This window comes from Phacochoerus africanus, chromosome 4 (assembly GCF_016906955.1).
Source record: "Phacochoerus africanus isolate WHEZ1 chromosome 4, ROS_Pafr_v1, whole genome shotgun sequence".
Classification (NCBI taxonomy): domain Eukaryota; kingdom Metazoa; phylum Chordata; class Mammalia; order Artiodactyla; family Suidae; genus Phacochoerus; species Phacochoerus africanus.
The window spans coordinates 64,412,839-64,484,927 of record NC_062547.1 but is presented as its reverse complement, the minus strand read 5'-3'; the positions used below and the strand labels follow the sequence as shown (position 1 = coordinate 64,484,927).

The 72,089-nt window shown below is 38.2% G+C and overlaps 1 protein-coding gene and 3 pseudogenes across 1 annotated transcript; 2 read left to right on the top strand and 2 right to left on the bottom strand.

Moving 5' to 3' along the window:
* Nucleotides 1-9,230: 9,230 nt before the first annotated feature.
* On the bottom strand, nucleotides 9,231-10,175 carry LOC125124632 (olfactory receptor 7A5-like; annotated as a pseudogene).
* A 22,576-nt stretch (nucleotides 10,176-32,751) lies between these two features.
* Nucleotides 32,752-33,735, bottom strand: LOC125124631 (olfactory receptor 7A17-like). Its single transcript, XM_047774681.1, has one exon. It carries the CDS (start codon nucleotides 33,604-33,606, stop codon nucleotides 32,752-32,754), a length of 855 nt encoding a protein of 284 aa, XP_047630637.1. The 5' UTR covers nucleotides 33,607-33,735.
* A 367-nt stretch (nucleotides 33,736-34,102) lies between these two features.
* LOC125124630 (group XIIA secretory phospholipase A2-like) lies at nucleotides 34,103-46,447 on the top strand (annotated as a pseudogene).
* A 6,619-nt stretch (nucleotides 46,448-53,066) lies between these two features.
* On the top strand, nucleotides 53,067-68,908 carry LOC125124629 (zinc finger protein 333-like; annotated as a pseudogene).
* Nucleotides 68,909-72,089: the final 3,181 nt, after the last annotated feature.

Here is a 72,089-nt window from a genome sequence, read left to right as displayed (position 1 = left end):
TATTTAGAGAAAATATTCAAAATCATTAAAGTTGGAATCAGGTGGTCCTGGGACTGACTTCAGTAGTTTTTAGCATTACTGCATTGTGCCCTTTTTTCTAGAGTGAATAATCCTCACAAAGAATGGAGCGTTTGGTAGTGCTTTATCAGAGAAGTAAACACCAGGTATATCGTACAATTCTAACTAGAGTGTAATCATTTCTAACTGCAATAAAGCAGGAGAGAAAAAAATAATCTGTGAGAGTGTGGCTGAGTCAACTAAAAACAAAGTTTGATTCTGGTGCACATAGAGAATTACAAGTGAATATAGAATGATGAAGAGGCCACGACAGATCAGAACAAGTCCTTGCTACACAGTCTCATTTGATAGTGGAGGCATTATAGTTTATTATTAGGATGAGGTCTAATGCAGCAATAGCTAACTACTACAAAATAAAAGTTGGAGGAACTGAAATCAATTATAATAACCTACTCCTTTTCATACTAGGCATTTAATCTGATATTTATTATTTATTATTTATTTATTTATTTGTCTTTTTGTCTTTTCTAGAGCTGCACCCATGGCACATGGAGGTTCCCAGGCTAGGGGTCCAGTTGGAGCTATAGCCGCTGGCTTATGACAGAGCCACAGCGATGCAGGATCCAAGCCATGTCTGCGACCTACACCACAGCTCTCAGCAATGCTGGATCCTTAACCCACTGAGCAAGGCGAGGGATTGAACCCACAACCTCATGGTTCCTACTTGGATTTATTAACCACTGAGCCATGATGGGAACTCCTATTCTGATATTTAAATATAACATTCATAATTACTCTGTTTTTAGAATTTATTTCAGATAGTTGCATTAAAAAATTAACTCCAGAAAATGGAAAGTAGAAGGACTTACTTCATCCCCTCTCACAAAAACACCAAAACTAAAACTAACTGCTGAACAACTATCAACACTAAATGAATCATTAAGGATGGTAAAGAATTACAAACTGTTGAAAAAATAAGATAAAATACTAAGTGATGAAAGAAAAAAAAAACTGCAACCAAGAATACTCTAACCAAGCAAGGCTTTAATTCTGATTTTAAGAGGATATCAAAAGGTTTACAGACCATCAAACACTAAGAGAAATTAGCACCACTAAACCAACTTAACAATAAATACTAAAAAAATTCTCTAGGTGGAAAAGAAAAGGATAAAACTAGAACGAGGAAAATTATTAATTAGAAGCTCACTGGTAAAGACCAACATATAGCAAAGATAGGAAATCATCCACACCCAAATGGGTTACCAAAGCCAGCAATCCTGAGAAGCACAGGGCAGGAGTGCAGGAAACTGGAGATACATTTGCTAATAGGAGACCATCACCTTAAAACAATCTTGTATATATAGCGATTCCTATATCAAAACCTCATGGTAATTGCAAAGCAAAAATCTATAAGACATACACACACACACACACAAATAAGAAAAAGCAATCCAAACACATCAGTAAAGATAGTAATAAATCAAACCATCAAAGAATAGAACAAAAGAAGAAGGGAAGAAAAAGACCCAACAAAAATAAATCCCAAGCAATGAAAAGTATGGTCATTAGAACATTCATATCAATAATTACCTTAAATGGAGTTCCCATCGTGGTGTAGTGGTTAATGAATTCGACTAAGAACCATGAGATTGTGGGTTTGATCCCTGGCCTTGCTCAGTGGGTTACGGATCCAGCGTTGCTGTGAACTGTGATGTGGGTCACAGACGTGGCTTGGATCCTGAGTTTCATTGGCTGTGGTGTAGGCCAGCGGCTATAGCTCCACTTAGACCCCTAGCCTGGGACCCTCCATATGCCATGAGAGCTGCTCAAGAAAAGGAAAAAAGACCAAAAAAATTACCTTAAGTGTAAATGGACTAAATGCTTCAACCAAAGTATATAGACTTGCTGAGTGGATAAAAAAAAAATAAGACCCTTTTCAGCTCTAGGGACACAAACTGAAAGTAAGAGGATGGCAGAAGCTATTCTATACAAATGGAAATCAAAACAAAGCTGGACTAGCAATACTCATATCAGACAAAATAATCTTTAAAATAAAGATGGTTACAAGAGACAAAGAAGGAGATTGCATAATAATCAAAGGATCAAACCAAGAAGATATAACAATTGTAAACATATATGCCCTCAATACAGGTGCACTTCAATCTATATGGCATTAGCTCACATCCAAAAAAGATAAATTAACAATAACACAATACTGGGGGACTTGAACTTCCCACTTACATCAATGGACAGATCATCCAGACAGAACATCACCAAGAAAACACAAACCTTAAAAGATGCATAGGACCAGATTGACTGAAGAAATATTTAGAGAACATTACATTCAAAAGCAGCAGAATACACATTCTTCTCAAGCACACATAGGAAATTAACTAAAGTAGATAACATTCTGGCCAAAAAACAAAAGCATGGTAAATTTAAGAAAATTGAAATTATATCAAGATCTTTCCTGACCACAATTCAATAATACTAGAAATCAATGACAAGAAAAAATTGAAAAAAACACAAAATATGGAAACTAAACAATATGTTACTAAACAACAAATAGATTATTGAATAAATTAAACAGGACATCATAAAATACATAGAGAAAAATGAGAACAAAGACACAATGATCCAAATCCTGTGGGATGCAGCAAAGGCAGTTCTTAGTGGAAATTTATATCAATACACACCTACCTCAAGAAACAGGAAAAAAAATCTCAAAAAAGTCATAACTTTTCACCTTAAGCAACTAGAGAAATAATAAGAAACTAAGCTAAAAGTTAGTAGTAGGAAAAAAATAATGATCAGAGCAAAAAAAATAGAGTTAAAGAAAACAATAGAAAAGATCAACAAAATTAATAAACCCTTAGGCAGATTCATTAAGAATAAAAGGGAGAAGGCTAAAATAAATAAAGTTAGAAATGAAAAAAGATGAGTACAATGGACATCACAGAAATACAAAGGATTCTAAGACATTATTATTAGCAGTTATATGTCAATAACATGGACAACCTAGAAGAAATAGATAAATTCTTCAAAAGGTACAATCTTCCAAGACTAAAGCAGGAAGAAATAGAAAAGATGACCAGAACAATAACAAGCACTGAAATTGAAATGTGATTAAAAAACTACCCCCCCAAAAAAAGTCCAGGACCTGACATCTTCACAGGTAAAGTCCATCAAACATTTAGAGGATAGTTAATACCTATCCTCTTGAAACCTTTCTAAAATTTGCAGAGGAAGGATCACTCCCAAACTCATTCTATGAGGCCACCATCATACCAAAACCAGACAAAGATCCCATGAAAAAAGAAAATTACAGGCCAATATCACTAATGAACATCAATGCAAAATCCTCAAAAAAAAATACTAGCACACTGAATCCATTGATGCATTAAAAGGATAATACAACATGATTAAGTGGGATTTACCCCAACAATGCAAGGATCCCATGATATCTGCAAATCAATCAGTGTGATATACCATACTAACAAATTGAGGAATAAAACCCATATGATATCAATAGATCTGGAAAAATTTTTTCACAAAATCCAACACACATTTATGATAAAAGAAAAAAACCTCCAGAGTTCCCATCCTGGCTCAGCATTAATGAATCCTACTAGTACGCATGAGGATGCGGGTTCTATCCCTGGCTTTGATCAGTTGGTTAAAGGATCCATTGTTTCTGTGAACTGTGGTGTAGGTAACAGATGCAGCTTGGATCCCACATTGATGTGACTGTGGTGTAGGCCGATGGCTATAGCTCCAACTTTACCTCTAGCCTGGGAACTTCCATATGCCCCAGGAAGAGCCCTAAAAATACAAAAAAATATCAAAACAACAGCAAAAAAAACTACAGAAAATGAACATAGAGGTAACCTACATCAAAATAATACAGGCCATAAATGACAAACACACAGCTAACATAATTCTCAACTGTGAAAAACAAATAGAATTCCCTCTAAGATCAGGAACAAGACAAGGATGTCACCACTCTCACCACTTTTATTCACCATACTATTTGGAAGCCCTAGCCATCTCAGTCAGAGAAAAAAGAGAAATAAAAGCAATTCAAACTGGAAAGGAAGAAATAAAACTATCACTGCTAGCAGATAACATGATACTAAGAATATCCTAAAGACACTATCAGACTATTGTTAGAACTCAACAATGGATGAAATAAAGTTGCAGCATAAAAAATTAATAGAGAGAAATCAATTTTATTTCTATATATTAACAATGAAATATGATAAAGAGAAGTTAGGAAAACAATCCCATTTACCATTACATCAAAAAATATAAAATGTTTAGGAATAAACCAACCTAAAGAGATGAAAGATCTGTACTATGAAAACTATAAGACTTTGATGAAAGAAATCAAAGACTATATGAACAGATGGAAAGCTAGTCCATGCTCTTGGATTAGATCAATGTTGTCAAAATGACTATACTATTCAAGGCAATCTACAGATTCAAGGCACTTCATATCAAATTACCAATGTATTTTTTCTCAGAAATAGAACTTTTTTTTTTAAATGTCTATGTAAAGATAAAAGACCCAAAATAGCCAAATCAATCCTGAGAAAGAAAAAAATGGGGCTAAAGGAATCAGGCTCCCTGACTTCAGAGTACACTGCAAAGCTACAGTTATCAAAACAGCATGGTATTTGCACAAAACCAGAACTATAGATCAAAGGAAATTGATATAAAGTCCAGAAAAAAACACATGCACCTTAGTCAATTAATTTATAACAAAGGAGGTAAGAATATACAATGGCGAAAGGAAAGCCCCTTTGGAAAACTGGACAACTACATTTAAAATAATAAAATTAGGACATCCTTTAACACCAGACACAAAAGTAAACAAAAAATAGATTAAGACATAAATATCAGATGTTACAAAACATAGAGGAAAGCAGAAGCCAAACACTCTCTGACATAAAGAGTAGCAATAACTTTTTTGATCTACCTCTTAGAATAAAGAAAATAAAAGAAAATAAATAAATTGGACCTAATTCTTTTTTTTTGTCTTTTTGTCTTTATAGGGCTGCACCCATGGCATATGGAGGTTCCCAGGCTAGGGATCTAAAGAGAGCTGTTGCTGCCAGCCTATGCCAGAGCCACAGCAATGCTAGATCCAAGTCGAGTCTGCAACCTACACCACTGCTCACAGAAATGCCAGATCCTCAACCCACTGAGCAAGGCCAGGGAACGAACCAGCAACCTCATGGTTCCTAGTCAGATTCGTTAACCACTGAGCCATCATGGGAACTCTGGGACTTAATTAAACTTGAAACTTTTGCACAGAAATGAAAATAATAAACAAAAAGAAAAGACAACCCACATAATTTGAGAAAATCTTTTCAAACACATGACTGTCAATGTACTAATCCCCAAAATATAAAAATATCACATGCAGCTAAATAGCAAAAGAACAAACAACCGAATCAAACATTGGGCAGAAAATCCGAACAGACATTTCTCTAAAAAAGACATGAGGATGGCCAAAAAACACATGAAAATATGATCAACATCAAAATTATTTGAGAAACGTGAGTCAAAACTACTATGAAGTAATACTTTACACCAGCCAGAATAGCCATCAGCAAAAAGTCTACAATTGTGTTGTGATAATTGTTGTATGACTATACATATATAGAATTCAATAAGAAATAATAAAAAAGAACTATGTCTAGTCACTTATGATGGAGCATGATAATGTGAGAAAAAAGAATGTATACAGCTATGTGTAACTGGTCCTCCACGCTGCACAGTAGAAAAAAAAATATATTGGAGAAATAACAATTTAAATAAACAAAAAATTTAAAAAAGGAAATTAAAGAAGATGTAAAGAAATGGAAAGATATTCAATGCAAAATTAATATTGTAAAAATGGCGCTACTGCCCAAAGCGATCAACAGATGCAATGTCATCCCTATCAAACTACCCATGACATTTTCCACAGAACTAAAAAAACCAAAAAATCCAAAATTTTATATGGAACCACAAAAGAACCAGAATTGCAAAAGCAATTCTGAGGAACAAAAGCCAAGCAGGAAGCATAACTCTCCCAGAGTTCAGGCAATATTGCAAAGCCACAGTCATCAAAACAGTATGATACTGGTACCAAAACAGACATACAGACCCATGGAAGAGAAGAGAGAATGCAGAAATAAACCAGGAACCTATGGTCAATTAATCTTTGACAAAGGAGGCAATAACATAAAGTGGGAAAAAGACAGTCTTTTCAGCAAGTATTGCTCAGAAACCTGGACAGCTACATGCAAGTCAAGGAAACTAGAACACACCTTCACACCATGCATGAAAATAAAGTCAATATGGCTGAAAGGCTTCAATATAAACAAGATACCATCAAACTCTGGAAGAGAACATAGGCAAAATATTCTCTGGCATCAACCTTACAAATGTTTTCTCAGTGTCAGTCTCCCAAGGCAACAGAAATAAAAGCAAAAATAAACCAATGGGACCTAATCAAATTGACAAGCTTTTTCACAGCAAAGGAAACCAAAAAGAAACCAAAAGAAAACTTACAGAATGGGAAAAAATAGTTTCAATGATGCAACTGACAAGGGACTAATCTCTAAAATACACAAAAAACTTATACTACTCAACATCAAAAAAGCCAACAACCCAATGGAAAAATGGGTAAAGGACCTGAATAGACAATTCTCCAAGGAAGATATACAGATGGCCAGTAAGCACTTGAAACAATGCTGAACACCTCTGGTTATTAGAGAAATGCACATCAAAACTACCATGGGATACCACCTCACACCAGTCAGAATGGCCATCATTAATAAGTCCACAAATAACAAGTGCTGGAGGGGGTGTGGAGAAAAAGGAACCCTCCTGCACTGTTGGTGGGAATGTAAACTGGTAAAACCACTCTGGAGAACAGTATGGAGGTATCGTAGAAATCTATACACAGAACTACCATATGACCCCACAATCCCACTCTTCGGCATATATCTGGACAAAACTTTCCTTGAAGAAGACACATGCACCCGCATGTTCATTGCAGCACTATTCACAATAGCCAAGGCAGGGAATCAACCCAAATGTCCATCTACAGATGATTGGATCAGGAAGAGGTGGTATATATACTCAGTGGAATACTACTCAGCCATAAAAAAGAATGACATAATGCCATTTGCAGCAACATGGATGGAACTAGAGACTCTCATCCTGAGTGAAGTAAGTCAGAAAGAGAAAGACAAATACCATATGATATCAATTATATCTGGAATATTATAAACAGCACAAATGAAACTTTCCACATAAAAAAATTCATGGACTTAGAGAATAGACTTGTGTTTGCCAAGTGGGAAAGGGAGGGAGTGGGAGGTATTGGGAGCTGTGGGTAAACAGATGCAGAATGTTGCCTTCGGGATGGATTAGCAATGGGATCCTGCTTTATAGTACTGGGAACTCTGTCTAGTCGTTTATGATGGAACTCATAATGTGAGAAAATAGAATGTGTACTGTATGTGTAACTGGGTCACCATGTTGTACAGTAGAAAAAACATGCATATAAATAAATGATAAAAAAAGAAAACAGATGGGAAAACAGAAAAATTGTATTGGGGAAATAAAAATTTAAAAAAATTTAAAAAAGAAAAAAAGCTATAAATAGATGAATAAATAAATAAATAAATAAATAAATAAATAAATAAATAAATAAATAAATAAAACAGTTGCATTGAACCAAGAGAAAAAAAGGCTGGAGAGGGTGGTGAGAAAAAAATGGGAACTCTCTTACACTGTTCATGTGAATGTAAATTGGTGCAACCCCTATGGATAACCATATGAAGGTTCTGCAAATAACTAAAAATAGAACTACTGTAACATCCAGCACATCCCACTCCTTGGAATCTATCCAGAAAAAATATGTAATTCAAAAATATACATGCACCATAATGTTCTTTGCAGGGCTATTCACAGTAGCCAAGACATGGGTAAAAAATAAATGTTCATTCAAAGAGAAATGGGTATTGAAGATATGGTGATTACATAAAATGGAAAGTTATTCAGCCATAAGAATGTGAAGTAATGTCATTTGCAGCAAGATTGATGGACCTAGAGATTATCACACTAGTGAAGTTTGTTAGACAGTGAAAGACAAATATCACAATAACACTTATGTTTATCTCTTTCTAAAAAGGATATGAATGAACATATTTTCAGAACAAAAACAGACTCCCAACTGTGTAAACAAATTTATGGTCACCAAAGGGGAAAGGTTGGGAGGTAGGTATTGATTGGAGGTTTTGTGTTGGCCTATGTATGTTGTGCTATATGGAATGACTGGCCAACAGGGACCTGCTGTACAACACAGAGAATTTTATCCAATAGTCTGTGATATTGTATATGGGTAAAGAATATGAAAAAGATGGATATGTGTAAATGAATCACTAAATCACTTGTACAGCATACATTAATTATCACAACATGTAAAATCAACTACATTTCAACAAAATTTTAAAAAAATGGAAAAAGTAACTTCACTGAGGTTTCCCTCCAGGTAAGTAGGAGATTGGAAGATCTGTGGTTTTCATAAACTTCAACCCTAACTACATGCAGATATTCAAGCTCTCTGCTGAGCCATTTTTGAATCATTACGGCACACACACACACTCACACAAACATATATTTAGACTTGACCCTGAAAAAAAAAACACAAGGGAATGGTACATTGACATGATGTATAGTCAAAAATCTTCATGTAACTTTACAGCCATTTCTCCATATTCAGTGATACAACTAAAATTATTAATGATAATATAAATTGCCCTGGTTGCCATCTGTAAGGTTTTCACATGAGTAACGCAACTCATGACTATTCTTTCAGGAAGACAAGAGAAGATTATTTGAGATGAACATATTTTATTTCAGGAATAATTATTATTCATATATCTAGGATGCCCTATCAAAGGAATGGAACTTAAAAATATTTCTAATAAAAAATTAGGAAATTTCAAAGTAGGGAAAAATACAACTCTTTATATACCAATCTGAAGAGATAGCTTAATAAAGAAGTAGACTGAAATTATGTAGAATAGTTGAATACTTTAAAAAATGAATATGACAAGAAATAAATAGAAGGAGAAAATTTTATTCCAGTATGATCAAAGAATCGCAATTGCTGGTTATATGGCTTTAAGCCATGAAACAGAGGCACTCCTTCACCCACAGAATAATTGGGTTTTTGAATATGGCATCAAATAGAATCTCCTCAGAGCCCTCTTTATGTATTTATTCCTCAGATTATAGACAAAGGGGTTCAGCATTGGCATGACCACAGTGTGCATCACTGAAGCAGTTTTACTTGATTGTGACCTGTGGGTAGAAGCAGGGCTAAGGAGCACTCCTAAGATGGTACAATAAAATAATGAGACAACAAAAAGGTGAGATGCACAGGTGGAAAATGCTTTATACTTCCCCTGAGCTGATGAGATTCCACATATGCAGGTAACTATTTTAAAGTAAGAATAAAGGATGCCAGCAAAAGTACACCCACCCATCAGAAGAGTTGAAAAATACATCACCCTGTTGTTGAGAAATGTGTCAGAACTGGCAAGTTGTACCACCTGATTGAATTCACAGAAAAAGGCAGGGATATCCAAATCTGGACAGAAGGACAATCACAGCATCATTAAGCTGTGTAACAAGGAATACATGGTAGTCAGTGTCCAGGACAGCAGAACCAGCAGTCCACAGAGTCTGGGATTCATGATAACTGAGTAGTGCAGAGGGTGGCAGATGGCCACAAACCTATCATAGGCCATCACACTCAGGAAGAAGTCATCTAATCCTGCAAAAATTATGTAAAAATATATCTTGGTGGTGCAGCCTCCATAGGTTATTCCTCTGCTCTATGTCTGGATGTTCCACAGCATCTTTGGGATGGTGGTGGAGGTGAAACAGATGTCTACAAAGGACAGTTTGGAGAGGAAGAAGTACATGGGTGTGTGGAGGTTGGAGTCTGAGCTGACAGCCAGGATAAAAAGTAGGTTCCCAAACATAGTGATAAGGTACATGAAGAGAAAAATCCCAAATATGAGGGGCTGAAGTTTTGGTTCCTCTGAAAGTGCCAGAAGGAGAAATTTTGCAATTTGTGTATTGTTACCTGGTTCCGGAGTGGAGGTGACTATTGGGGAAAAAAGAAAATAACTGATTTTCACACAAATGGGCATAAGTCACATGGCAGAAACACTTCAATTTATATTTCCTGGCAATAATTTTATTTTAATATTTTAGGTATAATTAAGTTCTCCTTGAGGATATACCACATTACCTCTCTGACTAGGAATTTTGTCCTATTCTCAGTACATTCCCATAGAGTTCATATACTTATAGTTTTAGTGAGAAATTGTTTCATGCATTGAGAAATATATATTGAGTGCCATCCATGTTCCAAGTACAGTTAAGAAATAAATAGTGCTGAAAAACAAATCCCCCCCACACAAGGGTGTTTAAAGCTGATATTCAAATAAAAACATCACATAATATTTCAGAAGGTGACAGAAGCTATGGAAAAAAACAAAATAAGGTATAAAGGAGAGAGTGGTAGGAGGTGTTATTTGTGCTGTTGTTTAGGCAAAGCCTGAAAACAAGGTATTATCAAAAAATCTTTGAGAAAGAGAGAGAAGGATTTAGCATATCAGGTTAAGTATGTGCCTGGCAGAGGGAATGGCCACTGTGAAGGAGTTGAGGGAGATGCTTGTTCCATATGATCAAACCCAAACAAGGAAGCCAATAGGGCAGAGGAATGAGCAAGAGGAGGAATGATGAGAAATGGTTTCAGAGGATATTGAGGGACAACATGGTCTCCCTGGTACAGCTACAACGTCTGTACACAGATAATCCCTTGTTTCTTGTTTTGTTTTTAAGGGCCACACCCTTGGCATAGGGAAGTTCCCATGCTAGGGGTTGGATTGGAGCTACAGCTTCAGGCCTATGCTATAGCCATAGCAATGCCAGGTTCAAGCCACGTCTACAACCTACACTACATATCACTGCAGTGCTGGATCCTTAACCCACTGAGTGAGGCCAGGGATTGAATCCACTACCTCATGGATACTAGTTGGTTTCATTTTCACTGAGCCACAACAGGAACTGCCTAGAATCCTTGTACACACACTGTTCCCTGTACTCTATTAATCCTGGTGCAAAGGCATCTTAAGATGTAAAATATATCTCAATTTTAGTACCATCTGTTGATTGAATTCTGGCCTCTGTATTATGTCACCTTAATAAATGAGTCCAGGTGCTTCTGCTTTGAGAACTGCTCTCACTCCACAAGGCACAGGTGCACGCACGCACACACACACACACACACACACACACACACACACCACACACACACACACACACACACACACACACCCTGAGACCTCCTGGGTTGTGTTGTTTCTACCAGACAGTTATTTCCAAGAAATTCCCTCCTTAAGCCTTGTGTGGTTACAACACATGCTGTTCCGGTAAGATTAAGTTTCTCCTAAAGAATATACACAAAGAAATTCCAGTTCATACACTCCTGAGGAGACAACCAGCCTGGGGTTCCTTTTTAATATGACCATGTTCTGCCCTCTGCTTAAAAATGTTATAAAATATAAGGTATGAGAAAGAGATAGAGAGATAGAATAAAGGAAGACAGTGTAATAAGCTCAAAGGGTCCCTGAGACAATGTGATGAAGAAAAGCTTCCTTGGTTTGGCAACATTCCCACTTCAGCTATATCTCCTTGCTGCACAAGAAAAATAATAAAGAAAAATAACTATATTACCCAAGGTTAGAAACAGTGATATTCATATGAGGTGAAAAACTGTATACACTGAATACACCAAGAGAAAAATAATCAAAATGAGTAAACAAAAATTCTAAAATGGAAATATAGAAAATACAACAAAAGTTGGGTATGAAAGTAGAAGACTTGTTTGTCGTGTGCCTTTTCCATCTTTTTTTTTTTTTGATCAATAATGGTTTTTTTTGTGATCTGACTGTGAAAAAGCAAGCTCTCTGTGTTTTCTTATGGGACATATTTTGTTATTCCTTTTAAATCTTTTTAGGGAAAAAACCATGGCATATTGAAGTTCCCAGGCTAGGGGCTGAATAGGAGCTGTTGCTGCCATCCTACACCATAGCCACAGCAAGGACGGTTCTGAGCCAGCACAGAACCTAAACCACAGCTCTTGGCGATGCCAGATCCTTAACCCATTGAGGCCAAGGATCAATCCTGAGTTTGTTACTGCCAAGCCAAAATGGGAACTCCTGTTTTTACTTTTTAAAAACTAAATGCAATAGGTAGTTTTTTCGGAGGGGGTGTTGTACCCTCAAAATATGGAATTTCCCAGGCCAGGGATTCAATCCACATCACAACAGACAATGTCAGATTCTTAACCTGACATTCCTGTGCCACCACAGGAACTCTGAAATGGGTACTTGTTAATTCTAGTTCTGGTGTTTTTCCAATATGCAAAGGTCTTTCCAGACCATGCTCTACAAAGCCTGAACAGGTTATGAAATTTCATCTGCTTATTCTAAATAAATTTTTTCATATGTTTTAAGCCTGCAGGCACCATGTCACACATTTATTTCCCTGGACTGTCACTCTGCCTCTATAATGCAAGATCCTAATCATCATAGACTACATCTGCATTGTTAACTTTTTTGTTAAAGTATAGTTGATATACAATGTTGTGTAATTTATGCTGTACAACATTATGACTGAATCAAATACCATATATATACATATATATATTTATATATGTATTATTTTTATCATATAATCTTCCATCATATCCTACCCCAAGAGATTAGATATAGTGCCCTGTGCTGTATAGTAGGACTTCATTGCTAATCCATTCCAAATGCATCTTCATATGTTCCCAAAGGTATGTGAATACATGTGCATTTATTTAAAAAAACACTTAAGAAAGTGAGAAAGTATGAAATAAAAGAATTAAAAAATATTAAACCAGGAAAAAAGGGTGATTTCATACAAATAGATTAAACAAACTTAATGGAACACCAAAAACTGACTAAAACATATATATGATAGCAGAAATCGGAAAATTACAACATGAATTAATAATTAATTTAGAAATGACCTTGACATAAGAGAATGTGGCATAAAATGACCCTAAGATTTTCTGGAAATAGCAGATGCTTTGGTATTACCTGGTGAATTATTAGGAATTAAGACTCCTTAGATACAAACACCGCTGTATGGAAAGTCTGTATTTCGATTTGGTTGGAAAAGGCTGAACTGTTGAATAAAAACTGGAATAGACAACCATCTATCTAGAAGTAAACTAAGTGGTTCTTTATCTAACACATCTTTAAAAAATCATAGGGACAAAATACCGCAGTGAGCAGTCAATTTTTAGGTGAATATAACAAAAACTACACATAAAATCTACAGGTGGGAAAGTTATCACAGTTAAGGAGAGAAAAATCAGATTCAATAAGAAATATACATTTAATTCTCTAAAGTTTAAAACATATTTATGTTAAAAAATACCTAACAAAGAGTAAATTTCAGAACCATAATTTGTAAAAATCATTGGAAACACAAATTATTGTTCAGAAATAGGCACAGAATATTTAATTGTATGGTAATAATAGGATTTGATCTGCTGATCAAATATATGAATCTTTACTCAAAGTGAATAATAGTTTAAAAACAGCAAGAGGAGTTCCTGTTGTGGCACAGTGGTTAACGAATCCGACTAGGAACCATAGGTTGTGGGTTCGATCCCTGCCCTTGCTCAGTGGGTTAACAATCTGGCACTCAGACTGGGGGCTGCCTGCCATCCAGGAGGGCTGGCCTCAACAATTGCCTGAAGCCTACCACCACAGGGGCTGTCCCTGCACAGGCCTGCTTGCCCTTTGGAGGGGCTGCAGCACCAAGCACCACCAGTCCCCGAGAAAAGGCCTGCAGCCCAGAAAAGCTAGAACAAGCCTAGCCAGACTGTGAAAAGATCTGCCTAATTCTCAGACAGTCTTTTTGAGTCAGCCCACCCTGGGGAAGAGCCTCTTGGGTTGGCAGTGGCCCAGCTAGCCTCCCAAGCCCTCAGGGGGTGCCAAGCGCTCACGGATCAGCTGCATAGGACTGCCAGCTCCATGCGGGACCCCCTGCAGCCCAGAAAAGCTACAACAAGCCTGGACTGGCCGTGAAAAGATCTGCCTAATTCTCGGATGGTCTTTCTGAGTTGGGCTGCCCTGGGGAGGAGCCACCTGGCTTGGCAGTGGCCCAGCTAGCCCCTCAACCCTTCAGGGGGTGCCGAGCTCTTGCGGATCAGCAGCATAGGACTGCCAGCTCAAGGAAGGACCCCCTGCAGCCAAGAAAAGCTGCAAGAAGCCTGGGCAGGCCGTGAAAAGATCTCCCTAATTCTCGGAAAGTCTTTCTGAATCAGGCTGCACTGGGGAAGAGCCTCTTGGGTTTTCAGCGGCCCAGCTAGCTGCTTAAGCCCTTGGGGGGTGCTGAGCTCTCACGGATCAGCTGCATAGGAGTGCCTGCTCCAGGCAGGACACTTTGCAGAAAAGCTACAACAAGCTTGGCTGGGCCGTGAAAAATCTGCCTACATTCTCAGTCTGTCCTTCTGAGTTGGGCTGCCCCAGGGAAAAGCCTTCTGAGTTCTCAGTGACCCAGATAGCTGCTCCAGCCCTCAGGAGTGCTGCACTCCCACAGAAGTGCATCCCAGCACTGCTAGCCCCTCCAAGTGTCCCTGCAGCCCCAAAACACCAGAGCAAGATCTGCCCAGCCGAGTGAAATCTGCTACCATCCTGGTGTGGACCTCCCAGGCCTCTTTGCCCTCAGGAAGTCCTCCTTTGCTTCAAAGAGACTCTGTTAGCCCCATCAACACTCCAGAAAAGCTACACTGCCTCAAAAAAGACTGACCAATAACGCCAGCTCTCAGGAAACATTCCACAGCAGTGACAAGGCAAACACTGCCCGGTCACAGAGAGTACAACTCCATCAGGAAAAAGAAAACAATAAGCAAGATGAAGAAGCTGAGAAACTACCCCCAGTTAAACCAACTGGAGAACTCACCTAAAACAGTCAACAATGAAACAGATCTCTGCAGTCTGACAGACCCAGAGTTCAAAAGAGAAATAGTGAAAATACTGAAGGAATTCAGAGAAGATATGAACAGTAATGCAGATACCCTCAGAAAGGAACTAGAAAATATAAGGAGGAGCCAAGAAAACTAGAACATTCATTTGCAGAGATGCAAACTGAACTAAGGGCAGTAAAAACCAGAATGAATAATGCAGAAGAATGAATCAGTGATATGGAAGATAGAATAATGGAAATCACCCAATCAGGTCAGCAGACAGAAAACTGAATCAAAAAACAGGAAAGCAATCTAAGAGACCTATGGGATAATATAAAGTGGGCCAACCTACGCATAATAGGAATTCCAGAAGGAGTAGAAAAAGATAAGGGGATGGAAAATATATTTGAAGAAATTATCGCTGGAAACTTCCCAAATCTAAAGGATACTGAGTTCAAGATACAGGAAGCACAGAGGGCCCCAAACAAATTGAACCCAAATAGACCCACACCAAGACACATCATAATAAAAATGGCAAAAGTTAGGGATAAAGAGAGGATCCTAAAGGCAGCAAGAGAAAAGCAGAATGTTACCTACAAGGGAACCCCCATAAGATTATCAGCTGATTTCTCTACAGAAACACTACAGGCCAGGAGGGAATGGCAAGAGATAGTTAAAGTGCTCAAAGGAAAAAGTATGCAACCTAGAATACTCTATCCAGCAAGAATATCATTTAAAATAGAAGGGGAAATAAAAATGTTTTCCAACAAACAAAAACTAAAAGAATACAGCAACACAAAACCCAGGTTGAAAGAAATACTGAAAGGGCTTCTCTAAACCAAAAAGAAAGGAAGGAAATGGAAGAAAAAAGAAAAGAAAAAAAAAGAAGAAGAGGAAGAACTAGGACTGAGGAAATTGCAATCAGAGAGCAGTCGCTCAAATAAGCCAGCATACAGATTTAATCATGAACATGCTTCAAACAAAATAAAATTAAAAAGAAAAAAATAAAAAACAGTCATCAAAACCATAAAATGTGGGCAAGGGATGTTAGGAAATAAATAGACCCTTTTTGTTTGTTTGTTTGTATGTTTCTCTTCTTAATTTTAATATAGTAATGAAGTGTTTGAACCTATAGGACCATCAGGCTAAAACACACAATTATAGGAAGGGGTTAGCATACTTAAAATTAGAATACTTAAAAAACAGGGCAACCACAAGCCAAAACCAAACATTGCATTCACAAAAAATGAAAAACAAAACAAAACAAAACAATTAAACAGATAATAACAGGAGACCATCCAACCAAAAAAAAAAAAAAGAGAGAATGAATGGAGAACCATAGAATCAACTGGAACACGAGGTTCAAATGGCAATAAATAATCATCTAACAATTATCACCTTAAAGGTCAATGGACTGAATGCCCCAATCAAAAGACACAGACTGGCTGAGTGGATTAAAAGGCAAAAGCCTTCAATATGCTGCCTACAAGAAACTCATCTTAGAACAAAGGATACATATAGATTGAAAGTGAAAGGGTGGGGAAAAATATTTCCCACCAATAGACATGACAGAAAAGCAGGAGTCACAACACTCATATCAGACAAAATAGACTTTAAAACAAAAGACATAAAGAAAGACAAAGAAGGACACTACTTAATGATTAAAGGATCCATCCAAGGAGAGGATGTTACTATCGTCAACATATATGCCCCAAATATAGGAGCACCCAGATACATACAACAAATATTAACAGACATAAAGGGAGATATTGATGAGAATACAATCATAGTAGGAGACCTTAATACCCCCCTCACATCAATGGACAGATCCTCTAGACAGAAAACCAATAAAGCAAAGGAGATCCTAAGGGAAACAATAGAAAAGTTAGACTTCATTGATATCTTCAGGATACTACATCCAAAAAAATCAGAATATACATTCTTCTCAAATGCTCATGGAACATTCTCAAGAATCGACCACATATTGGGACACAAGACTAACCTCAATAAATTTAGGATCATAGAAATTATTTCAAGTATCTTCTCTGACCACAACACCATGAAACTAGAAATCAACCATGGGGAAAGAAATGAAAGAAAACCTACTACATGGAGACCAAACAACATGCTACTAAAAAACCAAGGGGTCAATGAGGAAATCAAGAAGGAAATTAAAAAATACTTTGAAACAAATGATAATGAAGACACAACCGCTCAAACTCTATGGGATGCGGCAAAAGCAGTGCTCAGAGGGAAATTTATAGCAATACAGGCCTTTCTCAAAAAAGAAGAAAGATCCCAAATTGACAGCTTAACCCTCAACCTCAATGAATTAGAAAAAGAAGAACAAAAAAGGCCTAAAGTCAGCAGAAGGAAGAAAATTATAAAGATCAAAGAAGAAATCAATAAAATAGAGACTCAAAAAACAATAGAGAAAATGAATAAAACCAAGAGCTTGTTCTTTGAAAAGGTGAACAAAATTGACAAACCCCTGGCCAGACTCACTAAAAAGAGGAGAGAAAGAACCCAAATAACCAAAATTATAAATGAAAAAGGAGAAATCACAACGGATACTGCAGAAATACAAAACACCATAAGAGAATACTATGAACAACTATATGGCAACAAGTTTGACAATCTGGAAGAAATGGACAATTTTCTAGAATCTTACAGCCTGCCAAAACTGAATCAAGTAGAAACAGACCAACTGAACAGACCGATCACTAGAAATGAAATTGAAGAGGTCATAAAATCACTCCCTACAAATAAAAGTCCAGGACCAGATGGCTTCACAGCCGAATTCTATCAAAAATTCAAAGAGGAATTGGTGCCCATCCTCCTTAAACTCTTTCAAAAGGTTGAAGAAGAAGGAATACTCCCAAAGATATTCTATGATGCCACCATCACCCTCATTCCAAAACCAGACAGAGATACCACCAAAAAAGAAAACTATCGCCCAATATCATTGGTGAATATAGATGCAAAAATTCTCAACAAAATCTTAGCCAACGGATCCAACAACATATCAAAAAAATTATACACCATGACCAGGTTGGGTTCAACCCAGGTTCACAAGGATGGTTCAACATATACATATCAATCAACATCATACACTACATTAACAAAAAAAAAGTCAAAAATCATATGATCATCTCAATACACGCAGAAAAAGCATTGGACAAAGTCCAACATCCATTCATGATCAAGACCCTCGCCAAAGTGGGTATAGAGGGAACATTCCTGAATATAATCAAAGCCATTTATGATTAACCCACAGCAAATATAATACTCAATGGGGAAAAACTGAAAGCCTTCTCACTCAAATCTGGAACAAGACAGGGAGGCCCACTCTCACCACTGCTCTTCCACATAGTTTTGGAAGTCCTTGCCACAGCAATTAGAAAAAACAAAAGCAATAAAAGGCATCCATATAGGAAGAGAAGAGATAAAACTGTCACTGTATGCAGATGACATGATACTATACATACAAAACCCGAAGGACTCAACCCCAAAACTACTTGAACTGATTAATAAATTCAGCAAAGTATCAGGATATAAGATTCACATTCAGAAGTCAGTTGCATTTCTGTATACCAGCAATGTAATATTAGAAAAGGAATACAAAAATATGATACCTTTTAAAATTGCACCCCACAAAATCAAATACCTCAGTATACACCTGACCAAAGAGGTAAAGGACTTATACGCCAAGAACTATAAAACTTTAATCAAAGAAATCAAAGAAGATGTAAAGAAATGGAAAGATATTCCATGATTCTGGATTGGGAAAATCAATATTGTAAAAATGGCCATACTACCCGAAGCAATCTACAGGTTCAATGCAATCCCTATCAAGTTACCCATGACATTTTCCACAGAACTACAACAAACAATCCAAACATTTATATGGAACCACAAAAGACCCAGAATTGCCAAAACAATCCTGAGAAACAGAAAACAAGCAGGAGGCATGACTCTCCTAGACTTCATGAAATACAACAAAGCCACAGTCATCAAAACAGTGTGGTGCTGGTATCAAAACAGACAGACAGACCCATGAAAGAGAATAGAGAACCTGGACATAAACCCTGACTCCTATGCTCAGTTAATCTTTGACAAGGGAGGCAAGAACATCAAATGGGAAAAAGAAAGTCTCTTCAGCAAGCATTGCGGGGAAACCTGGACAGCTGCATGCAAAGCAACGAAACTAGAACACACCCTCACACCATGCACAAAAATAAACTCCAAATGGCTGAAAGACTTCAATATAAGACAGCACACCATCAAACTCCTGGAAGAGAACATAGGCAAAACACTCTCTGACATCTATATCATGAATATTTTCTCAGGTCAGTCTCCCAAAGCAATAGAAATTAGAGCAACAATAAACCCATGGGACCTCATCAAACTGAAAAGCTTTGGCACAGCAAAGGAAACCCAAAAGAAAACAAAAAGACAACTTACAGAATGGGAAAAAATAGTTTCAAATGATGCAACCGACAACGGCTTAATCTCTAGAATATATAAGCAACTTATGCGACCCAACAGCAAAAAAAACCAACAACCCAATGGAAAAATGGGAAAAGGACCTGAAGAGACATTTCTCCAAGGAAGATATACAGATGGCCAGCAAACACACGAAAAAATGCTCAACATCGCTGATCAGAAGAGAAATGCAAATCAGAACTACCATGAGATACCACCTCACACCAGTCAGAATGGCCATCATTCATAAGCCCACAAACAACAAGTGCTGGAGGGGTGTGGAGAAAAGGGAAGCCTCCTGCACTGTTGGTGGGAATGTAAACTGGTACAGCCACTATGGAGAACAGTTTGGAGATACCTTAGAAATCTATATATAGAACTTCCATATGACCCCACAATCCCACTCTTGGGCATCTATCCGGACAAAACTCTACTTAAAAGACACGTGCACCTGCATGTTCATTGCAACACTATTCACAATAGCCAGGACGTGGAAACAACCCAAATGTCCATCAATAGATGATTGGATTAGGAAGAAGTGGGATGTATACACAATGGAATACTACTCAGCCATAAAAAGGAATGACATAATGCCATTTGCAGCAACATGGATGGAACTAGAGACTCTCATCCTGAGTGAAATGAGCCAGAAAGACAAAGACAAATACCATATGATATCACTTATAACTGGAATCTAATATCCAGCACAAATGAACATCTCCTCTGAAAAAAAAATCATGGACTTGGAGAAAAGACTTGTGGTTGCCTGATGGGAGAGGGAGGGAGTGGGAGGGATTGGGAGCTTGGGCTTATCAGACACAACTTAGAATAAATTTACAAGGAGATCCTGCTGAATAGCATTGAGAACTATCTAAATACTCATGCTGCAACAAACAAAGGGTGGGAAAAAATGTAAGTGTAAGGTATACATGTAAAGATAACTTGATCCCCTTGCTGTGCAGTGGGAAAATAAAAAACAAAACAAAACAATCCAGCATTGCTGTGAGCTGTGGTGTAGGTCGCAGACATGGCTGAGATCCCATGTTGCTGTGGCTCTGGTGTAGGCTGGCAGCTACAGCTCTAATTAGACCCCTAGCCTGGGAACTTCCATATGCTGTGGGAGGGGCCCAAGAAATGGCAAAAAGACAAAAAAAAAGCAAGAAATATCCTTCACAATCATCAGTCTGCAAGAACACTTACAGAGCTATTACATTGACTGTGGTTGAAATTTATTAACAGGTCCAGGCATAAGGGGTACACTCTAATTTTCTGGAAGAAATGTGAAGTTAGGAACATTGGGGAAACAACCTGAGAAACACTATAAATATTAGCAACATGAATATTTGTTAACTTATGGCACCTCAGTCTCTGCACTGTTGGATATTCTGGGCCAAATGGTTCTCTCTGCTGACCTCTGTCCTTTGCATTGTAGGTTGCTTAGCAGCCTCCTCGCCCATCACTTACCATAGCTGCGTTTCTCAGCAAAATATGTCTATGTATATTGTTCAGTGTCCCCTTGGAGACAAAAACGTCTTTGTTGGAGAAGAATAGTTTTAAATTAACAGTCCCCCAATATATTGGTAGCAGTGGCATATGTGGAATTGGTTGAGAAATAATATGATAGACTACTACTACTAAATAGCATGAAACATTACAAAGACATTGAAATAATGAACCAGAATTGTTCTAGGTGAATAGAATAGTATAGTATATCTACCTCAGCAAACCCTTGAGGTATTCCTAAGAAAGATAAAAAAGTGGACAAATGTAACTTAAACAACTCAAGAGAAACAAGCCAAAACCCAATTGAAAAATTGGCAAAGGACCTGAATAGACATCTTTCCAAGGAAGATATAAAGATAGACAACAAACACATGGAAAAAATGCTCAATGTCATTGATTATTAGAGAAATCCAAATCAAAACTACCACAAGATGCCACTTCACACCAGTCAGGATGGCCATCAAAAATAAGGCCACAAATAACAAATCCTGGAGGCGGTGTGGAGAAAAAGGAACCCTCCTGCACTGTTCGTGGGGATGTAAGCTGGTACAACCACTCTGGAGAACAGTTTTGAGGTACCTTAGAAAACTATACATAGGACTACAATATGACCAAGCAACCCCACTCTTGGGCATATATCCGGACAAAACTTTCTTTAAAAAAGAAAATCATGGACTTGGAGAATAGTCTTGAGGTTGCCAAAGGGGAAGGAGAGGAAGTGGGAGGGACTGGGAGCTTGGGGTATATAGATGTAGAATGTTGCCTTCAGGAGGGATTAGCAATGAGATCCTGCTGTGTAACACTGGGAACTCTGTCTAGTCACTTATGATGGAACAAGTAATGTGAGAAAAAAGAATGTATACATGTAAGTATAACTGGGTCACCATGCTTACAATAGAAAAAAATATATATATATATAAATAAATGATAAAAAATATGCATGCACTTGCATGTTCATTGCAGCACTATTCACAATAGCCAAGACATGGAATCAACCCAAATGTTCACTGTCAGGTGATTAGATTAGGAAGATGTGGTGTGTATATACACAATGCAATACAACCCAGCCGTAAAAAAGAACAAAATAATGCCATTTGCAGCAATATGGATGGAATTAGAGACTCTCATCCTGAGTGAAGTAAGTCAGAAAAAGACAAATACCATACGATATCGCTTATATCTGGAATCTAATATACGGCACAAATGAACCTTTCCACAGAAAAGAAAATCATAGACTTGGAGAACAGACTTGTGGTTGCCAAGGAGGAGGGGGAGGGAGTGGGGTGGCTTGGGAGCTTGGCGTTAATAGATGCAAACTATTGCCTTTGGAAAGGATAATAAATGAGATCCTGCTGTGTAGCCCTGGGAACTATGTCTAGTCACTTATGATGGAGCATGTAATGTGAGAAAAAAGAATGTATACATGTATGTGTAACTGGGTCACCTTGCTGTACAGCAGAAAAAAAAATTGTATTAGGGAAATAACAATTTTAAAAATAAATAAAGAAATAAAAAACTGTTATGTATGTAATTTTAAAAGAAAAATTTTAACTCACTTTATACATGATTACACAAAATTTATCATCATAAACACACCAACTAATCCTTCATCCTCATGAAAATAGGACTGTTCCACATGGACAACAAAATCTACACTTCAGTGAATCAATATAGTTCATGAAAATGAATTATTGTGCTTAGTAATACAAAACATTGTTTTAAATATTTTATTATCTGTAATATTTTCCTAGACTCAAATGTCATATAAAGTGAATGGATTCAAATTTGTGTTTCTGTGTAGACTCCTCTTGGAAACTCGTAGTTTTTTTTTTAATAATTTGTCAGTGAATATGCCAAGTGCTGTGGATGGTGGTGAGTAAGAAAATATGATTCTTATGAGAATAATTGAATAACCACCTATAAAACAAGCAATTATTTAAAGTTTCCATTTTCAAGAAGAGCAGTAAACTTAGTGATTTACAAGCGAACTGCATACACACACACACACACACACACACACACACACACACACCGTTAGTCTCAGTTTCCACTATTATAAAATTACATAAACTATCTTTAAGGATTTTTTTCCCCCACAGCAACACTAGAGCTCATGTCAGTTCTTAACAGTAGCACAAGAGAAAAATTTCTTGGGAAAATATATGTAATTTGTGAAGAAATTATTCTTAAGAAATCAATGTAATTTTGAATCAAGTTTAGGAAAAAAACTGACAAAGTAGGAAATGGACAAAGCAGAAAACCGTCTATATAAAATAGAAAAATAAAGAGACCCTGAGCTCATGTAATTCCACAGGAAGGAAAAACTTCATAATGTGAGTCACATCAATGATACAGAGAAGTTGAATCAAAAAATGAAAATTTTAGTCACATCAATGATACGGAGAAGTTGAATCAAAAAAATGAAAATTTTAGGTAATAGAGAGAGGGGGCAAATTCTACTTTCATGCTTTGAACAAAGACTATCAAATGTTGGCTCTAATGCTTTGTGTGCTGCAAAAATGGGCACATCTTCAGTCCTATGATAAGGAACCAAATGGACTCTTTTAGCTGCCATCCTTAAGAATGTTTTGAGACACCACTTTTCTTCTTTCAGTTTTATGAAAATATAATTGGCATTAATCACTATATAAGTTTAAGTTTTACTGCATAATGACTTGACTTACATGTTTGGTGAAATGATTACCATAAGTTTAGTTAATAGCCATTATCTCATATAGATACGAAAGTTAAAGAAAAATGTATTTCCTACTTTTTATGATGAGAACTTTTATGATCTACTCTTCTAGCAGCTTTTCAGAGCCCTCTTCATGTCCTTCTACTTTAAGCTGTCAATGAAGGATTCAGCATGGGTGAGAACACAGTGTGCATCACGAAGTTTTTTGCACTTCAGTGTGAGCTATGTCTAGCTGCAGAGCTAAGGTACACTCCTAGACAATGTACAGAAAAATAAAGAGACCCTGAGCTCATGTAATTCCACAGATGGAGGAAACTATCTTAGAGTTAAGAATAAAAGATCATGGACATGGAGAATAAACTTGTAGCTGCCCCCAGGGGTGTGGGAGGGAGAGAGTGGGAGGGATGGGGAGCTTGGGGTTAACAGATGTAAACTATTGCCCTTGGAATGAGATCCTGCTGTGTGGCATTGAGGACTATGTCTAGATACTAATATCACAACACAACAATGGGAGAAAAAAGTATGTATAAATACATGTGTAACTTGATCCCCATGCTGTACAGTGGAAAAAAAAGAGTAAAAAATCACCATCCAGGAGTACCTCAGCTTCAAATACATCCCCATGTCATTAAGAACGTTGTCACAATAGGTAAGTTGAACCACCTGATTGATTTCACAGAAAAAGTGGATGATTTCCAAGTCTGTACAGAAGGACAACAGCAAAGTGTTTAATATTTTGGAACACAGAATGCAGGGTATTCGGTCAAAGAGCTGGCAGTATATGGTGATGGAGTATGCAGGGTGTAACCATGAATCCACTATAGGCCATTCCCATCAGGAAAAAGTTGTCTAAATCTGAAAAGTATGGGTAAATGTATATCTGGTTGATGAATCCCTCATAGGTCATGACTTTGCTTTCTTTGGCAAGGTGGTGGAAGAAAAAAATTACCTAAAAGGAACAGATTGGAACAGAATTACATGAATTTATGGAGATTAGAGTAAGAGATGGTGGCTGATTAATAAGCAGGTTTTCAAACACATGTAATTATGTATGGGGGGAGGAAAAGAAAAAAACATGGGGGATATGGTTCTGGTTTCTCTGGTAATCCCAGAATAAGAAATTGGAAATTCAATTTCTGTGGACTAATTTGTATTCTGCAATTTTACTAAAATCATTGATGAGCTCTAACAGTTTTCTGATGGTGTCTTAAGGATTTTCTAGGTATAATATTTTATCATCAGTGAAGAGTGATAGATTTACTTCTTTCCACATTAGATTACTTTTATTTCTTTTTCTTCAATGATTGCCATGGCTAGGACTTCAAAAACTCTGTTGCATAACAGTCATTAGAGTGGACATCCTTGTTTTGTTCCTGATCTTAGTGGAAATGCTTTCAGGTTTTCACCACTGAGAATGATATTCATTGTGTGTTTTCATATATGGCTTTTACTATGTTGAAGTAGGTCCCTTCTATGCCCAGTTTCTGGAGAGTTTTTATCAGAATTGGGTATTGAATTTTGTCAAAAGCTTTTCAGAATCTATTGTGATGATCATTTGGCTTTTATTTTTCAGTTTGTTGATGTGGTGTGCCAAGTTGATTGATTTGTGGATATTGAAGAATGCTTGCATCCTTGAGAAATCCCACTTGATCATGGTGTATGAGCCCTTTAATACATATTTGGATTATGTTTGCAAGTATTTTGTTGAGAATTTTGCATCTATATTCATCAGTGTTATTGACCTGTAATTTTCTTTTTTAGTGGTAAATTTGTTTGGTATTAGGGTGATGATGGCCTAATAAATGAGCTTGGGAGTATCTCTTCCTCTGTGAATTTTTGGAAGAGTTTCAGAAGAATAAGTCATAACTCTTCTCTGAATGTTTATTAGATTTCACCTGTGAAGAAAACAATTCCTGGACTTTTGTTTTTTGGACATTTTTAAATCACATTTTCAGTTTTAGTGCTCGTGATTTGTCTATTCATATTTTCTATCTCTTCCTGGTTCAGTATTGGTAAGCTGTACCTTTGTAAGAATCTGTCAGTTTCTTCTAGGTTATCCTATATTGGCATATAGTTGATAATAGTAGTCCCTTATGATCCTTTGTATTTCTGTAGTGTCAGTTGTAATTTATCATTTTAATTTATAATTTTATTGATTTGAACATTCTCCCTTTTTTCTAGAAGAGTGTGGCTGAAGCTTTACTAATTTTGTTGATCTTTTCAAAAAACCAACTTCTGCTTTGATTGATCTCTATTTTGTTTTTGTCTCTATGCCATTAATTTCTGGTCTAAACCTTGTGATTTCTTTTCTTCTATTTGTTTTGGCCTTTGTCTGTTTTTCTTTCTCTAGTTATTATAGGTGTAAAGTTAGGTTGCTTGAGAAAATTCAGTCTTCTTTCATAAGATAAGATGGTATTGTTATAAACAATGGGTCTTTTGTGCTGTTCTCTTTGAACAGCTTGATTGTATTTCTATAAGATAAAAATGAAAGATCATAAAGAGAAGTTATAGAAAAAATAATCCCATTTACCATCTCATCAAAAAAAAAAACTCCCTGGGAATAAACCTATCTAAATAGATCAAAGAATTGTACTCTGAAAAATAGAAGACCCCAATGAAAGAAGTCAAATATGGCACAAATATATGGCAAGATATACCAGGCTTTTTGATTGGAAGAATCAATATTGACAAAATGATTATACTACCCAAGCCAAACTAAGCTTTAATGCAATCTATATCAAACTGCAAATGACATACTTGACAGAACTAGAATAAAACATTCTAAAATTTGTATGGAAAAACCAAAGACCCCAAATAGCCAAAGCAATATTGAAAAGAAAAAAAAAATGGAAATGGAAGAATCAGGATTCCTAGCTTCAGACTATACTACAAAGTTAAAGTCATCAAAATGGTATGGTACTTGAACAAAAGCAGAAATATAGATCAATGGAACAGGGTAGAAAACCCAGAAAGAAACACAAGAATCTATGGTCAACTAGTCTATGACAAAGGAGGCCAGAATATACAGTAGAGGAAGGACAGTCTCATCAATAAGTGCTGCTGGAAAAACTGGACAGCACATGTAAAAGAATGGAATTAGTACATTCCTAACACCATACACAAAAGTAAATTCAAAGTGAATGAATGATCTAAATGTAGGGTAAGATACTATAAAACTCCTAGATAAAAAATAGGTAAAATCCTTTTTGACAGAAATCAGAGCAACACCTTGTTTGATACATCTCCTAGTATAAGTCAGGGAGTCTTATACCTTCAGCTCCATTTTTCTTTTTCAGGCTGTCTTTGGCTATACTGTGTCTTTTGTGCTTCCAAACAAACCTTAAAATATTTTGTTTGAGTTCTGTGAAAAATGTCCTTGGTAATTTGATAGGGATTGCATTGAATCTGTAGATTGCCTTGGGGAGTATAGTCATTTTGATAATATTGACCCTTCTAATCCAGAGCATGGTATGTCTTTCCATCTGTTTGTGTCATCTTTGATTTCTTTCAGCAGCATCTTATAGTTTACAGAGTACACTCTTTTATCTTTAGGTAGCTTAAAGATAGCTTATTCCTAAGTATCTTATTATTTTTGATTCAATGGTAAATGGGATTGCTTCCCTAATTTCTCTTTCTGATTTTTGTTGTTAGTATATAGAAATGCAGTCAATTTCTGTGTATTAATTTTGTATCCTGAGACTTCACCAAATTCATTGATGAGCTCTAACTGTTTTCTGGTAGAGTCTTTAGGATTCTCTAGGTATAGTATCATGTCATCTACAAATAGTGATAGTTTAGTAGGAGGAAAGGAATCATAAAGATCAGAGCAGAAATCAATGAAGTAGAGGCAATGAAAACCATGGAAAAGGCCAATGAAACAAAAAAGCTAGGTGTTTGAAAAGACCAACAAAATTGATAAACCCTTAGCCAGACTTATCAAGAAAAAAAAAAGAGGGAGGACCCAAATCGATAAAATCAGAAATGAAAAAGGAGAAGTTACAGCAGACATCACAGAAATACAAAAGATCATAAGTGACTAATACATGCAACTATACACCAATAAAATGGAAAACCTAGAGGAAAAGAACTAATTCTTAGAAAAGTACAATCTTCCAAAACTAAACCAAGATGAACCAGAAAAGATGAATGAACCAATCACGAGTAGTGAAATTGAAACTGTGATTAAAAAGCTTCCAACAAACAAAAGTCCAGGACCAGATGGCATCACAGGTGAATTCTATCAAACATTTAGAGAAGAGCTAACTCCAATCCTTCTGAAATTACTCCAAAAAATTTCAGAGGAAGAAGCACTTGAAACTCATTGTATGAGGCCACCATCACCCTGATACCAAAACCAGGCAAAGATACCACAAAAAAAGAAAACCACAGGCCAATTTCACTGATCAACATCGATGAAAAAAACCTCAACAAAATACTAGCAAACTGTATCCAGCAGTACATCAATAGGATTGTACATGATGATCAAGTGGTATTTACCACAGGCATGCATGTATTCTTCAGTATCTGCAAATCAATCAGTGTGATACACCACATTGACAAACTGAAGAATAAAAACCATACGATCCTCTTGATAGATGCAGAGAAAGCCTTTGACAAAATCCAACACCCATTTCTGATAAAAACCCTTCAGAGAGTCAGCATAGAGGGAACAGACCTCAACACAATAAAGGCCATATATGACAAACCCAGAGCTAATGTCATTCTCAATGGTGAAAAGCTGAAAGAATTCCCGTGAGATCAGGAACAAGACAAGGTTGTCCACTCTCGCCACTACTATTCAACATAGTTTTGGAAGTCCAAGCCATGGCAATTAGAGAAGTAAAAGAAGTAAAAGGAATACAAATTGAAAAGCAAAGTCACAGTTTTTAAAATGACATGTTCCTGGCACAAAAACAGATGTATAGATCAATGGAACAAGATAGAAAGTTCAGATATAAGTCCAAGCACCTATGATCAACTAATCTGTGGCAAAGGAGGACAGAACATACAGTGGAAGAAAGATAGCCTCTTCAATAAATGGTGCTAGGAAAACTGGAACTCTACATTTAAAATAATGAAAGAAGAACACTGTCTAACATCATACACAAAAATAAACTCAAAATGGATTAATGGCCTAAATATAAGACCAGACACTAGAAAACCCCTAGAGGAGGGAGTTCCCATCATGGCTCAGTGGAAACAAATCTTACTAGGATCCATGAAGATGCAGGTTAGATCCCTAGTCTTGTTTAGCCGGTTAAGGATCCAGTGTAGCTGTGAGCTCTTGTGTATGCTGCAGACGTGGTTTGGATCCTGTGGTGCTGTGACTGCGATGTAGGCTGGTAGCTACACTCTGAATCGACCCCTAGCCTGGGAACTTCCATATTCTTCAGGTGTGGCTCCTAGAGGATAACAGAGGCAGAACATTCTTTGACATAAATCAAAACAACATCTCATTTGATCCACCTCCTAGAATAATGAAAATAAAGACAAAAACAAATGGGACCAAATCAAACTCAAATCTTTTGTAAAGTAAACCATTAAAAAACACAAAAAGACAACCCACAGAATGGGAGAAAATCTGCCAATGATGCAACAGACAAGGGCTTAATGTCCAAAATGTACAAACAACTCATAGACTTATAGATCCAGTTCTTTCCCCAGGTTTAGGAATCTCCCAGATATTATTTCTTCAAATAACTTTTATGTTCTTTCTCCCTCTTTTCTCCATCTGGGATACCCATTATACTTGTTACCTTTTCTAATGGAGTCTTACATTTCTTGTATATTCTCTCCACTAAAAAAAAAAAATACTTCTGTCTTCATTTCTAACTGAATAATTCATCATATGATCTCATTATTTCTATCTTCCATATATTTTCTTCCTTTTTGGGGGGTGGGGGGCTGCACCCACAGAATATGTATTTTCCTAAGCTAGGGGTCAAACTGGAGCCATAGCTGCAGGCCTACACCACAGCCATAGCAAAGCCAGATCCAAGCCATATCCACAACCTGTGATCCTTAACACCCTGAGCACAGCCAGAAATTGAACCTGCATCCTCCTGAATATGAGTTGGGTTCTAAACCCTCCAAGCCACAAAGGGAATTCTGTCCAGAGATTTTAAATGCACTCTTCATCTAACTTATTGAGTTATTCATCTCCAGAATTTCTGTTTCTTTGCTTTAATGAGCTTTTTATCTCTTTCAATATTTTTTCTTACATTCTTTATTTTTATTCCTGAGCTTATTTAATTGCCATTGTGATGTTTCTTCCATCTCACTGAGATTCATTGTGACACTATTTTGAATTATCTACACATTTGATCAAAAGTTTCCGTGACTTTAACATGTGTTTCTGGATAATTGCTCTTTTCTTTTTGTTCTTCCATGTTACTTTGATATTTTTCATAAAGATCAGTGGGTTGTTCCTCTCCCAATACATTTGAAATAGAAAACAACTTTGTCTATTTAAAGCCTTGTTTATTTTAAGTCTAGCAATTCAACAAACTGATAACTAGAGGCCTTTCTAGGATTCAGTTAGATGACTCTATAGCACAAGGTTTAGTTTTTCTTTTACGTGAGCTGCAGCTGGCTCTATTTGAGAAACTATGTTTTTTGCTTTTCATGGCCTCTGCCAGATGTGTTGCCGATGGCCTTTTTTCATCATGGTTTGTGACTCCAGGCTCACTGGAGACTTGCTACTGCTGTTACCAGCCAGAGTTCTTGGCCTCCTTAATAAATAGAAACTGAGAAGTGAACAGACAATAAATTCAGGCAAGTCATTATTAGGGCTCCTGCAACATCAAGAGGGAGAAAATAAAGTAACAGGTTCCCTTCCACACTTTCTGTTTGACTTGGGGACATGAACTGGTTCTTTATAAAGGGTGAAGATAGCGACAGATCTAGGGGTTGGGCCCATAGGGTGGCTTAGGTATTCTTCACATTCCCATTGGTGGTAGGTATTCAAAGTTCAGGCACAGTGCCCTGCTTTAACTCTCAGCTGTTCAAAAGTGGCAGTGTGTTTTTTGGTATTTTTCTACCTTGTTACAAATTTATCCCACCTGTGAATGGGCTCAGTTATTTTTAGCCCCCTTATAGTTTCTTTGTATTTTGTTGTTGGAGGAAACTTATGCACAGCAGCAAAGGGTGCCAGGTCCAAAGTCTCAGGCTGTCTCACTGTCAGAATCCATGCTTTTACTGGCATCTCTTCTGGGGGTGGGAAGGGGACTCCAAGATGGTGGGAAATATTGCTATATCCAAGAGGCCAGAGTCATGTGTGCCACTTCTATTGGTGCTACCAAGTTCTCTGGTGCTATAGTCTCAACTTCCTCAGCCATGGAGCTGGAATCAGGGACACTGTTTCTGCTGTTCACCTGATTCCACTTCCTCTATGTCTTACAATCTATCTACATGCAGATGTATAACTGTATGAATTTCTGGTGTCCTTAGATATGGGGTAGAGAAGCCTTTAATTAGTCATGTATGTTTTACTAATAGTATATTGAAGGGCTGAGACAAAGGGAGGTTTTAATTAAACATGAAGCTGACATCGGGAATTACAAACTGTTTTTTTTTTTCCCATAAACTCTAAGTTAACAAACATATATGAGGAGTCAACTATCATATTGTGGTGAAGAAAGAAATGCAATACAGTTGTATTCAACATCAGAGATTAATTTTAGAATTACAGCATAGAGAATTACAGGTGCATGTAGATTAATGAGGCACCCAACCCAACAAGATCAGAACAACTCCTCTCAGAAAAGTCTTATTTGATAGTAGAGGCATTATATTAAAATATTTATTACTAGGATGAGTTCTAATGCAGCAATAGCTGACTATTACAAAATAAAAGTTAACAGAACTGAAAGAAATTACAAGAATCTACTCATTCTAGGCATTTATGCTCATTTAAAGTAAGCATTCATAGTTACTCTGGGTTTATATAACATTTAATTTTTATTATAATTGAGTTACAATGTTCTGTAAATTTCTGATGTACAACAAAGTGACCTATCCATACACACATACACACACACACATACACACATATATTTTCTCATATCATCCTCCATCATGGTCCATCACAAGTGGCTAGGTATAATACCCTGTGCTATACAGCAGGATCTCATTGCTTACCCACTCCAAATTTCATAGTTTGCAACTATTAACCCCAACCAGTTTATTTTATTTTTTATAATTATTTTCTTCATTATAGTTGGTTTACAGTGTTCGGTCAATTTTCTACTGTACAGCATGGTTTATTTTAGATAATTGAATTAAAAAGTGGCTCTGCTGAGATTCCCTTCCAGGCAAGCAGGAAATTGGAAGACCTGTTTGTTGGCATAAACTGTGACCCTGAACCACATGAAGGGACAGGCATTCATGCTCTCTCATGAGCATTTCTTGAATGATGATGACACATGCAATTATACATACATAAAAACTTGACACTTAACCAACACAAGGGACTGGAACATCAACCCACTGCATAATCAAAAATCCTCATATACCTTTATACTCACTTCTCCATATCCACTGATACAACCAACCCTATTAAAAATAATATAAATCATCATGGTTTTCATCTGTAAGTTGTTCATATGAGTAATGAAACACATGCCTGTTCTTTTAGAGAAATAAGAGAACATTATTTGGGATGATTGTATTTTATTTGAGAAGTAATTAGTCTACATAAACTAGGATGCCCTATCAAATAAATTGAATTTGGAAACACTTCTAACCCAATTTAGGAAAATTTTGAGATGGGAAAAACTACAAACTGTCTAAAATATCAAACAGCAGAAAAATTAATAAGGGAGTTATTAAAATTGTATAGAGAAGTTGAATAAAAAACTGAATAGTCCAAAAAATAAATAAAAGGAGCAAATTTTATTCCATAATGATCAAAGAATCACAACTACTTGTTCCAAGGCTTAAGCCATGCAACAAGAGCACTATATCACCCCCAGGATAACTGGGCCTTTGAATATGGCATCAAATAGAATCTCTTCAGAGCCCTCTTTATGTCTTTATTCCTCAGACTGTAGATGAAGGGGTTCAGCATGGGCATGACCACAGTGTACATCACTGAGGCAATTACACTTGAGTGTGAGCTGTGAGTAGCAGAAGAGCTGAGGTATACTCCTAGGCTTGTACAATAAAATAAGGAGACAACCGAGAGGTGAGACATACATGTAGAAAAGGCTTTGAACTTACCCTGAGCTGATGAGATTCTACGTATGCAGGAAACTATTTTAGAGTAAGAGTAAAGAATACCAGCAAAAGGACCACCAGCCAGCAGGACGCTTGAAAAATACATCACCACGTTATTGACAAATGTGTCAGAACTGGCAAGTTGTACCACCTGATTGAGTTCACAGAAAAAGTGGGGGATTTCCAAATCTGGACAGAAGGACAATCCCAACACCATTAAGCTGTGTAATAATGAATACATGGCACTCAGTGTCCAGGATATCAGAACCAGCAGTCCACAGAGTCGGGGGTTCATGATGACTGAATAGTGCAGGGGGTGGCAGATAGCCACAAATCTGTCATAGGCCATTACACTCAGGAGTATATCATCTAAGCCTGCAAACAGTATGTAAAAATATATCTGGGTGATGCAACCATCAAAGGTTATGAGTTTGCTTTTGTTCTGAATATTCCACAGCATCTTTGGGATGGTGGTGGAGGTGAAACAGATGTCTGTAAAGGACAAGTTGGAGAGGAAGAAGTACATGGGTGTGTGGAGGTGGGAGTCTGAGCTGACAGCCTGGATGATGATCAGGTTTCCAAACACAGTAATTAAGTACATGGAGAGGAAAAGCCCAAATATTAGGGGCTGTGCTTTTGGTTCCTCTGAGAATCCCAGAAGAAGAAATTCTGAAATTTGTGTATTATTCCGTGCTTCCAAAGGGTACAGGTGACTACCAGGAGAAAGGAAAATAACATGACTTATTTTTTCACAAATTGGCATAACCCACATAGCTGAATAGAGCAATTTCCCCATTGCCATCAATAATTTGATTGTAATATTTTGTATGCAGATAAGTTCTCCTTGAAGTATCCCCCATTTTGGAGTTCTTCTTGAAGTATTGTCCCATTCTCAACATATACCCAAATGGTTGATGTGTTTATAATTTTAATGAGAAGTTCTTTCATGCACTTGAGAAATTTATATTTAGTACAAACCATGTTCCGAGCACATATAGGTATTAAATAGAGTGTACTGAAAAACAAATCTCCCACAATCCAAGGATGGTGAAATACGCAAAAAAAATAAATAAATAAAAACAAAACTATTAGGCACTATGTCAGAGGTAACATATGCTATGAAGAATACAAAACCAGGTGTAAAGGAGAGAGTGGTAGGAGATGTGATTTGTACTGATTGTTCAGGTAAGGCTAACAAACAAGGTGCTATTTGAGCAAAGACTTCAATAAAGAAAGAGAAAAAGATAGTGTTATGTCAGGTGAAGTGCGTGCCTAACAGAGGGAATGGTCACTGCGAAGGACATGAGGAAGATTCTTATTTCATAATGTTCAAATCTAAGCAAGTAAGTCAGTGGAGCAGAGGAATGAGCAAGAGGAGGAATGATGAGGGATACTGTGAGAGGATGAGAGGTAATGTGACCTCCCTGCTACAGCTACAACTTCAGTATACAGAGAATTCTTTGTTCATATTCTGTCCCCTGTAATTTATAAATTCTGATGCAAAGGCATCATATGAGTTAAAGCAGATCCTTCCTTTAGTACACTCTGTTGATTGAATTCTGGCCTCTGTATTATGCCACCAAATCCACAAGGCACATAAACACACACCATGCACCCTGGGCTGTGTTACTACCACTCATTTCTCATCCATAAACATTCTCCTTAGGTCTTGAGACCAGCTTGAGCTCTAACTGGTCATATCAGAATACCTTTATACTAAAAAATATATAAATGGTATCTAAAAGTTCTAGTTCACTATGTTCACATTTTGCAATAAGCTTGAAGTTACTTTTTGGTAGGGCCACTTTCAGGATAGAAAGAAAAAAATTATGTGTGTGTGTGTGAGAGAGAGAGAGATAGAAAGAAAATGGATATATGGACTTTAGGGGAGAAAAGATAATAATCTAAATAAAGTCAATGAGCCCTGGCACAGTATGATGAAGAAAAGCTTCCTTAGTCTGACAACATTCCAACTCTAGCGACATCTTCGTGGCACCCAGATTTAAAAAAATGAAGAAAAAAGATTTTACAGATTGAATATCCCAAGAGAAAAATAATCAAAGGCATAAACTAACAACTCAAAATGGAAACGTACAATAATGAAAATATGCAACAAAATAATATTAAGCATATTTTCTTAATATTCTTTTGAGAAAATTTGAACTCAGAGATGTGCTGATGTGTTTGAAGTCTTCTTTCTTCCTCAGCATTTCCCTATTATTCTATTTCTGTTAATTAATATGATCCTTGAATTAGGATCCACTTTTACTGGAAGCAGTTTGTCTCCCAGTCCTTTTTCAAATTTAGCTTCCAAAAATACCATTTAAGTGTCAGTGTTGACACTTGCATTGTTCACTTTTTCAGCATCACAAATAAATACATTATTAGGAAAGCCAAGTGCAATGTTCATTTTTCAGCATCACAAATAAATACATTTTTAGGAAAGCCATAAAACAACTAGAGTGATCTCCACCATCTGAGCTGTGCTAGATTGGTGTTTAGTTGACCTCAGGTACACATTCTTGGCTTCCATTCTCTCTGATCCTCTCCAAAAGTGTCTGTTCAGCTATTGGACTCACCTATGTGTAGACATTGAGAGGAAGCCTTTCTTGCAGAAGTCAAAATTGGAGGAATTTGGTCTGATGATGCAGACCAAAATTTTATCTCAAAACAAGACAATAGGAGGAGATCAAGCATTGGTGTTCCTGTTCAGACTTTGATTGCAACAGCCAGGGCCCTGTCCTGTCCAAGCGAAATTTGCAAAGGCTGAGGGACTGAAGTTACAGAAATATTTACAACAACCTATGTCCGCTCCTTAGGCCTATTTTCCTCTTATTACTCCAACCTCTAACTATATGATTTCCCTTGGAGACATTGGTCTGGACAGAATGGAATTTTTCTGCTGTTTCTCTATTCCTAGGAGACTATATTATAAACTAGGTGAATTCAGTTTTTATTGCCCCTTCTCCACAAACTTTCCTGTTCCCAAAGCTTTACCTCCCAGCACATTATCGCATCCTTGAGTTCAAATTTTCTCAAAAGTGTATTGAGTATTTATCTTGGGTAGGTCCTTTTGGTCTTCAAACTCTGGTTTGTGGGGGACATAACCCCTGAAATTTCTTTTTTTTTTTTAAATATATACTCCCCTCTTCAAAAAGCAGGGTAACTTGTCTCTTATAATTTGCTCTTACATTAATGTAAATTTTTGTGTTCTTTACTACTTGGTTTTAGATATTCTCTTTGAGCCAATTAGGGATTTCATACCTACAGCAGAAGTTGACTGTAATTTGGTCTCTATTTTTAAAATGTCTGTAATTATAAGAGGCATATTATATATTGTTATACACTATGAACTAGATTAGTGTATGGAAGGGATTGACAAATTTAATTTTTTAAAGGAATTCATTCCTTTAGAATTATTTTAGGGAGGTAGTACTTCTATGAACTCCATTTTCTATTATAGAAATGAGACTTAGAGGTATTTAATGTGGTAAGGTATTAATCCAGTAAGGGTGGGATCTTGATTGGAGTCTATCAGGATGCTCCCAGTGCTTGAATCTAGAGCAATGATTCTCTCAACTGGAGATGATGTTTCCCCTGGAATATTTGTCCATGCCTGAAGAGATGCTACTGATTTCATACAAACCACAGGACATACCCAACATAATTATTCTGCCCCAAATTTCAACATTGAGAAGGTAAGAAAAATCTATTCTAGACCAGCACTTCTCCAACTTCATTATGCATACAAATCAAGTTTTGTCATTGAAATACAAGCTCTAATTTTAATAGTTTTAATGATTTCATTGCTTTATATATTTTTAAACAATATTTATTTTTTATTTGTATTGGAATACAATCTTCTCACAAAATTGTGTTAATTTCAGGCATACAACAAAGTAAATCAGTTTTACATGTACGTGTACCCATTTTTTTCAGATTATTTTCCCATACAAACTACCACACAATACTGAATAAATTCCCTGTGCTATACAGAAGGTCCCCATTACACATCTATACCATATAAAGCAATGCATATATATCCATCCCAACCCCAAAATTTATCCTCTTCCCCATGTTTCCCATTTGGTCAACATAAGTTTGGTTTTGAAATTTTTAAGTCTGTTTCTCTTTATAAGTTCCATTGTGTCATTTATATGAGATTTCACATATTAATGATCAAATATAATATTTGTCTTTCTTCTTCTGACTTACTTTACTTAGTATAATTTCTATGCCCATCCATGATGCTGCAAATAGCATTATTTCATGCTTTTTGTGACTGAGTACTATTCTATTGGGTATATTTACCACATATTCTTTATTCAATCTTCTGTTCATGGAAATTTTTGTTGCTTCTATGTCTTGGCTATCGTAAATAGTGCTGTGACAAATATTGAGGGTGCATGTATCTTTTCAAATTATGGTATTCTACAGATAGATGCCCAGGAATGGAATTTCTGAGTCATATAGTACTTCCATATTCAGTTTTTTAAGGAAACTTCATACTGTTCTCCATAGTGATTACATTCCCACCAACAGCATAGGAGGTTTCCTTTTTCTCCACACCCTCCCCAGAATTTATTATTTGTAGATTTTTTTATGAGAGCCATTCTGACTGGCATGAGGTGATACCTCATTATAGTTGTGATTTACATTTTTCTAATAATTAGTTGTTTTTAGCATCCTTTTATGTGCTTTTTGGTCATCTGTCTTCTTGGGAGAAATGTCTGTTTAGATCTTCTGACCATTTTTAGTTAGATTTTTTAATATAAATCCCTATTAAAAGTTTGCATACTTTGGGGATTAATCTGTTGTTATTTGCTTTATTTGCAAAGATTTTGTCCCATTTGTGGGTTTTCTTTTAATTTCGTTAATTGTTTACTTTTTTGTGCTAAATCTATTAAGTTTAATTAGGTACCCCTTGTTTATTTATTTTTAATACTCTAAGTGGTGCATCCAAAATACACTGCTGTGATTAATGTCAAAAGGTATTCTATGTTTTATTCTAGAAATTTTATAGTATCTGGTCTAACATTTAGCTATTTTATTCACTTTGAGTTTTAAGTTGTGTATGGTGTTACAGAAGGCTCTAATTTCTATTTTTTTTGTCTTTCTTCTCATTTTAGGGCTGCATCTGCGGAATATGGAGGTTCCCAGGCTAGAGGTCTAATCAGAGCTGTTGCTGTCGACCTACACCACAGCCACAGCAATGCCAGATCCAAGCCATGTCTGCGACCTACACCACAGCTCATGGCAAGGCCAGCTCTTTAACCCACTAAGCGAGGCCAGGGGTTGAACCTGTAACCTCATGGTTCCTAGTCAGATTCATTGCTGCTGCTCCATGATGAGAACTCCTGACAATGCTCTAATTTCATTCTTTTACATGTGGCTATCCAATTTTCCCAGCATTGCTTATTGAAGGGATTGTCTTTACTCCATTGTATGTTCTTGCCTCCTTTGTCATAGATTAATTGACCATATGTGCATGGATTTATTTCTGGGCTTTCCATGCTATTCCATTTCTCTTTCTGTGCCAGTCCCATACTGTTTTGATGACATAGCTTTGTAGTATTTTCAAAAGTCAGGGAACTGATTCCTCCAGTTCCATTTATATTTTTCACGATTGCTTTGACTATTCATGTCTGACAAGTCTAATAGATTATTTTATGTGTCCTTACAAATTAAAAAAATATATAGTTCTGTGAAAAATACTATTGGTAATTTGATAGGGATTGCATTGACTCTATAGATTGCCTTGATTAGTATAGCCATTTTGACAATATTTATTCTTCTAGCCAAAAATATGCTATATCTTTCCCTCTGTGTCTGTCATCTTTGATTTCTTTAATCAACATCTTCCAGTTTTTAGAGTATAGCTCTTCTTCCTCTTTAGGCAGGTTTATTCATAGGTATTTTATTCTCCTTGGTGTGATGATAAATGGGATGGTTTCCTTAATATAATATATCTTTCTAATCTTATAAAGGCCATATGTGACAAACCCACACTAACATCATTCTGAACAGTGAAAGGCTGAAAGTATTTCTGCTAAGATCAATAACAAGATAAGAATATCCACTCTTACCACTTTTATTCAACATAGTTCTGGAAGTCCCAGTCATGGCAATTAGAGAAGAAAAAGAAATAAAATATACCCAAATTGAAAGAGAAAAGGTAAAATTGTCACTGTTTCCAGATGTTATGATACTGTACATAGAAAATCCTACATGTGCTACCAGAAAACTATTAGAGTTCATCAATGAATTCATTGAAGTTGCAGGATACAAAAGTAATACCCTTCCCATTTTTAAAAGTTGAAAAAATATGTTTATTTCACTGCATATGAATCAACACATAATTTTCTTACTCCCCTTAACTGCAAAATTACTCTAATATGCTCTAATATTACTGGAATCACTTTACACTCCCAATTCTTTCCTCATTGACATCCAACTGAACTTCCATTACCATTACTTATCAACAATGACCCTTGTGTTGCTGAATTTAAAAGACAGTTCTCAGCTCTAGGGTGGACTCATTAGGCTCACAGGTGACGTTGGATAAAGATTTGCCTAATCAATTCTCTCTGAGTCTTTCCTGCAGTTCCCCTCTCAGACCCCTCTGGATGGGGTCTATGAGAACAAAGTCTCTGTGTGGATATCTGATTTCCTCTTTGGTGCAGCCTGAAGCTCTGATCCCAGGCATGTCAGAAGGAAGGGGTGAATCATTCGTTCCCCAGCCAGACAGAGGACTCCAAAAGCAAAAACAACATCCCATCCAGTTCAAGATTTTATAGTCTTAGGAACTTCAGTATAGGATATATTTATATATCTTCTTATCTGTTAATTAGGTACTGTTTCCATTGTTACATCCACCTCTAAGCCCATAATTTCCCTGTGGAACATGGGAAAGGAAAAATATTTCCTGCTGATACTCTGTTGCCAGGAGACCAGGTTAGAAGTCAGATGGCCGCTGTTTTTACCACTTCACATGAACGTGCCTGGCTTCCCGAGATCTAACCTCTTTGCAATTTATCCTAATCTTGGGCTAATCTTTTCTTCTGTCTGCAGCAGAGGAACCTGTCTTGATTAACTTCTGTGGACCTCCAAAGTAGTTTGTTATTTAAAGGATCAACAGCTTCTAATATCCCCAGAAGACTTGGGAGACCACAGAGAGCCTGAGTGATATAAATATCCTAGATTGAACTCGAAGTTTACTCACCTGATGTGCAGCAAATGCAATTTACTGACAACCAGGTTGTGGTGAAGGAAAGCACAATGTTTCTTCGCAGGGACTCAAGCAAGGAGAATGAGCAACTAATGCTCAAAAGCCTTGAACTCCCTGTGGCTTTTGGACAAAGTTTTCTTTTTTTGCTTTTAATTTTACTGGAGTATAGATGATTAAAAATTTTGTATTATCTTTGAGTATACATCAAAGTGAATCAATTTTACATATACATATATCACTTTTCCCATATAAATTATTACAGAACATTGAGTAAACCTTCCTATGTTTTCAGTAAGTAGTTCCTAGTTAGTTATCTATTTTACATATAGTAGCATGTTTGTGTAAACCCCATCCTCCCAATTTATCCTTCCAGCTGACAGTTTTCTCTTTGGTAACCTTAAGTTTGGTTTTAAAATTTTGAGTCTGTATTTGTTTTATAAGTATGTTCCTTTGTATGATTTTATTAGATTACGCATATACGTGACAGCTTAATATGATAAACTCTTGTCCATTGGTGTGGCTGCAAATGGCATTATTTCATTCTTTTTAATGTTTGAGTAATATTCCATTGTACATATGTACCATACTTTATCCATTCATCTGTCAATGGACATTTAAGTTGTTTTCATGTCCCTTAGCTATTGTAAATAGTGCTGTGGTGAATACTGAGCTGCATTATCTTTTTGAATTATGCTTTTTTCTGTATATCAGAGAATTATGCTTTTCTCTGGATATCCCAGGAGTTGTATTGTTGGAATATATGGTGGTTTTATATTAAGTTTTGTTAAGGAACTGCCATACTGTTCTCCATAGTGTTTTCACTAGCTTACATTTCCACCAACAATATTGATGTGTTCCCTTTTCTCTATAATCTCCAGTCTTTACTGTTTGTAGACTTTTTAAACTAAATATATTTTATTTACAATGTTGTGCCGGATTCTGCTGTACAGCATAGTGACCTAGTCTTTTGTATGCATACATTCTTTTTCTCATAATATCTTCCATTATGTTCTATCTCAAGAGATTAGATATAGTTCACTGTGTTGTACAGTAGGACCTCATTGATTTTCCATTCTAAATGTAATACTTTGCATCTACCAACTCCAAACTCCCAGCCCATCACATTCCCTCCTCCCTCCCTCTTGGAAACCATAAGTCATTCTCTGTCTGTGATTCCATTTCTGTTTTATAGATATGTTCATTTGTGCCATATTTTAGATTTCACATAAAATGATAGCATATGTTATTTGTCTTTCTCTTTCTGACATCACTTCAATAGTATGGCACTCTCTATTTGCATCCATGTTGCTGCAAATGTCATTATTTCATTTTCTTTATGGCTGAGTAACATTCCACTGTATGTATATCCACATCCTCTAAATCCATTCATGTATCGGTGGACATTTAGGCTGTTTCCGTGTCTTGGCTATTGTAAATAGTTTTGCAATGAACTAGGGGTGTCTGTATCTTTCTGAATGATAGATGTGTCAGGATATATGCCCAGGGATGGAATCGCTGGATCTTATGGTACTTGTATATTTAGTTTACTGAGGAACTTCAGTATGGTTTTCCATAGTGCTTACACCAACTTCATTCCCACCAACTGTGAAAGAGTGTTCATTTTTCTGCATACCTTCTCTAGCATTTGTTATTTGTTGGCTTTTTAATGATGGTCATTCTGACTGGTGTGAGGTGGTTCTTCAGGTTAGTTTTGATTTGCATTTCTCTGATAATCAGTGTGTTGAGCATTTTTTCATGTGCTTGTTTGCAATCTGTCAATCTTCCTTGGTGAAATGTCTATTCAAGTCTTTTGCCCACTTTTGCATTGGGTTGTTGGCTTTTCTGCTGTTGAGTTGTATAAATTGTTTGTATATTTTAGAAATTAAGCCCTTGTCAGTTACATCATTTGAAACTATTTTATCCCATTCTGTAAACTGTCTTTTTGTTTTCTTATTTTAGAGATTAAGCCCTTGTCAGTTGCATCATGTGTGACTATTTTCTCCCATTCTGTAAGCTGTCTTTTTGTTTTCTTTTTGGTTTCCTTCGCTGTGCAAAACTTGTCAGTTTGATTAGGTCCCATTGGTTTATTTTGGCTTTTCTTTCTGTTGCTTTGGGAGACTGACCTGAGAAAACATTTGTAAGGTTGATGTCAGAGAAAGTTTTGCCTATGTTTGCTTCCAGGAGTTTGATGGTGTCTTCTCTTATATTCAAGTCTTTCAGCCATTGTGAGTTTATTTTTGTGCATGGTGTGAGGGTGTGTTCTAGTTTCAACGACTTGCATGTAGCTGTCCAGGTTTCCCAGCAATTCTTGCTGGATAGACTTTCTTTTTCCCATTTGATGTTCTTGCCTCATTTGTCAAAGATTAATTTATCGTAGGTGTCTGGGTTTATTTCCGGGTTCTCTATTCTCTTTCATGGGTCTGTATGTCTGTTTTGGTACCAGTACCACACTGTCATGATGACCATGGCTTTGCAATATTGCTTGAGGTCTGGGAGAGTTATGCCTCCTGCTTGGTTTTTGTCTCTCAGGATTGCTTTGGCAACTCTATGTCTTTTGTGGTTCCATATAAATTTTTGGATTGTTCGTTCTAGTTCTGTGAAAAATGTCATGGGTAATTTGATAAGGATTGCATTGACTCTGTAGATTGCTTTGGTAGTATGGCCATTTTTACAATATTAATTTTTCCAACCCAGGATCAATGGAATATCTTTCCATTTCATTACATCTTCTTTAATTTCTTTGATTAATGTTTTGTAGTTCTCACCATATCAGTCTTTCACCTCTTTGATCAGGTGTATACCAGGTATTTGATTTTGGGGGTGGGTGCAATTTTAAAGGGTATTGTGTTTTTGTATTCCTTTTCTAAAGTTTCACTGTTAGTATACAGAAATGCGACTGACTTCGGAATGTTAATCTTCTATCCTGCTACTTTGCTGAATTTATGAATCAGTTCAAGGAGTTTTGGGGTTGAGTCCTTTTTTATATATAGTATCATGTCATCTGCATACAGTGACAGTTTTATCTCTTCTCTTCCTATATGGATGCCTTTTATTTCTTTTGTTTGTCTGATTGCTGTGGCTAGGAATTCCAGAACTATGTGGAAGAGCAGTGGTGAGAGTGGGCATCCCTGTCTTGTTCCAGATTGGAGTGAGAAGGCTTTCAGTTTTTTTCCATTGAGTATTATATTTGCTGTGGGTTTCTCATAAATGTCTTTGATTATGTTAAGGAATGTTCCCTCTATACCCACTTTGGCGAGGGTCTTGATCATGTATGACTGTTGGACGTTGTCAAATGCTTTCTCTGCATCTATTGAGGTGATCATGTGGTTTTTTACTTTCCTTTTGTTAACGTGGTGTATGATGTTGATGGATTTGCATATGTTGAACCATCCTTGTGAACCTGGGATCAATCCCACCTGGTTGTGTTGTATGAGCTTTTTGGTATGTTGTTGGATTCGGTTGGCTAAGTTTTTTTTCAGGAATTTTTGCATCATATTCATCAAAGATATTGGCTGATAGTTTTCTTTTTTGGTGGTATCTTTGTCTGGTATTGGAATTAAGGTGATTGTGACATGATAGAATGTCTTTGGGAGTGTTCCTTCTTCTTCAACCTTTTGAAAAAGTTTAAGGAGGATGGGTACAAGTTCCTCTTTGAATGTTTGGTAGAATTCATCTGTGAAGCCATCTGGTCCTGACTTTTATTTATAGGAAGTGCTTTTATGACATTCGACTTCCTTTCTAGTGATCTGTCTGTTCAGTTGATCTATTTATACTTTTTTCAGTTTTGGCAGGCTCTAAGTCTCTAGAAATTTGTCCATTTCTTGGCTGTCTTCAATAGTGCTGCAATGAACATGAGGGTGCATGTGCCTTTTTCAAGGAAATTTTTGTCCCGATATATGCCCAAGAGTGGGATTGTTGTGTCATATGGTAGTTCTATGTGTAGTTTTCTAAGGTGCCTCCATACTGTTCTCCATAATGGTTGTGCCAGCTTACACTCCCATCAACAGTGCAGGAGTCTTTCTTCTTCTCCACACCCCCTCCAGCATTTTTTATTTGTGGACTTATTAATGATGGGCATTCTGACTTGTGTGAGGTGGTATCTCATGGTAGTTTTGATTTGTATTTCTCTAATAATCAGGGATGTGGAGCATTTTTTCAAGTGCTTGTTGGCCATCTGTATATCTTCCTTGGAGAAATGTCTCTTCAGGTCTTTTGCCCATTTTTCAATTGGGTTGTTGACTCTTTTGCTGTTGAGTTACATAAGTTCTTTGTATATTTTAGTTTTTAAAGATAGGACAGGGTAGACTGTTGCAGGTTGTCATAGCTTGTGGACATTCTTCAGATTGGTTGCTGGTGAGGTAATCAGGAGTCAACATCATTACCCTTCTGTTTTCAACTGGTCTGAGGGTTCTACGTGCTTATGGGCATCATTCAGTTAACCACTTTCCACCCTATGGCAGTTTTTGCATCTGCAAAACAGCTTGAAATGTATGGCTGAGAATACTATCTATAGCCCCTAAGGAGGAACTGGAAGTTCCTGACATTGTTTAATGGCTAAGCTATTATTCTTTGGTTTTGCTTGAATGTTTTCCTTTGTTTCTGCATTTTCTCACTTCTTTAATTATATTTATTCTTTGGAACCCAGGGAAGGCCTAGCAGGCTATAGCTTTTCTATAAATAAGAGGCATGTAGAGGACATGGTGGGAGTGTGGGAGAGGGGTGGAGGGGTGGGGGGAGTGTCTGTCCCCAGAATGCCATATAGGGTCTTGATTAGTTACATTATCATGAACATCTGCCCTTTCCTTCAAAGAATTGTCTAAGCTAAACAGGAGCTTCTTTGGGAGGCTATGACCCTCCTTCTTAGGGAGCCTCTTACAGCTAATGACCTTTTGAGAACAGGGGTACTAAAGGGATGCCCTTTGTCTCAAAGTGAGAGCAACTCATGCTGCAGGCCATCCTATGGAATCAGGGTGATGCTTGACTCCAGCTGAACCTACTTCTTTGTTCAACTCCTTCATCCACTTTACATCATTCTCTTTACTCTCTCTCTCCTGATAGTAGCCTCAACAATCACCAGCACCCAGTCCCCACCTATGGAACCAGACTTAATACAATCCCTTGCTTATTTTGATTATGTCACCAAAAGAGAAAAAGAAAAAAGAAAAAGAATTCAGGGTTTTCAGCTCTTTTTGGTTTTCTTTTTCTTTAAAAACATTTTATTATAGTTGATTTACAATGTTCTATCAATTTCTTCTGTACAACAAAGTGACTCAGTTACACATATACATACATTCTTTTTCTCATATTATCCTCTATCAGATTCCATAATAAGTGATTATATGTAATTCCCTATGCTATACAGCAAATGTATATCCACTCCAATTGTAATATATTTTTCCATATATCTACTCCAAATGCAATATGTTTTTCTTTAGCGACAAGATTTATAAATCCTGTACATGGCACTGCCTCCATGGTGGGAACCCAGTGGAAGCTGTGAGGACCAGCCTGCCCACCACAAAGCAGACATGGATATGGAGCTGGTCAGAACCTCTCAGCCCAGGGTTGCACCAATGCCACTGTCGAGGGCATCCAGATGCCTCCATGGAGATGTGTTTGTCAAGGGGCTCTCCGGGCATGTGGGGTCTGGTGCTTTGTGGATGACTGGGCCCCCGTAGCACATGCTGGCCATCCTCTTCAACCACAGCTTTTGGTTGCTGGGATCAAGCCCAGACAATCGACTGGAGGGCCACCCTGCAGACTCACCAGAGCAGCAGTCAGAAGATAGACACATACCTGAACTCCATTTTAGACGTCTTGGCAGGTCAGGACTGGCTCTGCTAGTATCAATGCAGTGATGGATCTAAGCCTTTCCCACGTTAGGATTATATACCCTCCTGCCTAAGGGATGTGGTTTTTTACTCTTTGATGTTCATTGGAATATTGGCATCCCATCCCTGACAAAGTGCTGCAACCAAGCAATGGGTGTTATGAGACCTGTGGCAAAAGCAACAAGGACTGGAATGAGGAGTTCCAGTATTGTCCCTCCAAGATTTGCTGAGATGTGCAGAAAACACTAGAACCAACTCAATGTATTCAGGCACTTGAAACCACAGTGGAGCTCTTGTCTGACAGTGTTATGCATTTAGCCTGTAAGTCATACCTGGACAGTCAACAAGCTGCCTGTAGGTGTTGCTGGGAAGAAAAAAACTGATCTTTATTTTTCATTTTACTCTTTTTGGCTGTGCTATGGCATGTGAAAATTCCTGGGCAACATGGTGGCTGTGGGGACAATGCTGGATGTTTAACCCACTGGGTCACAAGGGAATTTCTGAAAAAAACTGATGTTTAAAGAAACGCTGACAGGTGGAGACAGCAGAAGACTGATGAACATAAACTTTGACAAAGACCTTTTTTTTGTCTTTTTTCCTTTTCTAGGGCCACTTCCCATGGCATATGGAGGTTCCCAGGCTAGGGGTCGAATCAGAGCTGTAGCCACCGGCCTATGCCACAGACACAGCAATGCCAGATCTGAGCTGCATCTGTGACCTACACCACAGCTCACAGCAATGCCGGATCCTTAACCCACTGAGCAAGGCCAGAGATCAAACCCACAACCTCATGGTTCATAGTCAGATTCGTAACCACTGTGCCATGATGGGAACTCCTTGACAAAGATCTAATGTTTTATACAGCATAAGGCTTCATTATGTTGTGAAAGGGTTAAGAACTTATTCTGACATTAAAACTTCAAACTAAAGAAAAAAATGAAGGAGGTTTTCTTCTTGATGTTGCTGCCTTACAGGGCCTAATTGTTTTGACCAACCTCAGAAAAGGTGATGATGTTATGGGGGAATTTTTTTTTAATTAATGTGCAGTTGATCTACAACATTCCTTCAATATCTGCTGTACAGCAAGATTACCCAGATATGCAATAATTTTTTTTAAGAACAAGTTTGTGACTCAATTTTCACAAGTGTATTTAAACACACAGAAAAGAATAAGATCAAATGTAAAATTCATTGTAAAGTATGTTCAACATTATCTCATTTGGAAATAGGGGAAAATTCCACTGTTCATTTACTGTAAAAATTTAAATATAAATTTATGCCTGTAAAAAAAGAGAAATACTTGGATTATAGCAGAGCACAAATAAAACCCTTTATCATTTTATTTCTTATTTTATTTCATTTCATTTTATATTTTATTTTATTTTATTTTATTTTTTTGTTTTTTTGGGCCACACCTGCAGCATATGGAAGTTGCCAGGCTAGGGGTCAAATGGGAGATGTAAGCCAGCCTATGGGACAACCACCACAATGCCAGATTCCAGGGGCATTTTTGACCTACATCACAGCTCATGGCAACCTGGGATCATTTAACTCACTTAGTAAGCCAGGGATGGGAACCTGGGTCCTCATGAATACTTATCTGGCTGGTTATCACTGAGCCATGATGGGAACTCCCTATTATTACCTTTTTTTTTTAAGGCTGCTGCCAGGGCATATGGAAGTTCATCCTCCAGGGATTGAATCCCAGCTTCAGCTTCAACCTATGCTGTACCTGCAGCAGCACCAGACCGTTTAACCTACTTCCCTTGGCTGGGGATCAAACCTGCACCTCCAAAGCAGTCAGATTCTTAACCCACTGCACACAGCATAAACTCCAATATTATCTTGATGAAGATGGTTGAATATTATTTGGACCTACAGTACTTAGTCCTTACACAACACTACCACCTTCTGGGAAAGCTAAGAAATAAGAAATTCAAAGTACCTTCCAATTCTGGGTTTATGAAGCAGGACTGAGGTATAAAAGATCTAAATCTTTTATATGGGGATATGGGGAACTAAGGCAAATCCTACAAAGATAATAACCAGCTTCTTTCTGTATCCCCTTAAATCTAATACTATATTTTTACTGTACTAGAAAATTCAGGTCCAAAGATGCACATTATGTTCATAAGCTAAAATTTTGTAACAAGTGCATACAAATGGGAGTTAGGAACTTGTTCTTCACATTAATTCATCCCCTCCACCTACCCACCCATCATCAACCATCCATCCACCCATCATGTATCTGCTTGTTTAAGATATAACTTTTTGTGCTCTGTGATTTTATGTCAAGGTGATTAATTTTATTCAATCTCAATTTTCTCACGTTTCAAATGGGGTTAATCTTGCCAAGCCATTTACTCTTTGGGGGAAAGAAATATGTTCATGGCACTAACAAACTTTGATTTTCTTTCCTTTATCTGTTAAAAAAATACATTTTCCATGCAAACAGTTCTAGGCAATAAAATCAGATAGTTAGCATAGAGCAAGTTTGAGAATAGATAAATGCCAGGGGAGAAAAATAAAGATGCTGCTGTGTACTTAATTCATAATACTGACATATTTTGAATATAGATACCCCTTTAAATTTATGACTTCGCCATATTGCACTATATGTAATTATTTATTCAATACCCTACTGATGGACAAGACACTTAGGCTGCTTCCATTTTTACCCTGTAACAAATAAGGCTGCAACAAACATGCTTATGTGTTTTAACACTAAGATTTTGTGCAAATATTTCTATGGAGTAATTTGCTGGAACTGACTTAAAGGGTAAACACATTTGAAATTCTTATTTATTCCATCTAAATGATGCTTTAAAAAGATTTGTGAATCATAATCCTTCCAGTTCGATTGTCTCCTCTTCACCTCTTGGGTAAAGAAAGAATATCTTCCCAAGGGTCATGGAGATCATTCAACACATGATATCTGACACCGGACAGAAGGGGCCAATGGCACTTTATTAGCTATACATAGTCATAGTCCTGGGGGATGGGAGGGTACCATATCATGCAGGGTCCCATGGGCCTAAACTTAGCAACAGAGTGAAAAGCCAGGGACTGTCAGAGGCAGGCTTTGTAGCAACAAGTGGATGAAGTGCCCTCTGGTTTCCATGGGTGGATATGAGTGGTTTGTTTGAATAATTTCGCAGGCTGGCAGGACATTGAAGCCTGGCACTCAGGGATCAGCAGGAACTGTGCCAGGTTCCCATGATAAGGAGGGTTGTTTGGCTAGGGGATCATTTCCACAAGAGTAAATTGAGAAGGTGAACTTATGGTTAGACCATTTGAGGCCATCCCAGTTTTCCCCAGATGCCAAGGCAGAATGTAACAGTGGACCTTAATTTTATTTTTCTTTTTACGGCCACACCTGTGGCATGTGGAAGTTCCCAAGCGAGGAGCTGAATTGGAGCTGCAGCTGCAGGCCTATGCCACAGCCATGGTAACACTGGATCTGAGCCACATCTGCAACTACAGTGCAGTTTGTGGTAACACTGGATCCTTAACCCACAGAGCAAGGCCAGCGATCTAATCCAGAATCCTCATGGAGACTACGTTAGGTTCTTAACTTGCTGAGCCACAGTGGGAATTCCTGGACCTTAATTTTAGGCCTACACCTCCCAAACAGCACAGTCAAGTCTAAAGGATAAAAAAATGAATAATGCAAAAGCTCACCTCCCAGGCACAACCAGAATCAGTATTTCTTTTTTGTTTTGTTTTTTTAATTACTCAATAAATTTATTAAATTTGTAGTTATACAATGATCATTACAATTTAATTTTATAGCATTTCCATCCTACAACCCCAGCACATCCCCCCACCCCCAAAACAGTCTCCTTTGGAGACCATAAGTTTTTCAAAGTATGTGTTCTGCAAAGAAGTTTATTGTGTCCTTTTTTTAGATTCCACATGCCAGTGAAAGCATTTGATGTTGGTGTCTCATTGTATGGCTGACTTCGCTTAGCATGCTAATTTCTAGGTCCATCCATGTTACTAAAAATGCGGGTATTTCATTCCGCTTAATGGCTGAGTAATATTCCATTGTGTATATGTACTACCTCTTCTTTATCCACTCTTCTGTCAATAGACATTTAGGTTGTTTCAATGTCTTGGCTATTGAAAATAGTGTTGCAATGAACATTGGAGTGCATGTGTCTTTGAGAGTCATGGTTTTCTCCTCATAGATGCCCAGGAGTGATTGCTGGATCAAATGGTAATTCTATTTTTAGTTTTCTGAGGAATCTCCATACTGTTTTCCACAGCGGTTGCACCAATTTACAATCCCACCAACAGTGTAATAGGGTTCCTTTTTCTCCACACCCTCTCCAGGACTTATTGTTTGTAGACTTTTTGATGATGGCCATTCTGGCTCATGTAAGGTGGTACCTCATAGGGGCTCTGATTTGCATTTCTCTAATAATCTTTTCATGTGTTTTTTGGCCATCAGTGTATCTTCTTTGGAGAATTGTCTGTTTAGATCTTTCTGCCCATTTTTTGATGAGTTTTTTTTTCCCTTTCGTATTGCACTCCAGAAGGTATTTATAAATTTTGGAGATTAATCCCTTGTCAGTTGATTCATTTGCAAAAATTTTATCCCATTCTGTGTGTTGTCTTTTCATTTTGTTTAGGGTTTCTTTTGCAGTGCAGAAATTTTTAAGTTTAATTAAGTCCCATTTGTTTATTTTTTACTATTATTACTCTAATAGCTGAATCTGAGAAGATGTTGCTGTCATTTATGTCAGAGAGTATTTGGCCTATGTTTTCCTCTAAGAGTTTTATATTGTCTGGTCTTATATCTAGGTCTTTAATCCATTTTGAGTTTATTTTTGTGTCTGGTGTTAGAGAGGGTTCTAATTTCATTCTTTTCCGTGTGGCTGTCCAGTTTTCCCAGCACCACTTATTGAACAAGCTGTCCTTTCTCCATTGTATATTCTCACCTCATTTTTCATAGATTAGTTGGAGAATCAGTATTTGTTACCAGCTTTCCATTTATCTCTGTCTGCATATATGGAGAAAGAAGGATGGCAGGCCAGATAAACTGTAGGGAATATTTGTTATTCTTTTTGACTGGCCAACTCAATTCACCACTTTTTACGCTTCTCATTCTAAAAGTCAGATCCCACCCTTTCTTGCATCCCATGTAGCACAGGGCTAGGTTCCTGGAAGCAGATGCAACATCACTTGAATCTTAATCTAGCGGTGCATAAAGCAAGAATTTTAGGGGGCCCATGTTGAGGGTAGTAGTAGCTATACAAGATTTTGGGGGGTGTATCACTGCCAAAGGATCAGGAGTCTAACTCAGTGTCTGGATTTTGGTGTCTTTGCCTATCATATTGGAAATAACCTCGATGCAATGACAGACTCCAACTATATCACCAAGCAATCTATGCTGGAGGTCACAGAATAGAAAGGCCAACAGGCCAAATTGAAATGCTTAAATCACATGGTTTACTAAATAAACTTAAGACACAGTGAGAAAAAAGAGGAGATAGAGAGGAAATTAACACTTAGGCATGAGAGCAGACCACACTCAGGGCTAGGGTACACAATGTTTGTATGTCTTATGTCTTTCCCTCTGCCATGTTAGGCTTCCTTGCTGCTGATGGAGACATAGCTGAAGTGTGAGCAAGCGATCCCAAACAGAAGCTACCTTGGATCAATGGCTTATGCCACTCTCATAAAAGTTCAAGGAGCAAGTGAGGAATTCAAGAATTGTAAGCTCAGTCGGTTGCTTCTATGTATGACAAAGCTTTAAAAAAAAAGAAAAAGACAGGAAAAAAAAAAGAATAACAAGCTCAAAGTCCCAAGATATTTGCTCAAGTCACTTGTCACGGAACCAGAAACTTTATGTTACTTTACTAAAAGAATATCTTATTTCCTATATCCTCAGGCTGAAATAATCTAACCTCAAAGTTTTATCTTACACATAATACTTAGGCATAACTCATAACTCAGTGTTCCCAGAACAAGTATCTCCTCCTTGCCTTGGTGTTTTTGCTCACACTATACCGCTCAGTTGCAACATTTCTCACACACTGCACGAACCATTCCCCATGACTTGATATTCATCCTTTAATGAATATCAAAGCTCATCCTTTAAAGCTCTACTTTCAACCAACTATGCCAAATTTTGTGATTTATCTTCCATATCTCCTTACCATTTTTTTAAATAAATATTCTGCTAATATATCATATAGAACATTGTGTTGAGTTAATTTTATTGGAATGGACCAACTTCATCTCTCTCTATATATTGTCCCTTCAATACTCCACTTGTAGCGCCTGTGCAGGAAAGGGCTTTGTAACCTTAGCACGTGGCAATCAACTGATTGCTCTATATTATTATTTTTTGGTTGCAGCATGCAGTGGCTTGATGTGTTATCTCAGTTCTCAGACCTGGGAATGAACCTGAGCTGCAGCCGTGACAGCGTCAAGTCCTAACCACTAGACCACCGTGGAATGCCCAATATAGGTTATTTGAGAGAAATAACACACATAGTGCTTGAAATGTAAAGGATATCAGGGAACCAGTCACAGTGGTTGTTTCTGGGGAAGAAAACTTAGGGATGGAGAGAAACACCCCCATTTTTCCTACGTGCATGTATTATCTATACTACATAACAAATACATAATTTTATAAAGAAGAGTCAGGTCTTCCACTGTCTTGAGTAGATTTAAAAAAAAACTTTAAAATTATACTTGGTTTATAATGTCGTGTCAATTTCTGCAGTTAACAGCAAAATGACACAGTCATATTTACACACATACACATACATTCTTTTTCTAATGTTACCTTGCATCATGTTCTATCTCAAGTGATTAGATATAGCTCCCTGTGAATAGATTTTCACATCTTATTTTTATTGATAAATGCAAGTTGTAGAAGAAACAGAATATATAATCCTATTTTTAGAAGAAATCAGATATTCTCAACAACAAAAAAATCTTACCTATAGGAATTTTTTTTATCGGGGCGGGGGGTGGGGTGGCCAGGGGATGGATGAAGCCAAAGGAGAAAGGCAGAGGAGGGGGAAAGGAAGGGAGAGCGAAAAGTCAAACATTGAGCGTCCCAACCTGCCAGCGAGGCCCCACCCCACTCTGCCCACCGAGCCCTACTCCCAGCCTAAGTCTGGCCCTAAACTCACTCCATCAGGCCTGAGCCTAGTCGCTAACCCCACCTTCCAGGTCCAGCGTGACCCTACCCCAGAGCCTAACCCTACTCCTCTCCCGAGGAAGGAAACTAGAATTTCTCCCCCAAGCATAGGTGAAGAAGAAGTCAACCTTTCGCCGCCGCCGCAGATTTCTCCCGCCCAGACGCCAGAGTTGATAAGGACAAGGGTAATATAGAAAAGTAGAAGACAAGAACTTGAGGAGGAAGTCAGTCAAGGCAATGCCAAATTCTCAACCCACTGAGTGGGGCCAGGAATTGAACCCACATCTTTATGGATACTAGTCAAGGTAGTAACTCACTGAGCCACAACAGGAACTCTGTGTACCATATTTTAGATTTCACATATAATTGATAGCATATGGTATTTGTCTTTCTCTTTCTGACATCACTTAATATGAGAATGTCTGATTACATCCATGTTGCTGCAAATGGCATTATTTTGTTGTTTTTTATGGCTGAGTAGTATTCCATTGTGTATACATATACCACATCTTTTTTGTTGTTGTTGTTTGGAGGTAACATATATAGCTATATCACTTTGACCTTTTTTTTGAGTAAAATTTTCGTTGATTTATAGTGTTGTGTCAATTTATGCTGTACAGTAATTGTGTACACACTCTTAGTCTCATATTATCTTCCATCATGTTTGGATATAGTTCCCTGTGCTGTACAGCAGGACCTCATTGCTTATCCACTATAAATGTAAGAGTTTGCATCTATTAACCCCCAAATCCCAGTCTATCCTACTCCCTCCTCCTCCTCCTTGGCAACCACAAGTCTGTTTGCTATATCTGTGAGTCTCTTTCTATTCTGTAGATAGGTTCATGTGTGCCATATTTTAGATTCTACATATAAGTGATATTCATATGATATTTGTCTTTCTCTTTCTGACTTACTTTGCTTAGTATGAGAGTCTCTAGTTGCATCCATGTTGTTGCAAATGGCATTTTATTGTATATATATACCACATATTCTTAATCCATTCATCTGTCAGTGGACATTTAGGTTGCTTCCATGACTTGGCTATTGCATACCACTACTTTTCTCTTAAAGAAGGTAATTATTTTTTCCAATTCATTTTAGACTAGGAATCTCAACTTAAACCCAAAGTGTATCCTCATCTGTAGGATATTTTGGAGGAAATTTCACATCATGATTTGCAAATAGTAAGATTCATGGGGGATGATTCTTCATTCCCTTTCATAAGAGAGGTTGAGGAATATGTGTGTTGGAAACACACAGCAGGGCCAGGCAGACATATGAACTGGGGCGTTTCTTAAAGGATGTGAAGTGTCTGAAGTGAGCATCCATGACTCCTGAATTTGATCAACACCCCCATCCCTTAAGATTCTTCCTTTCTAGAAGGTTCCCCCAAATAAACATTTCCATCACTGAGATTCAGGCATTGATTGTGTGCAGTATGATTTACATTTCAACAATGGTCAGAAACACACTGCCTGTTAGAGATACCTCATGACAATCACGGAGAAAGCCTGGTGATGGAGCCTTGAAGAACTCAACCTGTCAGAACATGGCACACCTCTGAAAATGCCAAAAACGTGCCCCCGATGGGGAGCATCTCTGGGCAGGACATATGCTTTTCGTCATCATCCAGCCCTTGTCAGGAGCAAACTCTTGCCCAGAGAGAAGGCACCTGGAAATGCTCCTGAAGGAACTGTAACTTGGATCTGAACAAGAGATCCTATAGGAGGGAGGGCCACTCTGATTGTAAATAATGCGGGAGTGTTGTCAGGGGTCCTGCACCCCTAGGGAGGCAAGTGACAGCTCTGAGGCCTCCATGCCTTGTGGAAATAAGTGCTGGTGGCCAGGGATAGACCAAGGCCTTGTATCGCCAAAGGAGACTGAAGAGCAGTCATTCCCAGACTCAGCCTTCCTCCTGACCCAGGACTACCCCACACCCCATCTCCTTGACAATACCTAGAATCCAGCTCCTTGATGCAGTGGTTTCACATATTTTGTTTTCCACAGTGCCTGTACCAGCGGTGCTCAGTAAGCATGTGCTGAACAGATAGGCCACACTCCTAAAAGCCTTAAAGAATGATCTGTGTCAGAATTATTCTGATCAAAACACTTCTGTCAAAATGGTACACACAGGATTTTAATTTAGGAAGGTGACTGAATGATGCCAGGGAGAGGACAGTGACACTGACTTGCATTCCTTGAGAGGAGGGTGCTTGCCACACCATACAGGACCACAGGAAGAAGCATCAGGATTGATCAGTCCCCAGTTGTCTGGTACCTGGTCTGGGTCATTTAGGGCAGGGGGAATATTGGCTTGGTGTGTGAGAACTAGGTAGAGGAGGTAGATAGTTTAGACTACAGGCTGTGGATCACAGGGGAGGTGTAAACAACTACGGCCACTAATTTGGCCTTGTGATTGACAGATGCAATAGACAAGTACATAATCTAAGAAAACATAGAAGAATGTTCATATTCAAAACAAAGGCCTCCCAGTCTTTTTATAAAAACTTTTCTAGTAAAATGCCTTGTGACACCACTAAGGGCTTGTGGCCTAACCTTCAGCCACAGTGCCCTTAGAATCAGAGAGGGGTCAGGTCTGTCTCCAAGTCTCTGGCATAATCATTCCTTAGAGGACCTCGGTGGTGGCTGGTGGCCACAGTGGAGTAGGAGGAGTCACCAGGTCTGAAACAGACCCATTTCCCCCAATTCTGAGGGTGCTACCCCAGAAGATAAGGTCTCTGAGGATGAGAACAGCCTTGATACTACCTCTGTCCTGCTCAGCATCCTCTATGCCTTTCTCTAGGGGCCAGGGCTGAACCTGAGGATGCAGATCATGCCCTATGTGGGAGTCACCTTGGTCTGATTACACAGTAAGCCTTCGAGGTGATTTGCCAGGAGGGCCCAGGATTTGATATTTCTGTAAGTGAGGAGGCAGGAGGCAGGGAGGAATCTAAGGCCAACTGTGGGGAATTGGGAACATGCTAGGAGCCCAGACTTAGCTTAGTAAGAGCTACTGAACAGGCCATGGCATTTCTGTACTGAATATAAAAATCCTCAGTGTGGTGTCAGGCCCATAACACTGCTAGGGGAGGGGCTAGTGCCCAGGCTCCTGGCCCTGCCTCTCCCTGTCCAGCCTTTCTTCCTTGAGACCTTTCACCCTCATTCCCATCCTGTCTATGGCCGAGAAACCTACAGGAATGAGTGGATACTGTGACCTAAGTGCTGGGCTAGGAGTGTCCAGTTTGGTCACTGAGCTCTATCTTGGGGTCTTGCATTTCTTCTTCTGAAGAGAAAGGACCTCCTCCTACCTGCCCCTGCCCTTCAGCTGCTCTGAGGGACCTGCCACTGTTATTTCCCACTTGCCACCAAGCTCTGGAATTTTTCTTTCAATATACAAACCTGTCTCTGACTGCTCCTCCTGTCCCTGGTGCCACCACCCTGCCCAGAGCCACTGTTAGTTCTCCTGAAGTCCTGGGAACTTCTCCTGAGAGGCCCCTTCTGCCTCTGGGCATCACCCTGGATACAGATGCCAGAGGCATCCTTTAGAAATGCAAGTCATGGCAGGGGTTCCCTTGTGATGCAGCAGGTTAAGGATCCAGTGTTGTCACTGCAGTGGCTCAGGTTGCTTCAGTGGTGGGGGTTTGATCCCCATTTCTGGAATATCCACATGACATGGCCAAAAACAGAAAAACAATGTAAGTCAGGTCAAACACCTTCCCAGCAAGTGGCCAGTGATATAGGATAGAGTTCAGGTCCTTTCTCCCACAGCAGGACTCCCCCTTGGGAATAATTTACTAATGTTCCCTCATTTGCAGGGATTCACCTCTGTCTACTTCCTCTTGCTCCCAATCTGCCAGCCATCCTCTATCCCTCTTTATTCCAGCATTTCCCCCACTACCAGAGGCTGCTCACAGGAGGCTGCCCCTACCTGGGCTCCCTCTCTGTCGCAACTTGAAGTTCTGATAGTGATTAGCCTTGTATTGAAGAATTGCAAATCTGGGCGAGGTCAACAGGGCCTATCCCTCCTTTATCAGTATGCTCCCCAAAGCAAGGCCAGTCATGCTGATTCTGTCTGGGCCCTTGGTAGTTGTGTTTGGGGATCTGCATCTGCCTTCTTTTCCTCTGAATGTGGTCATTACAATGGAGAGAGAACATAGAAAGTCATCTCATTATTTATGTATTCAAGGAGAAAGGCACTTTCTAAGGATTGTGGGCTGATATATATATATATATGTATAGATGTATAGAGGTATATGTGTATATGTGTGTATATATATATATATATATATATATATATATATATATTTGTCTCAGGTCTTTCTTTTTTGTTTTTATTTTTATTTATTTATTCATTTTTATTTTTTGTTTTTTTAATGATTTTTATTTTTTCCATAATAGCTGGTTTACAGTGTTATGTCAATTTCTACTGTACAGCAAGTTTACCCAGTCACACATACATATGCAAATTCTTTTTCTCACATTATCATGCTCCATCTAAGTGACTAGATATAGTTTCCAGATTTTTTTTTATCTTTTTGCCTTTTCTTGGGCTGCTCCCATGGCATATGGAGGTTCCCAGGCTAGGAGTCTAATCGGAGCTGTAGCCACTGGCCTACGCCAGAGCCACAGCAACAGGATCTGAGCAACATCTGCCACCTACACCACAGCTCACGGCAACGCTGGATCCTTAACCCACTGAGCAAGGCCAGGGGTTGAACCCATAACCTCATTGTTCCTAGTCGGATTCTTTAAGCACTGAGCCATGATGGGAACTCCCCAGATTTATTTTTAATTGAAGTATAGTTTACAACTTTCTGTTAGTTTCTGGTGTACAACAAAGATAAAATTTTAAATACTGCAGCTATGTATAAAGTAGAAAGTGAAAAGTAGGGGTAATTCCATTCTCCAGAAATGATCACTGTTAACAGTTTAGTGTCCACATGTCCAAACATTTTTTCCCATGCTTCTGCAAATATCGTCATTATTTGTATAATACATTTGTTATTCATATTGTCTTGCAACTTGCTTTGTTTCCTTAATGATAAATCTTGGACATTTTCCCATATTGTATGTATAAATCTATTTTATATGCTTCTCAAGAGCTATATGGCACTGAATTTGGAAATGATTTATTTAACAATCCTCTCGATGAATTGATTCGAAATTTTTTTTTGTCTCAAACAAGGCAAACATCCTTATATGTGTGTCTTTGTGTTTTTGAGCATATAGCTATAGGGTTAATGCATAGAAGAGGAATTTGGTCTCAGATCTTTCGGAGGGGAGGAAAGATCAGCACCCACTCAACTATTGCAGAAGGCCAGACCTCTTTTGGGGCCTGGTTAAATTCATAAGTGTGTGGTCACTCAGTCAGGATAGGCAGCTCTTGTGCTCATCTGGCTAGGCCCAGGCCCTCATGGTGGCCCTCTTCTCCTTCAGCTCCGCCCACTCAGGACCCCACTGGGCTCCAGGAGGAGAGCACGAAGGAAGAATCCGTGGTACCTGGGGGAGTGACAACCTATCCACCGATAAGTAAGGAGTCTTTGATCTTCTTGCTTGGTCTCCTTGTCCTCATCCCCTGTCTGGGAGCTTCTTGACCCGACAGGGATGATATTCAGGCTTCTAGGCACTGAGCCTTTAGCAGTGGGTGGGAAGTGACCCCACCCCCTCATTCAGACCTTCCCCAGGCTACAACAGACTCTACTCAGCTGAGCATCAGGAGGGAAAGTAGGGCTGAGATATGAACTGTCATAATCTCTATGGTCTCCCTAGAGCAGACAGTTGTTGTTGACCAAATTGTTTTCTCTTGCCTGAAACACGTTTAGATCTGCTGGACCCTGGAGCTGGAGGGGATGGGCTTCCTGGATGGCCAATAATAGCTAAGCTCTTCCATGAAGTTGAGGTCCTTTGAAGCCACACCTCGGGATGTAGTCATCTAGGGAGGAAAGAGCAGTTGGAGAAGAGTTCTAGTTCTGAGGCTTGAGCTGAGGTCTGGAAATCCTCTGCATGAGAGTCTCACTTCCTCAGAACTGCAAGCCCCCCACCATCCTCTCGAGTATTGGTGGGGGTGGACCCTGGCTGAACCAGGAAGGGTGGCTGTGCCTTTTAGGAAACAGTCACCTTTACAGATGTGTCTGTGCTCTTCACACCAGAGAAATGCCTGTTTCTAGACTCTGCTCAGAGATGTGATGCTGGTGAACTATAGGAACCTGGCCTTTGTGCATAAGTCTGGCCCTATCACTTCCTCCACACACTCTCACTGTCACAATGGGTTCCCAGAACTGTGGTGGTTTGGGAAATTGAGAGGTGAAAAGAGAGACAGGCCCTTCACTCATGGTGCTTATGGTCAAGTGGCTTCCCACAGAAATGAAGATCTGTCTGCTGTTGGGCTTCTCAAGTGCATCCCTGAGCCAGGCCCTGGACTGGAGAGTCCCAGTGTCCTCCAGGGCCTGGTGAGGGAGCTTGTCCTTTGGCTCCTTAGTGAAAGCGCTTGACATGCCATCAGAATGTAGGCACACTCACTTTGCTATTCTCATCTACAGTTCCCCTAAAGACCTCAGTATATCGGCCCCCATTGCATGGCAGAGGCAGTCTGCTCTTAAGCTGCATCTTTTCCCATGAGCAGGAGATCAACTCTGCAAAGCCAGTAGGTTTTCTCATGTGGAGCAATTAGAAGAGCTGTGCATCATTGAGAGAAGGCTCTTCCTAGGAGCACACTTAGGTGAGCACCAGGCAGATTGGGGCCACCAGCCCTGAGTGGTAAGATGAGTGTTAGATTTGGAAACACTTCCAATGCCCTTGTTGGGGAAGGCTGTTGGTTTGAACGCCCTCCATAAATTCCACTTTCTTTCCTCTTTCCCTTCCCTTTAATATCTAATGTTTTATTCTGGCTTCATAGAAGATTTATCCTACCTCCTTTTCACGTTTAGCATTTCCATGTGTATGTTTCATCCAGTTCCTCCCCACTGTGTTGGTCCATACTAATTCTTTCAACACCAGTCCCAGTCTTTGTAGAATTCTTTCTTAGTAAATCATCTATTTCCATTCCTTGTTCCTATGATTATGTAACTCCTCACATAGCCAAACAGCTTATAATTTTCTTTTACTTTTTGATATCTTCCTCTTATTCAGTTTCTTCTCATATTTAGGATAAGTATTAAAAAAAAAAAAAAGCTTACATGTGCCTAGCTTACTTTTTCTTTTTTGGTCATCTTGATCCCACAGTTTCCTTTTCTGTGAACTTAAAATTCCCCATATCCCCTTAATTCATTCCAGAACCTAAACGTCAACTCCAGGACTCAATTTCTAACCAAGATATTTTTGTGGAGATCCCATCCATGAGCATGAAAAAGGTAAAGTACAAAGGGATTATTTTTGGTCCTCTATCTAGGAAAAGTCTGGGAATGCTGTAGGTTAGAAACACAATACAAGAGCCCAGAGAGAGATTTAAAGCACGTGGTTCTTACCTGGGAGAAAGAAGTTTTTTGGGAGAGAGTCTACGAATGTCGTGAATTGGGGAAAATCTCTAAGCATAGATAAGACATATCTTGACAGAGTTCCCACAACTAACATTTTTGTAAATATACCACAGATATAGAGCATTTTAAATTATTTAGCCTTGTGGTGCAGCATGTTAAGGATCCGGTGTTATCACTGCAGTAGCTCAGTTTGCTGCTGTGGTATGTGTTCAATCCCTAGCCTGGGAACTTTCTTATGCTGTGAGTGCAGAAAAAAAATTATTCTTAATATGAAATGAGTACCTAAAATAACAACATATGTTGGGAAAGGATAAATAAATATTAAATGTTCTAATTAATCCATATATTTTCCAGGAAGTGGAAAAGTACCATTCTGTATAATATTTTAGTAGATGAAAGAAGCCTGTTGAAATATTTGAGGTAAGCACTTCTGTAGTAGTAAAATAATGCATAATTAACAAGTTAATAATGAAAAATATAAAAATAATGAATCTAAGAAATGAAAAAAATTAAAAACATAATTTAGCCTTAAACAATTCAGAAAAAAAGCCTACATCTAAGAAGCCCCATGAAAATAATGGAAATGATGGCTCTTTGTGGCAGAGCATCCTCTTGAAGGAACTCAGGGTAGATAGAGTAGTATGGACACACTAAAATGGTAAAATCTTCAGGTATAGGAATGTCTCTGTTATACACACACTTCACTTGGAGGAAAATACCTGTGAATGCAATAAAGCCTCTGGTCTTCCCACTTTCCTCAGTTGACAGGAGCTACTTCTGACTAGAGAGAAACTCTCTGAATACAGTGAACTGAGGATACCCTGTAACAGCACCAGCCACTATTTCAGTACCAGAAAATTCCTGCTGGAAGGGAGCCCTTTGAATGCCAAGAGAGTGGAAAACCCTTCTTCCAGACTGCTCACCTAAATGTGCCTTAGAAAATCTTCAGCATGCAACAAATGTGAAAAATCATTCAGACACAGCTCTGACCTCCTCAGGCATGAGAAGACTCACTGCAGATAAGTGCTTCGAGTATCAGGAATATAGACAGGCCTTCAAGTATTCCTCAAATCTGCAGTGGCATGTGAGGACTCACACTGGTGAGAAACTCTGAGTGTGGCCAGTGTGGGAAAACCTTCATGAGGAACTTTAGCTTGATCTTGCACCAGACAAACCACATGGGTGAGAAGCCCTATGAGCACAAGGACTGTGGGAAGGCTTTCAACCAGCCCTCCTCTCTGAGGAGCCACTTGAGAAATCACACAGGAGAGGATCCCTTTGAGTACAGCCAGTGTGGGAAAGTCTTCAGGGAACATTCATCTCTGAAGACACCCCTCCAGACCCACACCAGAGAGAAACCGTACACTTGTAACCAGTGTTGGAAATCCTTCTGGACGAGCACTCACCTGAATGTACATAAGATGATCCACATGGGGGAGAAACTTTATGAGTGTGCCACCTGAGAGCAGGTTTTGAGCCATCTCTCATCCTTCAAGAGCCACATGCAGACCCACACAGGAGAGAAGCCCTACACATGTCAGGAGTGCAGGCAGGGCTTTAGTGAGCCATCATTCCTCAGGAAACATGCAAGAACCCACAGTGGTAAGAAGCCCTACACATGTCAGGAGTGTGGGCGAGCCTTTGGCCACTTCTCACACTTTATCATTCGTGTGAGAACACACACTGTGGGGAGACCCTACAAATGTAATCAGTGTGAGAAAGCCTTCAGGCATAGCTCTTCACTTGCTGTGCATAAGAGGATTCATGAAGGGAGAGAAAACATTCAGACGGACTGGTGGCCTGCCTTTGTCAGTGTCTCTGCCATGTGGTCCGCACCCCTTGTTTATTAACTTTGATTTGTAAAAACAAACATCCAGGGTTGCAATCACCTCTTGTAGTACATGTTTCAACATTGTATGTTTCAATGTGTAATATTTTCATTTCAGTTTAATTTTAAACATTGTATTAGTTTCCATGATGATATATTCTCTGATTCATGAGTTAAATTAAATTAGATTTTTCTTTTATTTTCTTTTTTGGCTGCATTTGTGGCATGTGGATGTTTCCAGGTCAAAGACTGAACCTGTGCTGCAGTTTCAACCTGCACCACAGCAGTGGCAATGCTGGATCCTTAACCCATTGGGCACAGGGGAACTTCTGGAATTAGATTTTTAAATAACAGTACATGGGTATGTCTTTATAGAGGTATAATTATAGTGAAATGCATAAATCAAGTGTACAGTTGGATGGGTTTGAGAGATGTATACATATATGTAATCAACCCTCCATTTGTGATATAGTCTCTTCCTGTCATTCTGGAAAGATCTTGCATGTATATAAGTGGGTTTTTTTATGTTGCCTTTTTTGTCATTCATTTCTAACTTAATTACACTGTGGGCAGAGGGTGTATTATTTATGTTGTTGAATATTGAATATTTGTCGAGATTTGGTTTTAGGTCTAGTGTGGCATGTCTTGCTAGATGTGTAACAAAATTGCTCTTTCTCACTCATAAAAGCACCTAGGTTTTTTGTTCAGATTGAGAATGTGCACCATTGAAACACCTCTATATTCCTGGCCTTTTTGACACCAGAGGAGGCTACATTCCCCAGTCCTGGCCAGTATGAGATGTCACTGGGTGTGAACCCTGGGAGAAATTTTGCAAAGGAATGGTTTCATTTATCCAGATCCTTCTCTTTCTTCCTTTTGTACAAGCAGACACCATGTCCAGTGATAAAAGAGCCATCCTGTGGCCACAAAGGCGAAAGCCACAGGCTAAAAAGAGTGCAACTAGAAGTCAAAATCACCCTTGTCCCTCACTTGGTATCCTTGTATGGCTGTGCCAGACCTGGAATCTATTTCTGGACATCTTCTTACATGAAAACAATACATGTACATGACTTACTAGTACATGATATTGTCTTTTTTTTGAAAGGATTAAGGGGGAGAGCATAGATGGTTTTATTAGTGCTGAATGTGATCTCTAACTAATGCACTTAGTATATGGTCAGTATTTACAAATGGTTCACGGATGGTTGAAATCAATGTATTGTATTCTACATATATCCACTAGGTGGAGCATATTGTTTGTGTTCTCACATGGCCAAAAGGAAGCAAGAGACCTCTCTGGAGTCTCTTTATAAGGGCACTGAACCCATTTGTGAGGGTTCCACCCCCAAGACCTAATAACCTCCCAAAGCCCCCACCCCCTAATACCATTACCTTGGAGGTAAGGCTTAAGGATATGAATTTTGGAAAACACAGACATTCAGTCTTTAGTTACTGATCTATCATTTACTGAGAAAGCTAATTTAAGTTCCACCATAAATATAGATTGCTGAAAATATCTTGTAATTCCATAAATTTTAAATTTCATACATTTTGAAACAAGGGAATTAAATGAAAATATATTTTCCCAGAGTTATTTGGTGATTTTTTCTTCTTTCTTTATAATAATTTTTAAAATTTATTTTATGTTATTTTATTTTCCTGCTGTACAGCATGACGATCAAGTTACTCTTACATGTACACATTTTTCCCCCACCCTTTGTTCTGTTGCAGCATGAGTATCTAGACATAGTTCTCAATGCTACTCAGAAGGATCTCCTTGTAAATTTATTCTAAGTTGTATCTGATAACCCCACACTCCCAATCCCTCCCACTCCCTCCCTCTCCCATCAGGCAGCCACAAGTCTTTTCTCCAAGTCCATGATTTTCTTTTATGTGGAGATGTTCATTTGTGCTGGATATTAGATTCCAGGTATAAGTGATATCATATGGTATTTGTCTTTGTCTTTCTGGCTCATTTCACTCAGTCGGAGAGTCTCTAGTTCCATCCATGTTGCTGCAAATGGCATTATGTCATTTTTTATGGCTGAGTAGTATTCCATTGTGTATACATCCCACTTCTTCCTAATCCAATCATCTCTTGATGGACATCTGGGTTGTTTCCATGTCCTGGCTATTGTGAATAGTGCTGCAATGAACATGCGGGTGCACGTGTCTCTTTTAAGGAAAGTCTTGACCGGATATATGCCCAAGAGTGAGATTGTGGGGTCATATGGAAGTTCTAAGTATAGATTTCTAAGGTATCTCCAAACAGTTCTCCGTAGTGGCTATACCAGTTTACATTGCCACCAAGAGTGCAGGAGGCTTCCCTTTTCTCCACACCCCTCCAGCACTTGTTATTTGTGGACTTATGAATGATGGCCATTCTGACTGGTGTGAGGTGGTATCTCATGGTAGTTCTGATTTGCATTTCTCTTCTGATCAGCGATGTTGAGCATTTTTTCTTGCTGGCCATCTGTATATCTTCCTTGGAGAACAGTCTGTTCAGGTATTTTGCCCATTTTTCCATTGATTGATTGGCTGTTTTGCTGTTGAGTTGTATAAGTTGCTTATATATTCTAGAGATTAAGCCGTTGTCAGTTGCATCGTTTGAAACTATTTTCTCCCATTCTGTAAGTTGTCTTTTTGTTTTCTTTTGGGTTTCCTTTGCTGTGCAAAAGCTTTTCAGTTTGATTAGGTCCCATGGGTTTAATTTTGCTCTTATTTCTATTGCTTTGGGAGACTGACCTGAGAAAATATTCATGATATAGATGTCAGAGAGTGTTTTGCCTATGTTCTCTTCCAGGAGTTTGATGGTGTGCTGTCTTATATTGAAGTCTTTCAGCCATTTGGAGTTTATTTTTGTGCATGGTGTGAGGGTGTGTTCTAGGTTCATTGCTTTGCATGCAGCTGTCCAGGTTTCCCGGCAATGCTTGCTGAATAGACTTTCTTTTTCCCACTTTAGGTTCTTGCCTCCCTTGTCAAAGATTAATTGACCCTAGGTGTCAGGGTTTATGTCTGGGTTCTCTATTCTGTTCCATTGATCTGTCTGTCTGTTTTGATACCAGTACCACACTGTTTTGATGACCGTGCCTTTGTAATATTTCTCAAAGTCTGGGAGAGTTATGCCTCCTGCTTGGTTTTTGTTTTTCAGAATTGCTTTGGCGATTCTGGGTCTTTTGTGGTTCCATAGAAATGTTTGGATTGTTTGTTGTAGTTCTGTGAAAAATGTCCTGGGTAATTGGATAGGGATTGCATTGAATCTGTAGATTGCTTTGGGTAGTATGGCCATTTTCACAATATTAATTTTCCCAATCCAGGAACATGGAATATCTTCTTTACTTTCCTTGGTTATGTTTTATAGCTTTCAGCATGTAAGACTTTCACTGCTTTGTCAGGTATATTCTTAGGTATTTAATTCTTGGGGGTGTGACTTAAAAGATATTGCATTTTTGTATTCCTTTTCTAATATTTCATTGCTGGTATACAGAAATGCGACTGACTTCTGATCGTTAATCTTATATCCTGCTACATTGCTGAATTTATTAATCAGTTCAAGTAGTTTTGGGGTTGAGTCCTTAGGGTTTTCTAGGTATAGTACCAAGTCGTCTGCATACGACTCGTCAGTTTTATCTCTTCTTTTCCTATATGGATGCCTTTTATTGCTTTTGTTTGTCTAATTGCTGTGGCAAGGACTTCCAAAACTATGTTGAAGAGCAATGGTGAGAGCGGGCATCCCTGTCTTGTTCCTGATTTGAGTGAGAAGGCTTCTGGTTTTTCCACGTTGAGTATTATATTTGCTGTGGTTTATCATAAATGGCTTTGATTATATTCAGGAATGTTCCCTCTATACCCACTTTGGTGAGGGTCTTGATCATGAATGGATGTTGGACATTGTCAAATGCTTTTTCTGCATCTATTGAGATGATCATATGATTTTCAACTTTTCTTTTGTTAATGTGGTGGATGACGTTGATTGATTTGCGTATGTTGAACCATCCTTGTGAACCTGGGATGAAACCTACCTTGTCATGGTGTATGATCTTTTTGATATTTTGTTGGATTCGGTTGGCTAAGATTTTGTTGAGAATATTTCCATCTATATTCATCAAAGATATTGGCTGATAGTTTTCTTTTTTGGTGGTATCTCTGTCTGGTTTTGGAATTAGGGTGATGTGGCATCATAGAATGTCTTTGTGAGTATTCCCTCTTCTTCAACTTTTTGAAAAAGTTTAAGGAGGATGGGCACCAGATCCTCTTTATATGTTTGATAGAATTCACCTGTGAAGCCATCTGGTCCTGGACTTTTATTTGTAGGGAGTGTTCTTATGACTTCTTCAATTTCATTTCTAGTGATCAGTCTGTTCAGTTGGTCTGTTTCTTCTTGATTCAGTTTTGGCAGGTTCTAAGCTTTTAGAAAATTGTCCATTTCATCCAGACTGTCAAATTTGTTGGCATATGGTTGTTCATAGTATTCTCTTATGTTTTTTTGTATTTCTGCAGTATCCATTGTGATTTCTCCTTTTTCATTTCTAATTTTGTTTATTTGGGTTCTTTCTTTTTAGTGAGTCTGGCCAGGGTTTTGTCAATTTTGTTTACCTTTTCAAAGAACCAGCTCTTGGTTTTATTAATTTTCTTTATTGTTTTTTGCATCTCTATTTTATTGATTTCTTCTTTGATCTTTATAATTTTCTTCCTTCTGCTGATTTTAGGTCTTGTTTGTTCTTCTTTTTGTAGTTTGGTTAGGTGGAGGGTTAAGTTGTCAATTTGGGATCTTTCTTCTTTTTTTGAGAAAGGCCTGTATTGCAATAAATTTCCCTCTGAGCACTGCTTTTGCAGCATCCCATAGATTTTGAGAGGTTGTGTCTTCATTATCATTTGTTTAAAGGAAAATTTTTTGACATTTTATACTTACAGCAAAATTTTCCTTGTATTCATGTAGTGACCAACATCTTTTCCCTAGCAGTGAATGTTCAACCCTTCCTCATCATAATAGCAAATGATTATTTAGAGCTTACCATTACTAAGTAGTAGCTATTACCCTAAGCTTTGCATCTTTTAAGTTATTTAGTCTTCATCATTACACTTTGATGGAACTAATATTTTTATCCCCAATTCACAGATGAGGAAACTGAGGCCCAGCAAGTTGAGGTTAGGTAACTGAGGTCATGGAGGTATTAAGAGACATAGTCAGGCTCCAAGATCCATGCTCTCTACAGAGCTTCTCCCCATGGGGCAGTTTTCCACTTTTACCTGTACTACCAGTGTTCTATTTTTATGTTTTTAAGTTCTTTGAGGTATAGCTTATGTCAAAGTTCATAAGTCTTAGCATACACATTAATGAATTTTATATATGTCTCTACCACCCTTATCAAGATATAAAATATTTTTATTTCCCCATAAGTTTCTTCTGGGCCCTGTACCAGTCAATAAGCACCATTCTCCAGAGGTAAGCATATTCTGACATCTATCACCATAGTTTTGTTTTTCCTGTTCAGAGAAACAGAGCTGCACAGTATGCCTCTTGTGTTTGGTGCCTTCACTTAATACAGTGTCCAGGAAATTTATCTTTGTCACATTATCAGTAGTTTATTCTCTTTTAAAATTGCTACGTAATATTCCATAGCAATTGTCTGAATATACTACAATTTAAAAATTCCTTTCTGTTTATGGACATTTGGGTTATTTACAGGTTTTACTGTTATAAATAAAGCTGCTATGAATGTTCTTGTGCAAATCTAATTGTAAAGAAATGTTCTCATTTCTCTTGGGTATAAAACCTAAAAGTAGAACTGTCAGGTCATTGAGTAGGCATATCTTTTTCTTGATTATATTACCAAACAGTTTTCCAAAGTGGTTGAAACAGTTTTTACTTCCATCATCAATGAAGGAATTTCATTTGTATCACATCCTTGACAACACATGCCACTGTAAAGTTAATTTTAGCTGTATTAATGGGTAAGTGGTTTCTTGAGTTTTAACTTGCTTTTTTAGGAGGTGAATAATGATGTCATAGATTGCTGCCACAATAATTTTGTCTATCCCTGTATATACATTTCTTTTCAATATGACTTTGATGTTCTTCTAATCAAGAGGTGGAGTTTATTTCTCTACCCCCTGAAGATGAGCTTGGTCACATGACACTCTTTGGCCAATGGAATGTTATCAAACATGATAGAAAAAGAGGTTTGAAAAATACAATGATGTTTGCCCTCTTTTAGTTGTGATTAGGCTCCTGAGAGCAGGGAAGAAGCCTGTACCAGCTTCCTCTAGAGTGAGAGATGGTATGGAGAGAGAGGCTTTTGCTGATAGTCAGCACCAATTCTTAGACACAAGTGAGGCGCTCTTAGACCATCTGACCCCAGATAGACCACCAAGTGACTGATGCTGCCTGAATTACCTTGGGCATTAGAACTGTCCATCTGAGTTCAGCTCAGGTTTCTAATTCACTGAATTATGAGCACATATGGTGGTTAGGTAGCAATAGACAACTGACATAGAAGTTAGTATCAGAAATAGGATGCTACTGTAACAAAAATTTTAAATGTGGCACTTGAATTTAGAACTTTGCAACAAGAAAGCAGCTGAAAAGGGGTGAATAAACTTAAGGACTAGAAATGTGAGAAAACTGCCACTAGAAGTTAGAAAAAAATATGTGGTTATGTGTTAGGGAAACCTCTGGCAAAAATGTTGTCTCAGAAGCTTAGAAGACAGAATGTGTACTTAGTGATGTCATGGATCTGACTGAGGAAGGAGACTTTTTCTTGTCTCTAGTCCTACTCAAAGTATTTCTCATGAGCATCTGTTGGCCCAAGAAGAGCCTGAGACTAGGTGAGAACTCCCCTTGTGTCCAAGCCTCCAAGATTCCCTATTTTACTGGCCCACATTTGGTCTTTAGCAAGTGGTTAAAAACTTTAATAGAAATCCTACTCTCTTGTTTAGTGGCACTGTCTTCATCCTGTGCTCTGGATGAGCCAGTGATCCTGTCCATCTCTCTTGCCCTAGATTTCTGGCAAGTTGGTTGCCTGTGACCCAAGTTCTCTGATGTGTTCAAGAAAATTATGGGAGTTCCTGTCGTGGCGCAGTGGTTAATGAATCTGACTAGGAACCATAAGGTTGCAGGTTCGGTCCCTGCCCTTGGTTAACGATCCGGCGTTGCCATGAGCTGTTGTGTAGGTTGCGGACGTGGCTCGGATCCCGTGTTGCTGTGGCTCTGGTGTAGGCCGGTGGCTACCGCTCCAATTAGACCCCTAGCCTGGGAATCTCCATATGCCGCAAGAGTGGCCAAAGAAATAGCAAAAAAAAAAAAAGACAAAAAAAAGAGAAAATTATGTTGTTGTCAATTATTCATACTTTTCTAGTACCTATAATAGCAGCATTGGATACCAGGTTTCTACACTGAAGATGGAAGCCAGAAATGGGGTTCTTTTTTCTTAAATCACACCACCTTTGGGAATTGTTTATTGCCCTTTATCTTCGTCTTTCTTATGAGTTCTTTGAGATCAGAGACCACATGAAGCCTGTTCAGTGTGACTTCCTTTAAACCTAGCACTGTGCTGAACAGAAAACAAGTTTTCAACTTGCTTATTAAGTCTATATGAATTCGTATTGGGGCAAAGGTTTCTCCTCAGTAGTTCCTACTCTGAAGAGAGCACAATACCTGGAATTAATGGAGAATTTAAGAAGACAGTTCCTAGGCATCTGGGTTAGCTTGAGGCTATACTTCTAGACTCTGGACAGGACAAAAAGATTATGTATATGAAGATAAAAGACTACCTTAAAAGACCAATCTCCTGTCAAAACTTTGAAGACCACGTTGTTCAAAAGGTTGTGCTTCTGGAATATGAACTAGAGAGTAGGTGAACATACTGGAAGTGTAGACACTAGCTGGTAGACAAGGTGAACAGGATTTTAGGTAATGTTTGAGGTCTCTTTTTGCCATTTTTTAAAAATGAAAGTGCAAAATTTTGCTGATCAGAAAGATCCATTGGTTGATTCATGTCATCAGACTAAATTAAGCCATCTAAAAGCCATCTTCATTAGATAAACATGCGATCTGGTCTGGTTCTCTGAAGTGGATGGCAGAGGGGAGATGAGGTGAGAGGACTGCAAGCAGAAAATGTGTTCATCATAGGAATTTTATACCAGTTCTATGCAGTGTCAACCTTGGGGTCCAGCCTTGGATTTGGAGTTCTGTGTTTCCTACTGTCCTTCACTGGAAGAAGGTGGGTTGTAGGGTCAGTCTGCCCAAGGCTTTGTCTCCAGGTAGCTCAGAGTCTGTTAGTCACCTGACCACTTCAAATTTACATTTTTTGGTCCCTTTGCACTTTGACTCCTACTGCTCCCAAAACATCAGATGCTGGGACTATAGGATGGCCATCAAGCATGGTCAGACCCCAAGAATCCCAATCCATGTCTACCCAAGATCCATTCTCTGGACTCCTAAATTCTGGGATTAACAAATTCCAATGCAAGAATTGCAGCATCTATGGACTTCAGTTCTGGGTTCAGACATGGGGATTTCTGGCTTGGGGTCTCCAGCAATATATGGTTTCCAGTTTGGAGACTCCAGCAATTTCACGACTTCTCATAACTGGACAAGTCCAGGCTGTGTTTCTCCTGCATCTGCTGTTTGACAACCATAATCAGTGAATGGAGGATACGGGTAATGCTCTCATGACCACCCCAATGTTGGCAGCTTAAGGGAGAAGCCATTCTTTGGCATTTGGATGCTGCTTGTTTGATTTCTGTGTAGGGATAGACTTGATCAGGGAGTTTCTGAAGTGCAGAGGTAGATAACGACTAGAATCTCATTTGCCAGACCAGAGCAGTCTGGGGCTTGTGCTGACCTCCAATTTACCCCTCTCAGACATGCACATTTCCCACAGATTCTAGAAGGCAAAACATCCTTTCCCTAAGATTATTTCATGGATCTCTACTGCTCTGAAGTTAATGTTCAAATTCCCTAACCTTTCTCTGAAGTATCGTGTTCTTATGGTGCCAGTTACTTATTTAGAAGAAAGTCCATCTCTGAGCTGCTGTGTCCTGTATCCTTCAGCACACAGTGCCTATTGCCTATCCATCCCTCTGGTTTTATCTTACAAATAATACCATAAAGCTCGTATATGATGACATCCTCTGTGTGTTGCCAGGGTACTGAGCTAGATTATCTACTCAAGTTATTATTACCTCTAATCAAGTTATTATTTTTCTTTGCATCGACTGTAGTTATACTAATTAAACAAGAGAGAAATTTAGTAGAAAGGATTTGCCAGGAAAAATCTCATAATCTGATTCTTTGTCCTGCCAGTCACTAGTCACACACGTTTCTTCATTGAATGACAAGTAAATTAATGCTCATTTTAAAGAGTTGTAGGAATCCTTTAGTGAGCACTTCAGGACACTGCCTTTTGTGTTAGTGTGTGGCATAATCACACCTTTGTTCCCTTCTTATTAGGAAACCTGAACCACCATCATGTAGGCTCACTCTGCTGTTACTGGCAATGCAAGCATAAAAAGCAGAAGGGTGGGTCTGATAATAAAACATCCATGCTAAATATTTCCTG

Bases quoted from the DNA above. Each gene is read 5' to 3' on its own strand.
- LOC125124631 (XM_047774681.1), bottom strand. From the start codon at position 33,606: ATGTACTTAATTACTGTGTTTGGAAACCTGATCATCATCCAGGCTGTC.